We start from the raw sequence: 61,663 nt of genomic DNA, 5'->3' as shown, positions 1-61,663 counted from the left end.
CCACTTTGTCTTTCGGAAATCAAATATAAGAGGTCTCTTTTAACTTTACAAGGGAAAGTCTCTATATTTACCAATGTTCTTAAAACTTTAATCTTACATCCCTCCTCTGTAAAATTAAGTCCAGAAATTGTTAAACTTTTCAATCTCGGAATCACAGGTGAATAACTCAATGCACCTTTAACTATCTGAACCAAACCACCAGGAACAGCTTTTAACAAAGTCACATATAATTTCTGAGTGCAAATAAAATTATATCTTTCACAAAAATTGTCATAACTAAGGAAATTTCCTTCCTCATCCATAATGTGTACAATGGACCAGACACCTTTATCCATCCAGTCTTGAAAGAACACAGATTTCCTATTAATAAGGATACACTTATTATTCCACAAAGAACAATAATGTGGGGAAAAATTGTGTTTGTATATCAGTTTCTAATACTATAATACCTGACTATGAAAAGATGACAATTTACACTTTAGTTTTGATGGCTCAAAATCACACCTCAAAAGAAAATCAATGCCCCCAAAAAAATCAAAGATTTTTGAAGAAAAACTAGACCAAACAGAACGTTTATTCCTAAGGAAAGCTTGAAGCCATCTCAATTTAAGAGTGCCATTCATAACATCGAAATCAATAATATTCAAACCTCCCTCACTGACTGGCTTCAATACATCTGATTTTCTTATGTAATGGTGTTTGTTTTTCCAAAGAAATTTATACTGAATTTGATTAATATCCTTTATCCACCTGTCAGAGATAGCTAGAGAATATGCAGGATAAATCAGCCTAGAAAGTATCTCAGTTTTCTGTAATAAAATTCTGCCAAAAATGGAAATATCCCTTTGTAACCACACATTTAACATATTTTGACTTTTTGTTATATTGTCAGCCAAATTAATTTTTTCTCTAGTTTTAGTGTCTTTAGTAATAACAATACCTAAATATTTTACCTCATTTTTTAATGGAATATTAAATAATTGAGATTCAGTCTGATTATGCACTGCCATCAACTCACACTTTTTTAAATTTAATGTCAAACCAGAAGCTTTGGAAAAATGTGACACCAAATGAATGGCAGCTGGGATCTGCTCTGCATCCCTAAGAAACAGAGTAGTATCGTCTGCTAGTTGACTTATTAATAGCTGACTCCCCAAAACATTCAACGGCTTAACCTCTTTACTATTTTTCACATAAATTGCCAAAAGTTCAGCTATTAAAATAAACAAATACGGACTTGTCAGATCTCCTTGTCTAATACCTCTCTTTATGTTAAAACGCTTAGAAGTCCCACCTGGAAGTGATACTGAATATCATTATACAACATCTCTATCAATTTAACAAATTTAGAACCAAATCCAAAAGATGTAAGTGCATGTAGAATAAACGTATGTTCTACAGTATCGAATGCCTTATAGAAATCAAGAAACAAAATAAACCCATCATCCTTAATCAAATGTGCATAATCAATTAAATCCAAAACAAGTCTAATATTGTTGTGTATTAACCTTCCTTTAATAAAACCAGATTGTGATTCACTTATAACTTGACTCAACCTAAATTTTAGCCTGTTTGCAATAGCAGCTGTAAGAATTTTATAATCAATATTGAGTAGGGTAATCGGTCTCAGATTATCAATAACTCTTTTGTCTTTGCCTGACTTTGGGATGAGAATGATCAACCCCTGCTTCATAGTTGGAAGTAAAGAGTTAGCATCAAAACATTCCTTTAAAGCTTTAAACAACAAATCTTTTAAATCTTCCCAGAAAAATTTGTAAAAATTTGTAGTCAGACCATCCTGACCAGGAGATTTACCTAAAGGCATTTTTTTAATAGCAGAAACGATTTCGTCCAATCTCAGGTCTACATCACAACTTTCTTTAAATTCAATATCAATCTGTGGAATAAAATCTTGTATCTTTTCTAGAAAATCTTGACCATTTTTGACAGAATATGAAGAAGAATAAATATCACTATAAAATGAGTAAACTTCCTCGGATATTAATTTGGGGTCTGTGATTACCTTCTCATTAACAATCAAACTATTCACAGCATTGCTTTTCTGTCTCCTCTTTTCTAACTGACAAAAATATGCTGTATTTTTCTCTCCTTCCTCCAACCATTTTGCACGAGACCGTACAAAAGCTTCTTGTGCTTTCATTACATACAAATTATCTAATTTAGCTTGAAGAGAGAGTAATTTATCAAGATCATCTTGAGTCATTACCTGTGTACTACAACAGGTGTTAATTTCTTGAATTAAACTTAACTCTTTTTGCTTCTGTTCTTTGTTCTTTTGTTTGCCAAATCTAATTGAAACTTCCCTTGTTTTGAACTTAAAATACTCCCATTTATTTCCATTAGAAGTTAAAGTGAGGTCATCTTGAATCTCAATAATCAAATTTCTTATTTGACTACAATAATCTTTATCCTTTAAAAGTTCCGCATTAAACTTCCAGTAGTCTTTTCTAAAGGTATGTTTTGTTGTTGGTGTCAAAATCAATGAAATGAGGCAATGATCTGTCAATGGTGCGGCAGAAATGGAAACGTTAGTGACAAACTCAGAATGTTCCTCAGTAATAAGCCAAAAATCAATCCGTGACTTTGAGGATCCATTTGGTTTGACCCAGGAAAACTGAGAATCCTTCAAATGCTTCAACCTCCAGATGTCAATAAGGAAATTTGACTGGCAAAACTCCTGAATAATGTTATTAAAATGGTGACTTGTATAACTAGAAGGAGATCTGTCCAGCCATTCATCTGGTGCTAGATTAAAATCACCTCCAATTAGTACAAAATTTGTTTGAAATTTTAATTTAAGCTGTGTGACAACATCTGTAATCTTAGAAAATAAACTCTTGTTTTGCCCAGTACTGTTATAACCATAAACATTAACTAAAATAAGAAAAGTAAAGTATCTTCACTATTAACCACAGCAGCAAGCCAGTGACCGTGAGCATCAGACTGAAAAGTCACAATCCTCCCAGGGCAATTGTTAAGGCAAATGCTGATCGATTGCTGATCGATTGGAGCCATGACTAAATAAAATTGTCTCTCCCCACTGCATCTTCCAAAAAGCAGCATCTTCTTCAGTAGAGTGAGTCTCTTGTAGAAAAACAAAATGTGACTTTTGCCCATTGCAAAATAAAAATATACCTTTGCGTTTTACATTGTCCTTAAGTCCCCTTGCATTTAACGAACAAAAGGATAAACGAGATTTCAACAAGAACATACGCCCACTGGAACTCACAGTGTAACGTTACGAATCAAGAATGTCAATAAGCTATCGACAATGAAATTGGTCAAATAAAGTGCAACACTTACAAAAAGGCCTCTGAAAAAACTGCACATTTCCCATTTTCCAAGACTTCATCATCAGGCAAAAATTTGCTTCCCTTCAATGAAAGCGAAGGGACCACGAAAGTATGCCACTTTCCCTTCAGCACGCGCTTGTTTAATGCGTGGCCAAAGTACTCCCCTAGCCTCTCGGTCTTCTTTATTTAAGTCCTCAGCGAAATAAATGCCTGCCTCCTTGCACATGGTTGATCCCTTTGACAATGTCCATATTTGATCTCTGTAGATTCGCTTTGAAAACTGTATGATGATCTGGCGCGTACGATTCCCTTCTCGTCTACCAATACGATGACCCGAATCAACCGCCTCTTCCATTTCCCAGGGCACACCAGGAGCAATCTTGGCCAGAAGGGTTATCACTTCCTGTCGAGTGTTCTCGTTCTGTTTCTCTGACGAGCCTTTGATGCGTAAATTCCAACGCCTTTTGTAGCGATCCAATTCTCCTACCCTTGACCTCAACTCCTTATTTTCTTTTTTAAGATCAGAAAATTCCAGCTCCAATATAGCTTCCTTCTGCTTGTGAGCTTTCATCTCTTCCTTAACCTCAGAAATGGCATTACAATTCTCTTCCATTTTTTTGGACAGCTCCTCCAGTTTTTTCTCCTGCTTGTCAAATCTTCTGCCGAGGGAGTGAATTGCCTCAAGTATATCCGCATTAGAGATATCTTCCACCTGATCAGGCCGCACTTTCTTCATTATGTGAACTTTGCTGGGAGTAACAGGTACATTCTCAGCAGCACATTCCTTCAAGACACGCTTGTTAGTTTCAGCAGAAACCTCCATCGCGTCAGTATAATCATGATCATTTCTGTTACTGCTCACAGTCTTCTCTTCGGAGTTACGTGCTCTACTTGTCATCTTTAGATGATAAAAAATAAATCTCTATTAAACCGTTTGGGAAAAGTCTAAAAATAAGAAATAAAACTTTGAGACTTCGCTAGCAAAAAAACAATGCTGCTATCTAGTACGCCATCTTGGCGGAAGTCCCAACCAAAAAAAAAAAAAAAAATGTTAGATTAATCTTTTTTTTTTTAATCTTTTTTTTTTAATCTTAATCTTAAATTTTTACAACACAATAACTGGAGTGGAGGTGACGTATTTCCTGTTTGAGAGTGGAGCTCCAATCGCCCACAGTCTGCAGCCAGACCCGTGATAAGAAGCGGAAATTTGACAATAATTTGTAAATACAGAAACATAAATAACATCAGGCAAGTTTTTATGTGATTAAAATGCAAAACGTTTATTAAACATCCGAGTACAGGCAATAATGTTGTGCTGTGCAACACCTTGAAGACGCTACAACGGTTGAAGTCACATACACGCACGCGCGCACACGGTTCAAGTCACGTGACACTATTAGCTGACGTCAGTGAAAGGGAGAAAAAGACGACTGGCAGCACAATGATAGCGTTGCTTGACAAATTGCCACCTGAAGAATGTCCTAAAGTAAGTAATAACTGTGTAGTTTTTAGAATATATATATATATATATATATATATATATATATATATATATATATATATATATATATATATATATATATATATTTTTTTTTTTTTTCTTTTAAATAAAATGGTACCGATGTCTCATGGTAATCAAATGATCTGCCTTCAACTCGAGCTCAGCCATGCAACTCATTGCATTGCAATGTCATTCATTAAATCGTAGTTAACCTGTTGTAAGCTAGTTGAACCAGATGGAACTGGTAGATCTGGATATCTGCAAGGCGTACTAGGTTTCTGGCGTTCAGCCAGTCACGTTTATTTATACAGCACATTTAAAAACAACAACTGTTGACCAAAGTGCTGTACAGTTGAACCAGTGTTCTTTGATTATTTCCTCAACAAAAACACATGCTTGGCATCACTTACCCTCACAAAAGTGTACCAAGGTAACTATAGATAAAAAAAAGCAAAACGATTGGCGTTAAGATTGTGAAAGCTTCTACACTGTTTGAAAGAGATTCCAATAAAGTCTTTCTTTAAATAAAAAAGAATAATTACATTTAATTGAAATGATAAGCAATTAAATCAATGACTGAATCTGTTAATTGATTGAATTAAACCAGTAATTAAACAGTGAAAACAAAGTAAATACAGAAAACAAATGATGGGGTCTCATAGAGGTTTCAGAGACAAAAAGGAGCACAAGAAACAAAACCCCAAAGTATGTGCAGGACTTTATCTGCAATTATCTTTATATTTTCTGATCTGTTTTGAATATATTTTGATATTTTCTCATTCACCAATTATTGTGATTTTATGCATGGTGAATTTTTACATGTCAGTTCAGCTTTTGTTTGATAATCTACCAATGTTTAGATAACGAGGGGAACTGGTTTATTGTGGTTTCTTTCTAATAAATCTGGATAAAGAATTGTTCAGAGAATATATAATCAACTTGACTTTGAAAACTGAATTCTCAATGTCCTTGTTTCCCTTCTAAGCTCATACACAGGGTTGTGGATGGATTGTGCGGGCGGAGTGGTCCAAGGCGAACACATTATGGTGACAGGTGGAGTCTGACTGAATGGATGGAGTTAATGAAAAGTCTCTCCTCTATCATCCTGTTTGCTGTTGGGAGGGGCTGCTCCGATCAAGAGGTGAGTAAAGAAGAATTTGAACTGTCCTACAAATATCTCACTGTGTATCGAGTTATGTAAAGGGTTAAAGTAGATGTATTTTTAGGAAGAGTAACGTTTGCTGTCTTGCATCCGAATATATTAAACTGTTCATCTCAAGCACAACTGTTAACACTCAGAACCGTAAACTATCAAACAGTCATGAAATTTGAAACAGTCATAAACTATTTACTTACATTTGTTATCGGGTCCGAGGGTTTTTAACTGCCCCATCCTTAAATAACAGTTCCTTTACAAAGCTTGAATAGTTTTTTGACAATCCACGCTGATATGAGCTGAAATTACGCACATACATAGTCCAAAGCATGGTGAATAGACTCACACACATACAGTATTACATAGCTGGAAACGCATTAAAATGGTCAAAGACATCAATCTAGTGCATGTTTACACACACCAACAATTAAAAATAGCGCAGATGAGCGAAATAACTTGCCCATGATCCGTTTGTTCTCAAAACAGCAAGACCCAGAGAAACTGACTGAAAAATAATTGAATCTCCTCTTCAGAGTTGTAACTTGACACTGCGTTATTTAAAAGCAGCTCCAGATACATGACAAAGGTCAAAGACTTGTAGTACATGTTTTTATACAAAAATAGTCCAGATTGGTTCCCCTTTGATGTTCAGGAATAGTTAGGCCACAGTTGGCCGGTTTGTCCTGTTCTCTCTCTCTCTCTCTCTCGGAGTATGAACTGAAGCACCAGTGGGCGAGGCCAAGGGTAAAGTAGGCATTGATATTTTTTTGCTGTAGAGGCAGTGATGAATTATTGGGCCCCCAAATGATGTAGGGAAGTCTTGGAAGTAGAGATCTGGGCGTTTTTGCATCTTGGTTTCAATAAATGCTTTTATTGCATTGGGGATTAAGTTTGAGTTCTGAAATGTACAGTATGTTTTTATTGTAGAATGACCTCTTATATGTCAAAATATCAAGGAAAATTTGACTCTTCATGACATTACCCTTTTAAAGGAATGGTCTTTGAGTGATTTACAGGAGTTGTGATATTTTGTGCATGTGTGTGTAGGTTCAGCAACTGTTTAGTGATTTGGACAAAGTGCGTGCAGAGGCCATTCTGCAGTGTGTGCGGTCCAGGTTTGATGAGATCAGACATGCTTTGGTGGACAGAACCAATACCATCTCTAGCACTCAGCTACAGGACTTTAACTGGCAGTTAAAGGTGAAACAAATGCATACATAAGACACTTCTCAATTTTTTAATTTGTTAAAGTGTTGCTCTCTTACTCTCTCCTGCCTTTCATTTGTTAACCTCCAACTCACTCTAGCTGGCATTATGTAGCGATAAGCTGTCGGCTCTCAATACTCCTCTGCTAAATCTCAGTCTGGACCTAAAAGAGAATGGAATTCAGAGATTGGTAAACATAGAAATGAACAAAGAGGAACTACAAACACTCATCAGTGCACTAGAAGCTGCCAATAAGGTAATGCTGTCTTTTGATGAATTTATTGATTTTAATTTAAATATAAAGTGTGCATACAGCGTCTCTTTGTTTACAATATGTGTCTTATTCTAGGTTGTGCTGCAGTTGAAATGAAGAGATCACCAGTACATTTCTCTACTTACTGTACAAATATGGTTTGTTGCCATCTTAGCTTCAGAGAGGAATTCTAATGTCTCCATAACGAGACAATGCCTGCATGCAGCAAACATGAATCTAATAGACAGAACCTGAACTGAAAACATCACTGCCTCTACCTTTGAGGCATTCAAGCAGAGCTCAACAGTCTGGATGCAAATTTTATTGTTTTCTGGGTGAAATCTTCATTATAATGGGCTTAGAGTTGACTTGTTGGAGGTGCCTGATTAATGAGACTGGTCTGATTTAGAGGCACAATAAAGCTAAGGGCCTGCGTATACATTTATATGTTAATTTCCCCATGGACTTTTTGAACAAATGCAAATGCATTTTGGTTTTATTTGATGGATGCAGGTTTATATCAAGTAAGTAAAAACATTAAAGCCAAAATGCAAAAACTGTGAGTTCATCCCTTTTTTTTTAAGCAGAATAATTAATAGACAGGCAGAAATCCCCAACAGATGTTTCATGCTATCATGTGATATGGCTCACTTGTAATCCTGATTAATAGGTCAAAGCTTAGGTGCCCAGTCTGCAAACTGCAAAAATAAGTTTTCTTATTTTATTTTTTTGTAGTATGAATGGAGTTTTGTCTTTTATTATTGTTCGATGGCCCCATTAGTCCCATTTTCAGGACAGCTGAGGCAATCGGTGAGTGAAAACAATTAACCCTCAATAAAAGTTACACACAAGTAGTGTATTGATTAATTCCAACAGTTCTGTGACCTGCATTGATTCTTGGAGTTCCCAGCAAATTAAACCCATTCACTAATTGTTGTTTATACAACTACAAAGCATGTACATGCACTAAAAAAAATCATCACTTTATGATAGTTCTGGTGAGATATTTTATTTGGATTAATTCAAAATGTCTACAATTTAAAATAAAGTATCATTAAGAACAACTGTACTTGCATTTCAAGGCTCACATAAACTCAGATACAAGCAGTTTCTCAGTCGCACTCAGGCATACATTCTCCTACAACACACTCCACATGGTTAACAGCTTTAACAGAATACTATTTTAAATATACTCTTTTTATTTATAATTTTTTTTGGCATTTGCTGTTGTAGGCATTCCAAGCTAAAACACTTTAGGTGATATATATATATTTTAAAGGATACATTTTTATTTGTGAAAGGTTTATGTGTCTGCGTGTTCATGCTAATTCTGGCTGGATTGTGTGTAAATATACTTTGTTTATACTTGAGATCTCTTTGATTAACTTAAATGAATAGTTTAAATACTAATGTGTTGCAGTGTAAGCCATTTTTTTTTACATGCCAAATGCATTTTATGTCATTATAGAGGCAGTTATATAATATTAATACGTATTAATACAGGGCATTACAAAAGCCCTTGAAAGTACCCATACTTTTAAAAAGTGGAAATTAATTCAGAATAATTCTACTCTGCGGTTTTATGTGGAACCCTGTAAATACATTATTTTTTCATGTAGGCACAGATTCAGCCATAAAGAGAAAAAATTTATTGGTTATTAAGTCCTATCTGCTGCTTTGGTGAGCTTGAATAATACATAACTCACAGTGAATATATGTAAAGCTAAAAGTGCAAGGTTAATACATTAAAATAATTTAATTTATAAATAGTTACAACTGTAGATCCGTACGACAATGCCCATATATAAAGTCATACAGCACCTACGTTCTGATGGCTAATATCAGGGATGCTGAGTTCAATCATGATGCCCAGCATAGTCAAGTCAAATATTGGTTGACGGAGACTAACAGAATGAAGGCATTTATTCATTTTCCTGAATATTATTATAATTATTATTTGTCTTGTGAATACCTCAAGTCTAGATTAAGCACACTGGGTTTTGCAGTAAAAAATTCATCTACCACTTGGATGAAATTATATGCAGGATTCCTGGGTTTATTTAAACCCATGATGAAATCATTAATCATTTGATACCTGATATGTTTACATACATTGTCAATCATTGAAAACTGCTTGTCATCATGTCGAATGTTGCTGTATAGAACAACAGATAGCTATGCTTATCAGATGATCTACTGTACATATCAAGAAATGAAATCAGAGCACAAATGGTGTGTTAGGCCACATAAAAACTGGCACACACACAAGAGCTGTAGAAAATAACATAACCCAAATGATGAGGTCTTTTGCCCATTACTTGGTGGCAGAGTGAAGTTACTAAAGTCTTACTAAGAAGAAAATATTTCATAATTAAAGTCTTCTTTCTCTCCCAAAAAAAGAAAGTTCTTGTTTTCCACTAAAACAATCCGAAACCAGATCAACATGATCTGATTTACATGAGAAGCAATCTTGTGTAAGATAATAAGAATATTGGAGTAGAAATAAACCTCAATAAAGTTAAAACCAGAGATGAAGAAACAAATTCCAATGGATAAAGAATAAAATGATCTTAATTCAAGATATATTCTCTGAAAACAATTGTATTAAATTAAGCTTCTCAAGTAAATGTATCTTATTACAATGATGCTTATATCATTTTCATTGTTGAAGACCCTAATCTAACCTTATTCTCCTAACCTAACCCTACCCCTAACTCCCCCTATCTTCTAACTAACAACTTCCAACTGCTGTTTTACAGTGGTTTATGACTTTCTGACATAGAGGTGCAATGCAGTCATGCTGGATCTCTGCAAGGGAAAGTGTTTCCCTCAATGTGAGGCTGCAGTCTCCTTTAAAGCCCATATGAAACTGATTCCACAGATGTAAAGAGCAGAAATCCAGTGACAATGTCAAACTAAATCAACATCGAGTAGCTTTAAAAGTTTAATAATTATATAAAAAAAATGTCTTACATAAAAACTTTGATATAGATTTACATCATACATATGTATATATTTTTTAGTTAAATATCCTAAAACATTATACAGACAAGGGCTATCTATAGAATCCACCTCATTCAGAGCCTGAGTTGATGTGTGAATGGCTGGATTTGATAACGGGTTGCCCCCTAGTGGACATAATACAGCCAGTATACTAAGTTAAAGAACGTGTAGGTGATGGGAAAGATAACACGTGACCATTTGTCGATGGAATTTACGTCTGTAAGGTCTGGAATTTTCACCTTCAGCTGAGCAGCTCGCCTCCTAAGATGACTCTGTTTATGGGTTATTGGCCTCTCAAGAGAGGCAGTGGGCCGGACATAGAGGTCACGCCCTGTAAGGGGCTTACGGTATTGAATGCTGGCACTATCATAAGAGAACATGGTGTTCCTTGGGTCTCCAAGAGCTCCTAATATCTCGGCCCCTCTAAGGTGCAGATCAAGGTTTGTTAGAGGAATGTGTCCATGGACATCAACCTTTATTTAAAGAGAAAAAGAGATAAATGAAATCAGGACATGAGCAACAAAAATCAAAAGAAGATCTTTAAAGGTGTACTTAATAAATTATCTAAAATATATGAAATATATGGGCTTCCTCTAGCTGTGGTTGGTTCCTCACTTTATCTCATAAACTGCCCTATTATTGGACACCAGTTGCAGAATAAATTAATCACGACAAATAAAATTTGCTTTAGCTTGATGTTGCACCCTTGCCGATTTATGTCAAAGTCCAAGTATAACTATTAACATTAGTTAAAGTGATAGTTCACTCCATGCTATCCCAGATGTGTATGAAGTTATTTCCTTTGCAGAACACAAAGATTTACAGAAGAATATTTCAGATCTACAATGCAAGTGAATGTGTACCAAAACATTGAAGCTCCAAAAAGCACATTAAAAACAGCATAAAAGTAATCCATACGACTCCAGTTGTTAAATCAATATATTCAGAAGAAATATGATACTGTAAGTGTGGGTGAGAAACAGATCAGCATTTAAGTCCTTTTTTACTATAAATCTCCACTTTCCCTTTCCCATTCTTCTTCTTTAGTTTTTGTCGATTCGCACTTTGTGCATATCACCATCCACTGGGCAGGAAGGAGAATTTATATTAAAAAAGGGCTTGAATATTGATATAGATTTAACCACTTGAGACTTATGGATTACTTTTATGCATTGTAATTGTCATACTGCTATGTTGCTTGGAACTGCACCCAAGAATTATATATACTTGTGTATATGGTTGAGTGACAATAAAGGGATTTGATTTCATGCTGCTTTTAAGTGCTTTTTGCCTCAGAGTTTTGGTCTATATTCTCTTGCAATGTACAGAACTATAGAGCTGAAATATTCTTCTAAGAATCTTTGTTTGTGTTCGGCAGAAGGAAAAAAGTCATACATATCTGGGAAGTCATGGTTAATAAATGATGAGCGATTTTTCATTTTTGGGTGAACTATCTCTTTAATCAGTTATTTAACCCAATTGTCATGTACAACCTCAATTCTGAAAAAGTTGGGACAGTATGAAAAATGCTAATAAAAACAAAAAAAAAGAGTGATTTGTAAATTATATTCACCCTTAGCTATATTGAAAGCGCTACAACTAAACACTGTCCACACTTTTTCTACAGTTGGGGTTGTATAAAAACACAATGTTATTTCCACATACAGAAGATATACATATGCCGGTTGCCCACAATGGAGCATCAAGATTACCTAAAATAATAAAAAATATTTTATATTGATTAGAATGTTAAGAGGTCAAGATTACAATATAAACTGACGTCATATTTGTCACTCTGGAGACAATGCACCACTAAGTGCTTACCTGTATTTTTAAGGGAGAGATGGAACCTATGGCTATTTCCTTGGTCAGTGGGGGGAGTCAAAAAGGTTGAGACCCATTGATTTACAGTACTATCAGCTCTATTTCACACATTTGACCATGTTTAAATCCATTCAGCAGAATTGTGCATTTTCCCATAATATCCCCATAAAAAAACAGACATTCCATCTGGGTCTGGAGATAAGCAAGCGTGTCTCTGCCCACCTGAACTTTGTTACTTTCCATTCGACTCTTTTCATTGTTGCTTTTTGCAGCTTTTTCTGCAACTTTCTTCTGTAAGTGGGGACCACGGCCAAAGAAGATGTAGTTGACGAAGGCATACTCGAGCAATGCCAGGAACACAAACACAAAGCAGCCCATCAGATAGATGTCTATGGCCTTTACATATGGGATCTTGGGTAATGTCTCCCTAAGATGAGTGTTGATTGTGGTCATAGTCAGAACAGTGGTGATTCCTACAGAGAATTAGTATTAACCAGAATTAAAATACGTATAAGAGCTTATTCTTAACAATAATTGTATGGCATCAAGCGTAGTAGAGAAGTGAAGATAATTAAAGAAAATGTGATAGTGTGTTTGGGTGGTGAGAAGCACAAGGTGACCTTACATGCTCACACACACATGCATGCACGCGCGCGCACACACACACACGCACACACACACACACGCACACACACCTAGTGCAACTCTTGCTGCTGAAGCATCGTAGTTTATCCAGAAGGAGACCCAAGACAAGATTGTGATCAGTGTTGAAGGCATATAGGTCTGAAGGATGAAATATCCAATGTTTCTCTTCAGTTTAAAACTTAGAGACAGACGTGGATAAGACCCTGAAATTGATAAATTAAAAAGGTATTGTGTTGTAGGTCAATGGGAAACATGTCATTTAATTGAGTTCTTTGTGTTTGTTGAATCTAACTGCATTATTTAAAACATATTCAACAGTAGAAAGTGTTGCATTATCAATGTTAAATCATATGAGTATTACAACTACACATACAATTATTTTAAGTTTCAGTACACAAACTAATTTCAATGTGTGCCTCTTGAACTCGAGTGAACTGAAGATAATGTTGGCATAGTTCGGAATGGATGAGGAGAGCTGACTCATCTCTAAAGAATGGCTATTCATCTGATAAACATGCAGAGGATGCACTGTACCTGTGGCGAACACCACTTTCTTAGACAGTGTTTTATAATCAATGATAGAGAACTGTGGCAGCTCAATGTTGTCCACTCCTGTCACCGAACTTCCTCCCTGCCAGTAAAACTCAATGTCATCTGTGGTGTAGCCATCTGGGAGAGAAAAAGAAGGACATTAAGATTTAACCGATTCAAATAAATTTTTGAAAAGACTCAATACTAAGTTGATGAAAGATTTTATATAAAATATTTATATACATTATACACATTTTCATGACTTTTCCAGGCATAGAAATCATTAATTTAAATCTCCCTCATATTTCCTGGTGACTGTGTGAACCCTGACAAAGGAAAACTACTTCTCTCTCATTCTCACAGTATTCTTGTCAGTGCTGTAAATCAGCATGTGATTGCATTGAAAACAGCTCTGCAAGAAGCCTTGTCCAGGTCTAACCGACAAGCTTATCTACAGGTGTGCACAGTGCTCCAGAATATCAAGGCTTAATTAGAGGATGAAGTCTTACGATAGACAGCTCTCTCAGTACTTCATTAAGTGAAATCAAAAGAAGCATCAGCCTCAGAGTCCTGAGTGACTGAAGCATGGAGATAATCCTTATGAAGTTCTTCTCTGCCCTGTCAAACCACAAACCAGGGTGTCGGGCGCCCAAGACTCATCAATGCGCGAGGGCAACAAAGTATATCCCATCTGGTCTGAACTGAAAGAAGGTCTACTGTGGCACAAGTCACAGAAAATTGCAATGATTGTTACAGGACGAATGTGTCACAACACACAGTGCATCGCACGCTGCTGCGTATGGGGCTGCATAGCCGCAGACTGGTCAGAGTGCCCATGATTACCATTGTCCACCTTCGAAAGTACCTACAATGTACATGGGGAATTGACAAACTGGAAGATGAACACGATGAACAAAATGACCATGTAAATTTACATGCCTTTCCATGCTTTCAGTATCAATGGTTCTGACATATATAATATATAAATGTAAACAGTTAACCCTTTAAATTCTGAATGAGTTTTTAAAGATTTCCTGTTTCATTGGCATGCCTAAAATTAAAGTTTTATAACTCTACAAAAAATCCAAAGAGGGTCAACTGTTTGATATTATTTAAAAGAAAAAGCAAATATTTTAATTATGGTAAATAGCGATTTTTTTTAACCTTAGAGGTTACCAAAGTGCTTTACACTGTGATGCACTCACCCATTCACACACTCATACACCAAGATGCTCGCCTGCCGTTGGGAGCAACTTGGGGTTCAGTGTCTTGCCCAAGGACACTTCGGCATGTGGAGTCGTGTGGGCCGGGAATCAAACTGCCAACCCTGCGATTAGCAGCCGACCCACTCTACCACCTGAGCCACAGCCACCCTGAATTATATAGACAAGTCAAGTACATTTTATTTGTATAGCGCCTTTCACAACACACATTGTTTCAAAGCAGCTTTACAGAAGATCAGGCATTAACAGAAGATAAAACTGTAATGTCTATAATGTCGATGAATGATCATTGTGTAATTAGATAAAATACGATTGTTAATCGTGTTTAAAATAATTAAATAATAATTGTATTTATAACCCCAGTGAGCAAGCTGAAGGCAACTGTGGCAAGGAACACAAACCTCCATAAGATGTTGGTTTTGTCCCAAATAACCTTGGGAGAAACCAGACTCACTGTGGGGGCCAGTTCCCCTCTGGCTAACTCCATTATGAATATAATGTAAATATTACTTATGTATAGTTAAAGTCATGGTTTAAAATGATTAAACTAAGGGTTAAGGGTCAGTGTTTAAACATCAATTTTGTTTTAACTGTAAGATTAATGACCAATGTCTTTGAAGTCCATCCTGGATTAACTGCAGAAGTTCACATAGATGCAATTGTCCTTGTTAATTGGCCAATGAAGGCTTTTGTTGCAAAAGTTAGTCTATGTATTCCATTTCAAGATCGTAGTCCATCAATAGACCGAGGTGATGCAGGCAGAGATCAGGATGTGAAACGCAGTTCAATCTGGCCGGTAATTTCGGTGAGGTTCAGTGTGGTCCATCCTAAATCCAAGGTTCAGACAATGGCATATGAAGTATCCCATGTCTTATGGTTGGAGTTGGCATCACTTCATCCTCTGAAGTCCATCATAATAGACTGAAGTGATGTTTGGCTGGCACCGGCTGCATTTAGTCATCATCATTCAGCGACACTTAGCAATGGAGTCCAACACGAAGCAGGAATGGTGCTGGATCCAGTTAGTTCTGGTGACCTCAGGATAGGAGTCCCGAGGTTGAGACAGGGAAACAAATAAAATAATATAAGCATAGATGCCATTATATTTATTGCAGAGTTATAAATCATGACCAATGTATCTGGTTTCTGGTTCCAGGAGACTAAACTAAAGCAGCCTAATTGTGGGTTGAAGGATAAATTAGGTGTATGTTAAGCTTTGCCTTGCTAAATAGATGAGTCTTTAGTCTAGACTTAAACTGAGTGAGTGTGTCTGCATCTCGAACAATGTTAGGGAGACTATTCCATAGTTTAGGAGACAAATATGAAAAGGATCTACCTCCTTTTGTGGATTTTGATATTCTAGGAACTATTAACAGGCCAGAATTTTGCAATTGTAATGAACGTGATGGAATAAAGTGTGGTAGAAGGTCAGGGCAGAGGAGAGCGGCATCTTTTTAGCAGGTTAGGTCTACCCCAAAAACTCTTCCAATTGTCTATAAATCCAATTTTATTCTTCAGACTACTATTAGTGACACTAATCAACTATAAACCTCATCACCACGATGAGCAGGGTGGGGACCAGAGCATATTACAGTGTCTGACATACTTTTTGCAAATTCACACAACTCTTTAACATTATATTTAGTGATCTCCGACTGGTGAAGCCAGACATCGTTAGTGCCGACATGGATAACAATTTTAGAAAATCTATGTTTAGCATTAGCCAGCACTTGTAAATTTGATTTGATGTCAGATGCTCTGACCCCTGAAATGCAATTAACAATAGTGGCTGGAGTCTCTATTTCCACGTTCCTTACAATAGAATCACCAATAACAAGGGCTCTTTCAACATGATTCTCAGTGGGTGTATCACTGAGTGGGGGGAATCGATTGGAAACCCTAACAGGAATGGGAGAGTGGTGTCTCTTTGCTGAGCGAGTATGCCACCGAGACGTCACCCAAATGGCCTGCTGCAGGGGCTCTACAGCCGGAACCAAAGTGTGTATGTTGCTCTCTGTACTACTCGCATCCGAAACAGTATCTACTGGCTTCTCTTTCTCACTGACCTCCACTAGCGTTCGGATGCAAGTCTCTAAATCATTAACCTTCTCCATCAGCCTGACTAATTCCTTACAATTATCACATGTGAATCCCTCACTGCTGACAGAGGAGGCTATTGTAAACATGTGACATGCAATGCAGGAAGAAATAACATGAGCGAATGCCATGACTTACCGCAAATTGTTTGTTGTTGTTGGTTGTTCCTGAGAGGTGAGGGTTTGAGATTGATTTGAATCCCTCACGCAATTGTTTGTTGTTGTTGGTTGTTCTTGATAAGTGGTGCTTTGAGATCGATGCAATAATCTGTGTACCGGAGAGGAGAAAAAACGGGTGCATGCTGAAAAAAATGCATGCAGTTTAATCGCGATAAAAATAGAACGCGGATGCAGGTGGAATATGCACGAAGTTGAATCGCGATAAGAGAATAATACGAGGGAAAACCCGATGCGTGCTTAAAAATGGCAGATGTTAAGGATTAGAAGCTGAAAACAGATATAAAAGCTATGCTAAAAAACTAGCAGGCTACAAACACAGACTCTAGCAAGGTGCAAGCAGCAACAGGTAAAATACACACAGATGAAAGAGTAGAAAAGAGGAAAAACCTGAAAAGCGGTAAAATGACAAAGGATATAATGACGAATATAACGATGAACTTTTGAGAATAAGAATAAGCAATGCTAAGCAGCCTAAGCAGGCTACAAACAAACACTTGTGCAGCGTGCCGTCAGCAACAGGACGTCCAGAGACGTCAGCACTTGATGAAAAAGAATAGATGTTGAAAAATTATTAAGAAACCACTACAGTACAGTAGTGAAAATCACTACAAAACTTGAGCCAAAAATGTATTTTTTCTAATTTTTCTAATATATTTCACGGTGTAAATAAGGTAGATAAAAAAGTTATTTTGTTTTGTTGCTTTTGTAATACTGTCACCTGTAACTCTTTTGTAAATTTTGTGTTGATACGACAAAGTAATCAAAAGTTATAGCATTACAAAAATAATTTATCCTAGTGAACAAAGTGTCCAAAAGCCTTTCCAAAAAAATCAAACATAATAAGTGTGCATAGGAACTAATTACACATGTAAATACAACAATGACTAAAGGTTTGTTCTCTCTCCAAAGCAAGAGTAATGAGATCTCATTCAGTCTGATCTGTTTCATTTTAGCCATCGAGTCTGTGCCATGTACTTGGTGCCATCTACTGGTGGCCATATGTATTAGAGGGAATGATCCTCTCTGCCCATATTTGGATGACTTCCACCTCTGGTTGCAACTGATTACTAATATGATTGATTTAGCATTCCATGACGCTGGAAAACATACTACATAATTTCCGATGAAGTCATCTGATGCAGAAAAGCTAACTTGTTTTAGCCAGATAACACATTATGTGCTATTTGCACATTGTGCTGCGTTTGGATAATCTAATGATCTATGCATCCAATTATGTTGTGTATGGCCTCGTTTTAATGGGAATCCGCTCTTCTAAGTAATGGTATGGGATATTTTATGTTCCGTTTATGTTAAGTGAAGTTATAAGCAAAACGCAGCTTATAAACAACACCTGTTTACATGTAACATGTATATCAAAGATATATTCATAGCTATATCTCGCTGTAATTTTGTCTGCGAGAAAACAAATAGGCTGGTTGTATTCTACTATTTGAGAGCTTTCCAATGACATATGACACATGGCTATTTGATCAGTTTGAAGTTGTTACCAATTACAATAATATGTCCAGCGCAAAATTATTTATAAATGATCAGAACTTAACACTTCTGATTTGTCTGCAAATTTCAAAGCACTTGTTTAGTTTTGGTTGTAATGCCTATATGTGTTGTAAAGTACAATTTTGTATTTTGTGTTGGTCAAGTCCAAAACAAGCTTAAATGGTCAAGTCCAAAACAAGCTTAAATGGCTAAACCACAAATAACACTTACAACTTTCGATCTCCAGTGTACAATTCTGCTCATCCAGTGGGTATCTGCGCAAATCCATCATACATGCAGCTGTGGTAGTTATCCTGAAGATAAGAGTAAAAAACAATACAGTTGCAATTATTCTGATATACTGTTCACTTCTAAAATCACTTTTGTCATTCAAATAAATACTGCATGAATTTGACACTGCAAACATACAATTTCAAAAGTAAAATTCTTTGTCCTGTCAAGAGAAAGTAAAATATTAAAGCTGTTCATTTCAGATTGCATCATAGCTATCTGCTTGAAGTAATATCTGTCATCAAAGTAATACCTGCAAAAACCCCAGCTTAAATCAACCTGAGATCATTTGCTGGTCTTAGCTTGTCTCCCATTCCCATACCATTTTAGAGGGGTTTTGGTAACTTGTCAGCTGTTCAGTCTGGAAGAACAGCTAGCTAACCAGCTAAACCATCTCAGCAGCAGCTTCTCCAGGCTGGGAGACATGCTTAAACCAGCTAAAACAAGCTTAGTCCTGTTTAAGCTGCTGTTGTTGTTTTTTTTTTTTTTTTAGCAGAGATGGCTGCTCAGGAAAGCTTTGTAGAACATGAATTCATGCAGAACTAATATTGATATGACAAGTACATTATGTGTACTTAATATAACAAAAGAACAAATGTTATCATTCCCCAATCGATTCTAATTAAGTGAAATCAATGTAGCAGGTAATTAGCTGATAATACCTTGTAAAATGTGCTTATATTTTATTCATGTGTCATTTAAATGTTCTCTCATGATCTGCTTGTTAATTGCAGACACATACTACAGCCTTCCTCTACATTCCTTGTTTCTATCACTCTTTCTGAAAAATCTTGGCTTTCCATCCCTCTTTATTCCTCTCATGTGTAATTGCCTTAACAGTGTCTCAGTCATGTCTGCAGCCCCTATATCAAATGCCTCTGGCTGAATCTTAATTACGCTGAGCTTTAATTAACACGCAAACACACACGCAGTGGCCTTTCAGAGCATGACTGCTGTACTTTCTGACAACTTATGATGGAATAGCTTCTTCATTCTTCAGTCCCTGATGAGTTTGGGTATACAGCAGTGTTGCCAGACAAAACAAACACAAAAATTAGCCTGAATAAGATACCCTGTTTCATGGAGAAAAGAAAATAGCTGAATTCCATTAATCAAATGTATTGTAGCACAAACTTGCATAAAACATAGATTAAACAAGACTAAATGGTTGAAAATAATTGTAAAGCATTTGGGGTATAATGCTGATTACAACAAAAAATAGGTTTGACTTGTCAACAAGTCCATTATGTTTAATGTTTAAGGTACATTATGTTTATGGACTGTGTACAAATATACACTGTTTCAAAAGTATAGCCACATGATGAAAACATTATACAGTATGTGCTAATGTGATTTTAGTGTGATAAAATCTCTTACTAACCTTATCTATGTAAAGTTATAGCCAGTATTACAACTTCATTGTCATGTTGATGTAATGTCAGTAAAGCCAGCCAAGCAGACCTATTATGGTAGTCTTTTGAGGATTGTGGCTTTCAGATGCACAAAATAACAAATCTTAGTAATATATTAATGTTTACAAAATAAAGGGTGGTGTCAATACAAATTAATAAAATTGGAATTTATCAAGGTTGAAAGTCACTTCAGAAGTATACCGGTTTCACGGTACACCACCGTTTGAAAATTGAAGGTTATCATACCATGTACATTTGCTTATCTACGGTATTGAGAAACAAATGCAACCAGACGGAGATTCACATATGCATGTGCGCATCTCCTTTCCTCCTTGTCTGCCTGTCAGACTCGTCAACTTGCGTCACACACACACACACAAATGCAGCAGAGAAAATGTCAGAGAGAAGCGAGGCGAGGGGGTCTGACATGAGTGTGTGTGTTTGAGTTAAAGCAGTGTTTCTCAACTGGTCTATTCAGACTGGGTCGCAGGGAAAGAACAATGCCATGGTTCTCCCATTGAAGATATTTCGGCGGCCGCCCAAGTGATCGACTATTTAAGACTGTCGAGGCAGATTTAATGTTAATCTTGCAAACAGCTAAAGCAGACATGGGCAATTTACAGCCGTTTTTATTAGGCTCATTTATCGTAAAAGCGTTTTTATTTTTTATTGGATATTTCAGTTAACTTGCATTGGGACATAACGGACATAACGCGTCTCCACAGGCATGCTCAGGGTTGCCAGATAAGAAACGAAACACCCCCAGTTTGAGATTTATACTTGCACAAATTGGAAATATTCTGCCTAATGTTATACTTATTTTGTGCAATCTGGCAACCATGCACGTCTCGCTTTCTCCTTTGAACAAACTTAGCAATCTGTAGTGCAATATTCTGCTCAAAGAAAAGTGTTGTACTGCTACTCTGTCCATTCTTGAGGCTGCTTGTGATGTTTGGTGCAACTAATTTTGCAGGTATACCTTCTCAGTGATTAAATTATATATAAAAGTAGATCTCGGCATCATTGCAAATTAACTTCCACCACCTGTACCATCAGCACTGGTGCCCCCCTGGGATGTGTGCTGTCCCCACTACTCTTATCCCTGTACACCAATGACTGCACCACCAAGGACCCCTCTGTCAAGCTCCTGAAGTTTGCAGACGACACCACTGTCATCGGCTTTATCCGAGATGATGATGAGTCTGCATATAGAAAGGAGGTTGAACGGCTGGCTTTCTGGTGCAGTCAAAACAACCTGGAGCTGAACACGCTCAAAACAGTGGAGATGATTGTGGACTTTAGGAGGAACACCCCATCATTGTCCCCCCTCACCATTCTAAACAGCATTGTGGCAGCAGTGGAGTCATTCAGGTTCCTGGGCACTACCATCTCACAGGACCTGAAGTGGGAGATACACATCGACTCCATTGTGAAAAAGGCCCAGCAGAGGTTGTACTTCCTTCGCCAGCTGAGGAAGTTCAACCTGCCACCAGTGCTGCTGAAACAGTTCTACTCAGCAGTCATTGAGTCTGTCCTCTGCACTTCAATAACTGTCTGGTTTGGTGCAGCTACGAAATCAGACATCAGAAGACTACAAAGGACAGTTCGGTCTGCTGAGAGGATTATTGGTTGCCCCCTGCCCCCCCTTCAAGAACTATACACTTCCAGACTGAGGAAAAAGGCTGGTAAAATCACTCTGGACACCACTCACCCTGCCCACTACCTTTTTGAACTGTTGCCTTCTGGCCGGCGCTTCAGAGCTCTGAACACCAGAACCGTCAGACACAGGAACAGTTTTTTCCCTCAGGCCATCCATGTAATGAACTTTTAAATTGCCCCAATGAGCAATAATGATGTGCAATTCACAGTTTAATTTAAATTTTAATTTATATTATCCAACATATCCACTTCTGCCATTACTTACATTGCTCTGTACATAATATACTGTTTTTTGTGCTTTATATACAGATTGTATTAGATTAGCACTACGTGTGTGAATGTGGGTATGTATGAAGGTGAGTGTATGTACGTATATGTATAATTATTTATTTTGTGTTCTTTTTTAATTACCTATGTCTTGCTGCTGTTTTTGGTATTGTTTGTATTGTTGTAGACTGGAAGCTCCTGTCACCAAGACAAATTCCTTGTATGTGTAAGCATACTTGGCAATAAAGCTGATTCTGATTCTGATTCTTCTGATTCTGATTGACATGCGAGCAAAAGCAAGCCAGAGAAGAATATGTAAATTTGTTTTTTATTTGTGCAATTTAGAAATGTTGAAGTCCCTTCGCGCCTGTATGTTAATCTAACTCTTGCAGAATTCATTTATCATAGTCATTCAGTCTGTGTTATTCAGTTGTGTGCTGAAAGTCAAACGTTGACATCAACAACAAAAATAATGACACTTGATGGATGTCCTTGTACTGGAAAACCATGAACAAAACTATGCAACATAAAAGGAAATACAACCCAGGATACATTAAATACAGGTTATGTTTAATCTATGGCAGGTCGACACTTGATTTCCAATGTAAAATCTGTCCTGAAGCAAAACCAGTTGAGAACCAGTAAGATAATGAAGCAGTATATGTTAATTGTTAATAATCATAGGACATTACTTCAAAAGCTCACACAGCTTATGTTATTTTTTATTTAGTAGTTAATTTAACATATAAACTAACATGCTTTATTTATATAACATGTTATAGTTACATGCAATTTTTTTATCATGTTTATAATTTGATTTATTATTATAATTCTGTTAGCTCTGTCAAAAGGGAGACTTTTTTACACATACTTCAATAAAATAAATGGTTTCAAGTTTCAATTATAATAAAGTGTTTGCTTAGAAATAAATAAATAAATAAAATAACGTCTCGGGTTACATGTGTAACCCTTGTTCCCTGAAAAAAGCAGAACGAGATGCTGCGCTTTTGCTAAGCGCTATGGGGAACAATCCTAGTTGTGACCGAGCTGTGAATAATGTGTGTAACACGTCAGTGAACATTGACTTTATAGCCTCGGCTGATGTAATCATTAGATGCACCTGCGGCCAGGCTATAAATGGATACGTCACCAGGTGTCGTCCGATACTTCTTTTTGAAGAGCAGTCCTGGGACGTCCCAGTGCGGCAAAGAAGCGCAGCATCTCGTTCCGCCTTTGTCAGGGAACAAGGGTTACACATGTAACCCGAGATGTTCCCTTACAAAAAGCTTCACTACGATGCTGCACTTTTGCTAAGCGCTATGGGGAACGCAATACCCACGCCACCGCACTGGGGGCTGTCCGGACCCCTACGGTTGTGCAGTGTACTCACAAAAACGGGAGACGCTCTCAGACATAGCAAAGCATCTAACCCATAAAGTTTGATGAATGTGTGCGAAGAGAACCCTATCGCAACACAAACTTGTCATAAAAACTGATGAATGTGAGCGGAGAGGACCAGCCTGCCGCATCACAAACTTGTTCAGGCATGAGCTGAGATGTCGACTCAAGGGCATAAGAGCCCGGAGTGCAGAATCATCCAAACTAAAAAAGTCCAATGAATATGTGCGGAGAGGACAACCAGCTGCATCACAAACTTGTTTAGGCATGGGCTGAGATGTCGACTCAAGGACATAAGAGTCCGGAGTAGCAAAGCATCTAACCCATAAAGTTCGATGAATGTGTGCTAAGAGAACCCTATCGCAACACAAACTTGTCATAAAAACTGATGAATGTCGACTCAAGGGCATAAGAGCCCAGAGTGGCAGAACATCCAAACTATAAAAATCTAATGAATGTGTGCGTAGAGGACAACCTGCTGCATCACAAACTTGCTGCAGAGGGAGACCTCTAGCCAAGGTTTTAGAGGAGGAGAGCCCTCTGGTAGAGTGCGCCCTAAAACCTACTGGCGAAGCTTGACCGCATGCCTCGTAGGCCCGGGCAATAATGAGGATGCCTCTTTGAGGGCACCCCACCCACCAAGTTGTGGCAAACTGCAGTGGCCACATAGAACCTGGCAATGGCGAGGCAAGTGCCCGCTGACAGTTCTTTCTACAGAAAATCCAGAACTGAAGCAAACTGGCAGTTAGCTGGTTCTGTAAAAAGAACTTTAGTAGAAGGAAACGCATGCAGGCGCATTTGTGCTATGTATGCGTTACTACGATCAGGAGGGGGGGCTGGGCGACTCGGGGAGAAGTAGAGGAGACATTGCGCTATCAACAGAGGCGAAGAGGTCCTCTTCTGCCCTGTAAAATCTACCCAGATCAGTTCCAAGTGGAGGGAGCCCTAGCACTTTAAATGGTCTCGATAACCTCAAGAGAAAACCTTGTGAACCTCATTTGGTACCCTTAGGGGCCAGACATGAAAGATTTCACAATTCGGGCCAAGGATGAGAAGGTCCTCCCTGTTCGGAATCGCCCAAGGCGAGCCATCGAGGAGAGGTATTAACTCCGAGAAACATATCCTGTTCGGCCAGCACAGCGCCATTAATAGGAGGCAAGACCCTTGCTGGTGAACATTGCCAAGACTCCCGGGAGCAGAGAAACCGGGGAAAGAAACGCATACAGACGCATTCTGGGTCATGTATGTGTCTTAGCGTCCAGACCCAAGGGGGCTGGGTGATTTCAGGGAGAAGTAGAGGAGACATTGCGCTATTCATACAGGCGAAGAGGTCCTCTTCTGCCCTAAGATCTCACCCAAACTTGTTCCAAGTGGAAAAAGCCTGGCATTTAAAAAGGTCTCGATAACCTCAGGAGAAAGCCTTGTGTCCCTCAGTTGGTACCCTTAGGGGCCAAACATGAAATATTCCACAATTCGGGGCAGGGATGAAATATTGCCCTGTGCCTGAGATAGAAGATCCTTCCTGTTCGGAATCGCCCAAGGGGAGCCGTCGAGGGAAGAAATTAGCTCTGAGAACCAAGCCCTGTTTGGCCAGCGCGGTGCTATCAGAAAGAGGCAAAAACCCTTGCTGGAGAACTCTGGGCAACTACTACCTTAGGGTGGAGTTCTTAACTCCCCCGTTGGTATTTTCTGTCTTGACAGTAAATCTGCTCCCATATATGGGCATCCAGGGATATAACTGACCTGAGTGACAGGAGCTTGCCCTGGGCCCTAAGGAGAATCCGACGTGTCAGAAATACAGCTGACAAAATGTAGGTCTCCTTGATGATTTATGTAAGAGGCTACCGCTGTATTGTCCACCCGCACCAAGACATGGCAGCCTCAGGAGGAGGTATTTCAGGGCCAGAAATACAGCTGTCAACCCGAGACAGTGACTGTGACAACCGAGCTGACGACCCTCCTATCCCCTTAAGCTGGACGACCACTTAAGGCCGCTACCCCACCCGTCAGGGAGGCCTCTGTCGATAGCAGCCTGCGACAACAAGATGCACCTAGAGTGGGACCCAAGGCAGAAAACCGGGGTCTGAACCACATAGAAAGGGAACGAAGCCTGAGGTGCGTAACCCTTATTAGCCTAGGGGTTTTGGCCCTTGGAAGAAATCCCCTGGCTTTGGGCCACAACAAAAACGGTCTCATGAGCAGAAGGTCCTGAGGGATCACAAAGGACGTGGTCGCCCTGAGACCGGGAAATCGTTGATACTGATAACAGTGCAACCTTGACCTAGCCTGACTTTGCTCAGGGTGATCTGAATGGACTCAATCCTAGCGGGAGACAGTTGTGCCCGCATTGTGATTGAACTCCATAGGATGCCCCGATAGACAGTGTTCTGAGTGGGAGAGAGGACGCTTTTCTTGGTGTTGAGCCTCAACCCCAGAGAAATAAATGAGCTAAGACGATGTCCCTGTGCTGAACTGCCAGTTCCTGGAACTGCGCTAGGATCAGCCAGTCGTCTACATAATTCAGAATGCAGATGCCCCGGAGTCACAAGGAGCCAGCGCTACATCATGCATTGTAAATGTGCGGGTAAAAAGGGCTAGGCCGAGTGAAAGAACCTGACACTGGAAGACTTCGCCCCCGGAAGCGAACATCAGGAACTTTCCATGTTGTGGCAGAACTTTTAAATGAAGTATAGAAGTGCGTCATAAGATCGATGGTGACCAGCCAAACGAGTTGTAGGGCTTGAGACATGACCGTCTAGGCCTCATCTAGGACTTGAACACCCACGGGTAGTTCAAGCTTTAAGATATAAGCCAGACGCCACCCGCCCCACCCTCCATGGGAAACGGGAAGTATTTAGTGTAATAACCTAACTCTCTCTCTGGAAGGGGAACACATACCATGGCCCCTTTAACCATGGTAGTGAGAACACGCCGTTGAAACACGGAAGCGAGAATTAAATCCTGACACCCTTATAAGACCCACAGAAAAGAATATATCTGGCAGAAGTTTCCACGCTGCCAGGATCTCTGAGATGGGTATTAGATTTTAACACTTCCTGTTGAGGGGCTGTCGAGTGTTTCGCGTCCTGAATAAAATGCAGGAACAGCGAAAACACCAAATTTTGACGGAAGCCTCTGCAACCCGAAACACCAAGAGGTGGCGGGAATGGAGGGGCTTCGAGGGGGTACCGGGAGGGGTGAAGTGAAGCATGCGCCCCGTCCCGAGGGGGGCTACCCCCTAATCTAGGTGCAAGACCGTCAGGGTTTTCTCTTACTAGAAATTACAGTCTTGAGGTCTTGCTTCGGTAGTCGAATATAATGTGTAATTCTGTGATACCGTGAAACTGTGATATTTTCTGAGACATTATCATACCGTGAAAATCTCATACCGTTGCAACCCTTCTTCAGAAATTTAATGTTCAACATATTTGCACGTGTAACTATTTGTGCCATTTTTCTTAGTAAATCACCAGCAAAATGCCCACAACACGCACACGCAATTTGATAGGTTACACAAGAAAAGTTGTTTGCATGACATAAAATAATGATACATCTATAACTGATTTTGGGGCATTGATATATTAACATTAGCCAACATTTAAATTAGAAGCCTAATTTGTGTGCTTTCCATTTCACTGTCAGTTGGCATAATAGCTTTGGGATACCACAAGAGGGTGATATAACATTTCCTTAAGATGGTCATAGGTTGGACAGGACAGGTATCATATCACACAGGACACGCCAGGTGGCAATTGTGGATCTAGTCATTATACACACAGAAGTTACAAAGGTTTTTGTACTTCTCCAAGAATGAACAGTGATATTGATAAGTTTACATGTTAGTGTATGAAACTGGTATAATTGTGCTAACTAAACGATTAGAAATTATTATGCAATTTCTCTATGCTTCACACATTGTGTAAGCTATATAAAAATTACATATGCACAATATAACATCCAGATTGTTTGCTAGAGTAAACAATCTTTGAGCAGCCTCCTCCTGTCAGGATACACACTAAGACAACAAGGTTAGAAGGATTCAGAATAACTTTTAATGAAGCTTTCGTAGGACAGTAGGGAAGTTCAGATGCATCAACGGGCGCTGTGAGTATAATACTGATGAATGACCGTCTTTTCTCTTGCAGATAACGGCAGGCTTGAGTGTGGTAAGTATCACAATCCAAAGGACGTGGAGTATGAACACCAGGGAGATGGAGGAGTCTCTGGACGAGGGAAAACAGGTAAGTAACACAAGGGTGTACTGAGGAAACAGACTGGAATAGTCTCAGGAACAATCGTCTGAAAAGCACAGAGAGCAGGTTAGTGGATAATTCCTCGTTCAAGGTTTGACAGAGACTGGAGGTGAGTTGTGCTCTTAAATAGTGCTGGTGATTGCTGGATTGCTGGATTGATGACAGGTGCAGGTGATTAGTATTCGGGTGAGTGTGATCTTTGTGTTGTGGATGTGAGTGAGCCTGATTGCCTCCTGACATTACCCCCCTCCAGGGTCAGCCAGCTGATCGAGGACCCCGACGTCGTGGTGGTCTGCCTCGAGGTCGTGGGGCTGGTCGATGTGGATGTTGTTGGTGGAATTCAGTGAGAAGAGTCGGGTCCAGGATATCGTCTCGAGAAACCCAAGATCTTTCTTCTGGCCCGTAACCTTCCCAGTCGACAAGGTATTCTATATGACCACCCCGACGTCGGGAGTCCAGGATTTCGTGGACTGAGTAGATGGGGTCCTCTTCAATGGTAGGTAAGGGAGGGGTCTGGTCAGAATCAGGCTCTGTAGTGGGAGGAAAACCAGAAGGATAATGAGGTTTCAGGAGAGATACATGGAAAACTGGGTGAATCTTGAATCGAGGAGGTAGGTGAAGCTTATATGTGACTGGATTGACTTGATGGAGAATTTTAAAAGGTCCGATATATCGTGGGCTCAATTTACGACATGTTTGGCGTAGACGGATGTCTCGAGTCGAGAGCCAGACAAGTTGACCAGGTTCAAACACAGGGGTGTCATTTCGACGTACATCTGCAAATCTTTTGTGTCTGTGTATGGCCCGTTGGAGATGATGATGGGCATCATTCCACACGCTTTCACTTTCTCGAAACCAGAAATCAACTGAAGGGACCTCGGAAGGCTCACCGGACCATGGAAACAGTGGTGGCTGGAAACCTAGGAAACATTGGAAAGGTGTTAGCCCTGTGGTTGTCTGATGCAAGGAGTTTTGGGCGTATTCTGCCCAGGCAAGGAATTGATTCCACGTGTCTTGATGATCTTGACAGAATGTGTGGAGGAAACGATTAATTTCTTGAACCTTCCTCTCAGTCTGCCCATTAGCCTGGGGATGATATCCCGATGTCAAGCTTATCGTCACTCCGAGAAGAGAAAAGAAAGCTTTCCAAACCCGAGAGATGAATTGAGGTCCTCGATCGGACACAATGTCCTCAGGGAGGCCAAAATGACGAAAAATCTGGTTGAAGAGGCTCTCGGCAGTCTCAAGAGCTGTAGGAAGGCCTGGTAAGGGGATCAGTTTACAGGCTTTGGAGAATCTGTCAACTATAATGAGAATGCAGGTGTTGCCTCCTGATGGAGGTAAATCAGTAATTAAATCAATACCCAGATGCGACCACGGCCGTTGAGGAATAGGTAGAGGTAATAGTTTCCCAGAAGGTAAGTGACGTGGAGTTTTAGATATAGCGCAAATTTGACACCCCTGGACGAAGCGTTGTACTTCCTTTCTCATGCCTGGCCACCAATATCATTGCTGTAGGAGAGTGTAAGTCTGTGTCGCTCCAGGATGACCCGTACCAACTGACGAATGAGCAGATTCGACGAGAGGTAGGCGATATTTGTCTGGGACATACGTGAGGGTGTCTGGGCATTCTGGTGGAGTAGGTTCTAGTCTCGTGGCTTCCTGGATTTGATCATTAATGTCCCATTGAATGGGATTGACGAAAACTGTAGTGGGCAGAACTGGTTCAGGTTCATCAATGGTGTCTGGAAGGGCATGGAGTCTGGATAAAGCATCCACACGGGTATTCTTGGATCCTGGACGATAGGTGATATAGAAGTGGAACCGAGTGAAGAATAAAGCCCAACGGGCTTGGCGTGGGTTTAGTCTCTTGGCTTCTTTGAGATACTGAAGGTTCTTATGATCGGTAAGTACCGTGAAAGGATGTTGTGCCCTTTGAGCCAATGTCTCCACTCTTCCAAAGCCAATTTGATGGCGAGGAGTTCCCGGTTACCCACATCATAATTCTGTTCAGCTGGGGATAATTTTTTTGAAAAGAAGGCACAGGGAAGAGGTTTATGGGAATCCCCCTGGTGCTGAGAAAGTATGGCACCTACTCCAGTTGTGGAGGCATCGACTTCAACGATGAAGGCGAGGTCTGGGTTAGGGTGGCGTAGAAGAGGAGCACAGATGAACTCGTTTTTCAACGTCTGGAAGGCATGGTCAGCTTCAAGGTTCCAGGACAGGGATTTTGGTTTCCCTTTCAGGAGAGAGGTAAGAGCAGAGGTTATGGTACTGTAATTGTTAATGAACCTGCGATAGAAATTCGCGAAGCCAAGGAATCGTTGGAGCTCTTTTACTGTTTGCGGAGTGGGTCATGAGGTGACTGCCGCGACCTTTCCTTCATCCATCTTCACCCCCTGCTTACCCACAATGTACCCAAGGAAAGTAACTGAATCTTGATGGAAGATGCATTTCTCTGCTTTTAGGAAGAGGGAGTGATCTCGTAATCATTGGAGAACACTGGAGACATGTCGTTGATGTGAAGATTCGTCTTGGGAGAAGATAAGAATGTCATTAATATATACTATCACAAATTTGTTGAGGAAATCACGGAGTATTTCGTTCATGAAATCTTGAAACACCGAAGGGGCGTTGACCAGACCATACGGCATAATAAGATATTCGTAGTGGCCAGAGGGGGTAATGAATGCGGTCTTCCACTCATCCCCCTCTCGTATCCGGATTAGATTATACGCACTTCTGAGGTCAAGCTTGGTGAAGATACTAGAGCCTCGTAGCTGTTCGAGTGATGTGGGTACGAGAGGGAGTGGGTACCGAAACTTGATGGTGATCTTATTCAAAGCCCGATAGTCGATGCAAGGTCTTAGACCACCATCTTTCTTTGCCACGAAGAAGAAACTAGATGCTGCTGGCGAAGTTGATGGACGAATGTACCCCTGATTTAGGGCTTCTTGTATATACTCTTCCATGGCTCGTTGTTCTGGGATGGAGAGAGAATAAATGTGGCCACGGGGCACCGATGTATCAGGTTCCAAGTCAATGGCGCAATCCCAAGGTCTGTGTGGGGGAAGATGAGAGGCCTTTTCAGGACTAAATACATCTGCAAAGGAGGCATAACAGGGTGGAATTTCCATGGTCCGTTTTGCTTGAGGGCTCTCGATAGATGTCACAGCAATGGAGATAGTTTGAGACGAAGTAGAGGCAGGTCTTGGAAGCTTAGGGAAGCAGGTAGAGAAACAAGTAGAACCCCAGCGCAGAATTTCTCCGTTGTTCCATGAGACATCAGGATTGTGCTGGATGAGCCAGGGTCTGCCAAGAATGATCGCAGAAGTGGAATTTTCTAACACCAAAGGAGTGAATGGTTCTTCGTGTAGACAACCGACTCTTAAAGTGATTGGTTTTATTCTGTGTTTTACATACCCAGGATTCAAGGTCTTTCCAGTCACTGATTTGGCTGTGAACGGGGTTGAGCAGAGGATTTTCGGGAGTTGAAGTTGCCGGCAGAGGTCGCCCGAGATGAAATTACCCGCTGATCCTGAATCAATGAGGGCTGTAACTGAGATGGTAATATCAGTAGAAATCAATGAAACGGTGGTGGATAAAGGAGCAATATTGAGGGGACTGACTACCAACGAACTCACCAAGAGACGAGGTGGACGGACAGGACAACCACCGATGTAATGAGAGTTGTCCCCACAATACATACAGAGATTATGGGTCATGCGTCTGGTTCTTTCTGATGGAGAAAGACGGATATGGTCAATTTGCATAGGCTCAACCCCGCGGTGATCTGGGATATCAGCAGGCCTAGACGAGGAAGCATATGATGATTGGTGAAGATCTGGGTAACAATTTTGAACTCGGCGAGAGACTCGGATAGATTGTTGAATAAACTTCTCAAGGCCCATGACATCATCATAAATTGCGAGTTGTAATCTGAGGGTTGGATTTAATCCTTGACGGTAGGTTGTCATGAGTGCTCTCTCATTCCATCCACTCGTGGCAGCAAGGGTTCTAAACTTTATAGCATAGTCAGTTATAGACATTTGTCCTTGTTGGAGGTGATATAACTGCTCACAGACTGATGAATCACCTACAGGACAACCAAATACTTCTTTAAAGTGTGTTATGAAGTTTTGAAGAGAGTCAGTAACCGGTCCTGTCTGATTCCACATGGATTCTGCCCATTGAAGTGCTCGGCCAGATAAGAGTGAAATAATGAAGGAGATTTTTGAGCGTTCAGTTGGGAAATTGTATGGTTGTACCTCTAGAGCGAGTGAGCACTGAAGGAGAAATCCGTTGCAATCCTCCTCCCGGCCAGAGAAAGGCGCTGGTTTCATCATAGGGCAGAAAGTAAACAGCGGTGGTGGAGCATCAGATGCGGAAGTGGGAATCGCTGCAGCTCCGCGCTCACCGAGCTCAGGCGGGGAAATTCCAGCTGGATTAATCACAGGATTAGTTTGTTCCGAATCCATAGCGGTTTTGGTCAAACCTTCTGTCAGGATACACACTAGGACAACAAGGTTAGACGGATTCAGAATAACTTTTAATGAAGCTTTCGTAGGACATTTGGGAAGTTAAGATGCATCAACGGGCGCTGTGAGTATAATACTGATGAATGACCGTCTTTTCTCTTGCAGATAACGGCAGGCTTGAGTGTGGTAAGTATCACAATCCAAAGGACGTGGAGTATGAACACCAGGGAGATTGAGGAGTCTCTGGACGAGGGACAACAGGTAAGTAACACAAGGGTGTACTGAGGAAACAGACTGGAATAGTCTCAGGAACAATCGTCTGAAAAGCACAGAGAGCAGGTTAGTGGATAATTCCTCGTTCAAGGTTTGACAGAGACTGGAGGTGAGTTGTGCTCTTAAATAGTGCTGGTGATTGCTGGATTGCTGGATTGATGACAGGTGCAGGTGATTAGTATTCGGGTGAGTGTGATCTTTGTGTTGTGGATGTGAGTGAGCCTGATTGCCTCCTGACACCTCCGGAGTTGAAGCTAGGTGACACAGACAGACGCAGAATGGCGGCAGTTTTGAGTTTTTCAGAATGCACACCCTTTCATTTATGCTGCCGCTCACACTTTACCAAAGTTGTGTAAAGAAATATGTTTGGAGAGATAAAGACTATTGTGCAACAAGCAGCCCTTTTTTTATCTGAAAAAATGTATATATATATATATCGATAATAATCAGGAAATTGTTCTGATTATCGATGCATGAAAAAGGAATCAATCTCAAGCCTACAAAATAAGTACCCCCTATTTGGGATCTTAGTAAATCAGGGTCTTACACTTTATTGTACAATGTTGAGTAAGCACTAGCAATCCCAACAATATGACTATATTCTCAAAATAAGCCCGAAAAATGCAGCTTGCAATTTCAAAGATTTATAGGCAACTTTATTTCAAATGAATTACAAAGTCACTTATAATACGTGGACATGGCAACACTGGCATAAAGCTCTTATTCCTAAGAAAGACAACGCAAACACACAGTAATATCTACACATAACTGCCCCCACAAAAGCATCCTTTATTTTCACCTTATCATTAATACTCAGTATTGTTTTAAGTAGAGAGAATGCTATCTAATCATAAATCACATATATTTATCGACAGAGCACTCTGGAAACACACATAGACACATACTGCTAAAAAGGATCACTATCCATACCTCTCAGGCATAGTACATTAGACATAAATTATACAGCACTGAGAGATATGGAAAGAGGGATGGAATAAGCTGCACATCAAACTGTGCGCTAAATAAGGAAAAAGAAATAGGTCTACAGTGTGCCTGGTGAGGAGAGACTAGATGAATCTTGACTTGTGGGTCTTTGTATTTTGTTCATTGACATCAATCATCTTCTTTTTCTTTCTTTTTTTTTTTTTCATGTTTTAGCACATTAATGTTCCTTGTTAAAAACAATCTAAAGGTTTTTGAATTACAACAGCACATACTGTAATTTCAACTCATCCCCCAATTTGTAAATACAAAGAAATATTATACGTTATGACTATACGATACGAGCCAAAACTATTTTCTTTCACAGATGCTGTTGCTAGAACTTAACTTGTATTTAAGCCGAAACATGTATTTAAACAGTGGACACAAAAAAGTTACTTCTCTGTGAATTATGCAAGAAATGTGTTGTCGCTCACCACTTGTTAGGACAAAAACTCACATTTACATGGAAGAGAGCATTTATTACTTTTCACCTACATTGCATGTAGGTTTCAGCCATAGCACACGCATGGTTTAAAATGTGTGGTGTGTAAACTGTGAAAGCACTTGTTCAGGTAGGACAAAGACTGCCTCATCTTTCATTGGGTTGAATCTATATTCCCTGACATAGACAGGAAAAGCATTCCACAGTAGGCTTTAAATTCCAAAAAGGGAACATTAGAATAGCCAGGGGAATAGGGTCAGCCAAAAATACAGCACACACAGCTCTCAAACACACACACATATGCAGACAGAGACAAATGTATAGATGCAAGCACAAAAAAATAATCAAACATTAAATTCTTTGCACTAATGAGAGGAAAAATGAGAGACAAAGAAAAAATACTTGTTTACTCGCACCTGATATAATGCACCCAGATAAATACACACAAATACAGTAGGCACTGACCTGAGGCCATAGAGCACCGTTCCATCAGGGTGCAAACGAATCATGCGGTTCTTCACTGTGACTCCATGAACAAAAGATTTCTTGTCATTTATGAAGTAAGTATCAGGCACCCAGAGTTGATCGGCCACTCGGTTGTCTAAAGTAAGATTGAGAGGGATTCCTGTGTAGGATAGACGCTTATCACGCCAGGACTGCTGGAAATACATGGTGATGGTGTAGTCCTGTAAAAATACACACACACACACACACACACACACACACACATGTTGGTGCAGCTTTCCTTATGAGATATATTGAGATATACATAGATATAATGATTTTTATACTGTTCGAACTAGATAATAGAGTATAGATTATATCATCTAACCCTAACCCTACCCCTAAACCTAACCCTCACAAAACATTTTCTGCATTTTTACATAAAAACAATTGTAAGACCCGGGAAGGAGGACACAGAAAACGAGGTTGGGAACTAAGGTAAGGCTTTTAATGACATATTCTCTCACAGAGATTCACAATAAACAAACAGTGTACAAGTGCACTGGGTTGGCTTGTGGGGTTCTCTCTCTCGACTGGAGGCTCTGTGTCTGCTTTTTATGCCGCTCTCCTCGTGCTCACTGGAATTAGAGACAGGTGTTAGGCATAATTTAGCTCAGGTGTAAGCGCCCTTACCGCTTTCCTCCCCCGGACGGGCGCTTGACTACGCCCCCGCTGCCACAACAATTTACTATGCTTTTTAAGCAATTTGAATTATGGGGACAATAGAAATGTCTTCATAAACCACATTTGTAGCAGAATACTCTTGTAATTACCAGTTTGTATCCTAAAACATTTTCCTTGTAAACCACCCAAACACACAGAAAATATACTATACTGAAAGAAAAGCTAACTATATTGAAAGAGTTTTTTTCCCCCAGTAATTTTTGAGAGTTAAAGCATGGGTGTTCTAATTAGCATAACTAACCTTTATGACTGCTGTACATCACATTCTCCCTTCTGTCTCAGTCTCTGTATCTCAAAGAGGATTTGTGCAGGCCTCTGTGACAAGTCTACCACCTCAAGCTTATGTTTTACAAGACTGAGCTCATCTTCCCCCAAGCCAAGACCTCCCTCACCAAATTTTTATCGATCTATGTTGAAGGTCAGACAGCCATTGCATCCAGATGTGAAAAAACACAAGCCGTCGTCTAAGATGACTTCTTTGCAGAGAAAAATAACGCAAGACATCTGTGTATCTGTTGTATTCGTTAGTGTTCTTTTTCTTATTATTCCACTATTGAAGTCTATGGCAGCCCATAGAACCATACATAGGAAAGTTATGAAATTTGGCATACTGATAGAAGACAATCTGAACTATAACTGGGGTCTCTAACTCTAACGATCTAGCGCCACCAACTGTTCAAAGTTGCACTTATGTTTATGATCATAGGCCTAGAATCAAAATTCTTTTTTCCTCTGATTCCTTGGCTCATGCCAAGTCGAATGCACACAATGGTTTCGTCTGACCAGATTTTCTGCCTTTTTTAATTTTCCATAAAATAAACTTTTTCGAACTCCTCCTACACCGTAACTCCGATTTGCACAAAATTTGTCATGTATCAACTACGGACACTGGGGACAAAGTTATTAAAAGCTTTTTGATAGACCAAACCTTCCTTGAATAACGCTTCAACGAATTTGACGACAAGCACCAAACTTGGTATATTTCATAGCCATAATAACTTGAGGGTGCCTGCACAGTTTGGCACAGCGCAACCTAGTGGTCAGAAATATAAAAATAGCCATTTTGCTTATAACTTCTAAATAGCTGAAGCTGATCTCTTTAGATTCCTTGGGGCATACCGAGTTTCCTTGCCCCGCTAAGGGAAGTGGGCATCTGCGTACTCAACTTCCTCGATGACAGGCTGATTCTAGTTCACTCTCGAGAGTCTTTGTGTGCCCACAGGGACCAGGTCTCAGGCACTTCAGCCGTCTAGGGCTTCAGGTCGACGAGGAAAAGAGCAAGTTCTCCCCGGTTCAGAGCATCTCTTTATTCAGCATGGAGTTAGACTCAGTCTCAATGTCAGCACGCCTCACAAACGAGCCCAAGGAACTGCCTAAGTTTACTCAGATATGGCAGAGCAGTTCCATTGTGGCGGTTCTGAATGCTCCAAATGCTCCTTTGGCAGCCACGCCCCTCGGGTTGATGCATATGAGACCTCTCCAGCACTGGCTTCAGACTCGAGTCCCAAGATGGGCATGGCGCTGCGGCACATACCGTGTGTTCATCACCTCTTTCTGCCACCAGATGTCCAACCCTTAGACAGACCTCTGTTTTCTGCGGACAGGAGTCCCCCTACAGCAGGTGTCCTGACATGTTCTGGTCACCTCAGAAGCTTCCAAACAGGATTTGGGCACCACGTGCAAAGGGCACGCAGCCGCCGGCTCCTGGACAGGGCCCCGGCTGGGTTGGCACATCAACTGCCTAGAGCTGCTGTAAATTCTTGCCCTGCAGAGGTTTCGCTCAGACAGCACCACCACGATAGCGTACATAAATAGCCAAAGCGGCGTGCGCTCTCGTCACGTCGCAACTCGCCCGCCATCTCCTCCTTTGGAGCCAGCAGCGACTCATATCCAGAGCAACCTCAAAATGGCAGTGGACGAGCTGTTGCGACAGGGCACGCCCAGTGGAGAGTGGAGGCTCCACCCCCAGGCGGTCCAGCTGATTTGGGAGCGGTTCGGAAAAGCACAGGTAGACCGGTTCACTTCCCAAGAGACCTCCCACTGCCAGCTCTGGTACTCCCTAGCAAAGGCTCCCCTCAGAATAGACGCGTTGGTTCACAGCTAGCACACAGCTGACCCCGGGGGCTGCGCAAGTGCACATTTCCCCCAGTGAGCCTACTTACACGAGTGCTGTGCAAGGTCAGGGAGGACGAGGAACAAGTCACTCTGGTGTCCCCCTACTGGCCCACATGGACTTGGTTCTCGGATCTCACGCTCCTCGCGACAGCCCCTCCCTGGCGAATTCCCCTGAGGAAGGACCATCTTTCTCAGGGATGGGGCACCCTCTGGCATCTGCGCCCAGACCTCTGGAACCTCCATGTCTGGCCGCTGGACGAGATGCGGAAGATCTAAGTGGCCTACTACCTGCCATCGTAGACACGATCAACCAAGCTAGAGCTCCCTCTACCAGGCAACTTTATGCCCTAAAGTGGCGCTTGTTCGCAAATTGGTGTTCTTCCCGATCTGAAGACCCACAGAGATGCGCAGTTGGGTCAGTGCTCTCGTTTCTGCTAGAGAGGCTGGAGGGGAGGCTGCCACCCTCCACCTTGAAGGTTTATGTAGCCGCCATATCGGCTCACCACGACGCAGTGGACGGTAAGTCCCTAGGGAAGCACGATCTCATTATCATGTTCCTTAGAGGTGCTCGGAGGCTGAACTCTCCCAGGCCATGCCTGTTCCCCTCAATGGATCTCTCCGTGGTCCTTGCAGGCCTTCAGAGAAACCCCTTTGAGCCGCTAGAATCAGTTGAGCTTAAAGCCCTCTCCTTGAAGACGGCCCTCTTGATCGCACTAGCTTCCATCAAGAGGTTTGGGGACCTGTAAGCGTTCTTTGTCAGCGGCACTTGCCTGGAGTTCGGTCCGGCAGACACCCATGTCGTCCTAAGAATGCAACCGGGCTACGTGCCCAAGGTTCCTACGACCCTCTTCAGGGACCAGGTAGTGAAACTGCAAGCGAAGCTGCCCCGGGAGGAGGCAGACCCATACTTTTCGTTGCTGTGCGGACCGCACACAGAGCTTTAGTTCTGAGCAGCTCTTTGTCTGCTTTGGTGGACAGCGGAAAGGGAACGCTGTCTCCAAACAGAGGGTTTCCTACTGGGATGTTGATGCCATTGCTTTGGCCTATCACACCCAGGCCGTGCCCGCCCCCTTGCGGATTCGAGCACACTCGACGAGAAGTGTGGCATCCTCGTGGGCACTGGCCAACAGCACCTCCCTAGCAGACATCTACAGAGCAGTGGGCTGGGCAACACCCAATACCTTTATGAGATTTTACAATCTCAGAGTTGATTCGGTCTCCTCCCCTGTTCTCTCAGGTCCGAGCACGTAGAACTCGGAAATGCAGAATGTCTGACCGGGTGTTCCGCTTGCACATAGCGCCTTTCTCCTCTGAGGTGTTCATGTGCCCTCTTTTCGCCCAGGAGAGTCCTCTAAAGTGTCCCCATGGCCACGATGCTGAACCAAACCACTGCAATGGCCGAACCTTTTTCTCAGCTCCTCAATGCAAAACCTGAATGAACAGAGGCATGATTCCCTCCCTTTATACACGTATGTCCGGGTGAGCGACATGCAAATTCAGTCTGCCAAATTCTCATTGGCCTTTTCACAAGTTCAGAGATTTTGAACATCCCTTTTCTGATAAACAAAAATCACCATTTTAGGCATTTCAGAGCACATACATCCATGTATACATGGTAAAAAGGCAGAAAAATAATCAAACTTTTAGGCCTACTTTGGGATTAATGGTAAAGTGTAGATTTTAACTATACAGTGGTAAGAAAAAGTATGTGAACCCTTTGTAATTGCCTGCATTAATGTATAAATGAGTCTTAAAATCTGGTTTGAGCTTTATCTAAGTTACAATAATGAACAAACAAAATCTGTTTTAACTAATAAAGGTAAAATTCTTGTACATATTGAATTCATCATTCAAACATTCACAGTGTAGGTTGGAAAAATTATGTGAACCACTAGGCTAATGACATCAGGAAAAAGCTAAAAGCTAAATAGAGTCAGGAGTTGGCAAACCTGGAATCCAATTAATGAAACGAGATTGGAGGTGTGGGTTAGAACTACTTTGACTTGTAAAAAGCTTTCAAATATTTTGAGTTTGCTAATCACAAGAAGCATCTGCTGACTTGGACTGTGCCTTGCAAAAAAAGAGATCTCAGAAGACTTTAAGAATTGTTGCTTTGCATAAAGCTGATATGGGTTACAAAGTTATCTTGACTAGTTTAGATATTCAGCTGTTCACAGTTAGGCAAAATGTCTATGAATGGGGATGGTTTAGTTACTTTGGCTGCACGCCCTTGTAGTGGCCGTCCAACCAAGATGACTCAAAGGCACACAACAGAATGCACAATGAGTAAAAAAAGGACTCTAGATTGACAGCTAAAACTTGAAGGAATCATTGGAACTGGTTAACATCTCTGTTCATGAGTCTACTATACGAAAAAAATAATAAAAAAATATCCACCTTTTGGAGTGGACCAGCCAGAGCCCAGAACTTAACCTAATAGAGATGCTGTGGAATGACATCAAGAGAGCCGTTCCCATCAGAGATCCTAATATTATGGCTAAGCTGAATCAGTTCTTTAAGGAAGAATGGTCCAAAATTTCTTTTGAACATTGATCAGCTCTAATCCACAGCTACTGGGAAATGCTTGGTTGTATTCTGTATGTATTCACTATACTTATTCTTAAACTTATTCGCACTGGCACAGAGGCTTCTGCTTAAATATAGATAAATCTCATCCTCCAGCCCCCATGTCTCTGCATTGAATAAGTGATGAAGACAAATCAAGTTGAGATCTCATAGAGCTGTTCAGCTTGTAGTCCAAAACCCGGAAGAGAATTCGCCATGTTTCCCTCTGGATTTTTCTGTGGGTTATTATAATGGGGGTTTTGAACTAAAGTAAAATAAGGTCTGTGGTAAACAAAACATTCAGATGTTTTGCTCTACAACATAAATTACACACTTTCAGACCTCAAATGTGAATTTTGAAGCTATTTTGAATTATATACTTTTTTTAAATTCACGGCAGCTACAAAATTCACGTTTGAGGTATGACTGTGTGTAATTTATGTTTTAGAACAACACGTCCTCGTTTCGTCAAGTAAGGTTTACCACAGAGCTTATTTTACTTATAAGGCCAAAACACCATTATAAAATCCTGAGGGAACCCATGACAAATTAGACTTCCAGGTTCACCTACAATTTGACATCATGGCTAAACAGTTCTATTAAACCAATATGATAAGTGAGAGTGAAGGTTAAACATATAGTGGACTGTCTCAGCTTCTCACATAACAGACACTTACAAACACATGGAGTTTCACAGTCACATCTAATACAAATCACTTTCACTTCACTTTCAGTCTTTCATTTAAACATTAAATGAAAGAAAGACCATTTAATCAGAAATTAAGGCATAATCAAATTAAATTAATCATAATCAAAGCATAGTCCTAGTTTTTAGGATAGCCACACCCCTACTCTTTGCACAATAACAGTGTTTCTCTGCAATGCAGTAATATTTCCGCATTCCAATATTGTGACACCCAGCATTTTCCTTACAATTAATTTTTAAACAAATAAAGGAAAAGCCCCAGATGATTAAAAATGAATGGAGATCTTGTTATATCATCCATCAGGGATTTCTGGTAGGCCTTTATGTTTTAAAAGCACTTCATATCTTTACATTTATTGTTGGTGCCCTACTGAGGGGAAGCCTACAGACCCTGTCCCAGCCCTGCTGCTACCCAGACTTATCTGTGCTGAAAGATTTGGTTAAGATTTTTCTCAAAGAATGTGTGCACACACGCATTTCATCCAGCCCCGTTAGCAGTTTTTTTAAATGCTTATCCAAACACTTCATAACATACCTTTGGGGAAAAAACTTTCTGAATATATTTTTAATCTTGAGATGTATTATATGTATCCATGGTCGTAAATTATATGTATCCATATTGCAAATGCTACTGGAAACAATAAACAACCAAAAGCAAACACATGATATAACCATGGTATTCTTGTAAGTACTTTGGAAAACCATGTAAATACCATGGTACATGCATTTAAGTACCATGGTATGTAACAAAGTGCCATTGTATTACAATCTGACACCATGCTTTTGTGTGAAGGACCTGACACAAGTGAGGCTGTTAATGGTAGACAATCAATTAAATATATTCTTTCTTTCTCTTTATCTCTCTCTCTCTCTCTGGTCAACAATATTAATCAAGTTTTTGTTTTTTTTGCAACCAAAACAGACATAATGTAATTTTACAAGACCATTTTACATTTTTCACCCTTCACACATAAATATGATTATGTACACACTGATTAGAAGATAACGCCAATCTTATCAATGGCCTAGAAAAAGCTGTGTAAACATCATAAAGCCAATCTAAAATTGTCGCAGAATGCCACATCATTACAAACGTCTGCAACATTGTTTGTGAACAATTGGACTCAAGATGGCGCCGAGTATGGCTGCTGCGTTGCGAGCTCCATTACAACACTGCGGTTTATTGTTTGTTTTGTTTACAGTTCTTTGTTTTTTGTCTTGGATGTTGTCTGCCTCATTGTTTACGACAGACAAACGCTTTTGGACATTGGTTCTAATATTACACATCAAAAACCGGACTTCAAATTCCTTAATGCCGACCCGCTGTTTACAAACACGCCGGCGGAGCCCTTTGTCTGGGCTGCTCGGCCACGGAAACGCAGAAGGAAAAGGGGAAAACGAGCCGGCGTTCTCATCAGAGTAAGACGTCGTAAAAATCGACCCCCGCTACCCAGTATACTACTGGCAAATGTTCAGTCTCTGGACAACAAGCTCTGCGAGCTGAGAGTGCGGATCTCTATCCAATAATAGACGAGCGATTGCTGTGTTATTTGCCTTACAGAAACCTGGCTGGCTGCGGAGATTCCAGACTCGGCCATCGAAATCACGGGCTTTTCCGTGCACCGAGCGGACAGAGCGAAAGACCTCTCAGGTAAAAGCAGTGTATGTTTTATGATCAACAAATCATGGTGTGATCAGAGGAACGTACATTTCATCAAGTCTTTCTACTCTCCTGATCTGGAATATCTCAGGCTTCTGTGTCGACCATTCTGGCTACCGAGGGAATTCACAGCGGTCATCATCACAGCTGTGACCATCCCCCAACAAGCCGACACAGACCGGGCACTCAGGGAACTGTATGGGTGTATAAGTGAGCAGGAAACCGCGCACCCTGAGGCTGCGTTCATTGTTACCGGGGACTTTAACAAAGCCAACTTCAAAACAATCGCTCCAAAATACCATCAACACATAAAGTTCAACACACGAGGGGACCGGGTTTTAGACCATTGTTACTCTCCTTTCCGGGATGGCTACAAATCCCTCCCCCGCCCCCCATTTGGCAAATCGGACCACGCTTCCGTTCTGCTTTTGCCCGCTTACAGGCAGAAACTGAAACGGGAGGCACCCACCCTCAGAACGATCCAGTGCTGGTCGGACCCATCAGACTCTGCGCTACAAGACTGTTTTGATCGCACGGACATCACGTCTGATGATGACATCGAGGTTTACGCTGATAGCGTAACGTGTTTCATCAGGAAGTGCATAGAGGACGTTGTTCCGACCAAAACAATACGGATGTACCCCAACCAGAAACCATGGGTTAACGGCGATGTTCGCGCGGCACTCACTGCGCGGACCTCCGCTTTTAATTCTTCTAACACGGAGGAGCGTAAACAAGCCAGTTATGCCCTCCGTAACACTATCAGTGCAGCCAAACGCCAGTACAGGCACAAACTTGAAGGTCAGTTCAACACCACTGACTCCAGAAGTATGTGGCAGGGAATTAACACCATCACGGACTACAAACGGAATAAAGACTCCACCATGAACACCACTGCATCTCTCCCGGACGAACTTAATACATTTTATGCTCGTTTCGAGGACAATAACACCGCCCTCGCGGAGAGAGCACTCGCGGCTGACGCCACAGAGGTTGGTTTACTCTCCTTCTCTGTTGTGGATGTAACCCGATCATTCCGACGGGTGAACATCCGTAAAGCCGCGGGTCCAGATGGCATTCCGGGCTGCGTCATCAGAGCGTGCGCGAATCAACTGGCTGGTGTTTTTACGGACATTTTCAATTTGTCCCTCTCCCTGTCTGTAGTCCCCACATGCCTCAAAACATTAACCATTGTGCCTGTACCGAAGCAAGCTATAATCACTTGCTTAAATGACTGGCGTCCTGTTGCTCTGACCCCCATCATCAGCAAATGCTTCGAGAGGCTAATCAGAGATCACATCTGCTCAGTTCTGCCCACCTATTTGGACCCACTGCAGTTTGCCTACCGCAACAACCCCTCCACTGATGATGCCATTGCATCTACAATACACACTTCTCTCTCCCATCTGGAAAAAAGGAACACATATGTGAGAATGCTGTTTGTAGACTACAGCTCAGCATTCAACACCAAAGTGCCCTCCAAGCTTGATGAGAAACTCTGGGCTCTGGGTTTAAACAGCTTGCCGTGCAGCTGGATCCTGGATTTCCTGTCAGGCAGACTTCAGGTGGTTAGAATGGGCAGCAACACCTCGTCATCACTGACCCTCAACACTGGAGCCCCGCAGGGCTGTGTTCTCAGCCCACTCATGTATTCCCTGTACACACATGACTGTGTGGCAACACATAGCTCCAATGCCATCATTAAGTTTGCTGACGATACAACGGTAGTAGGTCTGATCACTGACAATGATGAAAGAGCCTACAGAGAGGAGGTGCACACTCTGACACGCTGGTGTCAGGAGCACAACCTCTCCCTCAACGTCAGTAAGACCAAGGAGCTTGTAGTGGACTTCAGGAAGAAAGACGGAGAACACAGCCCCATCACCATTAATGGAGCACCGGTAGAGAGAGTCAGCAGTTTCAAGTTCCTCGGTGTCCACATTACTGAGGAACTCACATGGTCCGTCCACACTGAGGCCGTTGTGAAGAAGGCTCACCAGCGCCTCTTCTTCCTGAGACGGCTGAGGAAGTTTGGAATGAACCGACACATCCTCACACGGTTCTACACTAGTACTGTAGAGAGCATCCTGACTGGCTGCATCACTGCCTGGTACGGCAATAGCACAGCCCACAACTGCAAAGCCCTGCAAAGGGTGGTGCGAACTGCCAGAAACATCATCGGAGGTGAGCTTCCCTCCCTCCAGGACATATATACAAGGCGGTGTGTGAAGAAAGCTCGGAGGATCATCAGAGACTCCAGCCACCCGAGTCATGGTCTGTTCTCACTGCTACCATCAGGCAGGCGGTATCGCAGCATCAGGACCCGCACCAGCCGACTACATGACAGCTTCTTCCCCCAAGCAATCAGACTGTTGAACACTTGATCTATCAGGATCAATAATTAGCACTGCACTTTATTCATCTATAATCTCACACTGGACTGTCAACATATTCTCCTCAATACAACTACTATATATATTTCATATACTCTTACTTATTGTATATTGTGTATTCTATATTGTGTGTATTGTCTACTGTACATTGTATATAATTATTGTGTTGTGTAAGTATGTGTACATTTGATATGTAAATTGTGTTGTGTAAGTATGTTGTTTACTGTAATTGGTATATGTCTCGTCACTGTCATGACTGCTGTGTTGCTCGGAACTGCACACAAGAATTTCACCTACTGTTGCACGTGTGTACATGGTAGTTTGACAGTAAAGTGATTTGATTTGATTTGATTTGATTTGAAAACAATCCAAAATATTCTGAAAGTTTTCACAAATATACTGCCAAAGTTGTAATAAATGCACCAAGGTCGGAATTGCATACCACCATACTACTCTTACTATTTCTGCCATAGATAGATATGGCAGAAGTAGTAAATGAAGTACAGGTAGTATGCAACTCCATATTCAGGCATGGTCTTTTTGGATTTGGGAGGACGTTTTGAGTTCTGAAAATTACAGTATGCATTTATTGCAATCTACTTGTGTGTTTCATTGAGCAAATTCTTCTGAAGGCACCGCTAAACTGGAAGCTACCAATCAAACTTGTAGGGTGTAGTCCCGTGTGGATGAGAACATTTGAGTGGGTCTGCAGAATGAGTGTGAAAGAAAAGGAGAGAAAGCGAAGACAGATGGAGAAAGAGAGAAAATCTGAAAGAAAGAGAGGTTGGGTGTGATTCAGGTTCACTTAGGACAAATGCATCCTTCAGCTTCTATTATTAGAAGCAGCTATTGCCCCTGACAACCATTTTAAATCATCACTGCAGCACCTCAACTTCTTTACAAAGCAACCTGACACAAACAAAAACAGTAACACAAATGCAAACAGAACTTCACACACACACACACACACACACACACACACACACACACACAAATTAAGGCTTATCATATTCTCTCATGACCTTAATTTTCCATGCCCATCACACTAAAGATATCTCACAGAGGAAAGGAAGATACTCACTTGAGAGGGGAACAACAGGATCAAAAGCAGCAAATGAAAGAACAAAAACTGGGGGAAACTGGCAAATAAACTGGGTAAAGAATGGATGGATAAAGAGATGCTTTGAACTTTGCTGAAAAAAAAACAAAACCTTTAAACCAATCTTGCTGGTCTCCCAGATTGCCGACCAGGTAAACCAACAGAGCATTAGCTAAGCCAGGCAAGGAGACACTCAAAAACCAGCTAAAACCAGAAAAGCAGCTGGTTTAAGATGGGGTTTTTCCCAGCAGGAAGGCTGGCCTGTTTGCTGGTTTTACAGGTTTTTCTGCGCTTTTAAACCAGCTAGTAAAACAGTTAAAGGATGGGCAAGGAGGAGGCGAGAACCGGCTTGTCAACATAAATAATAATTTAATAGGAAACTTAAAACACAACATAAACAAACACACATGCGGACATGCCCGTAATTCTCTCTCTACCGAACAATCGTCACCGACCACCTTTATCCCTCGCGTGCCTCATCAGGCCGATTGGGGACCGGGCGCGCGATATTCCGACCTGGCCCGCCCCCCTCCGCTCCACACAGCTAAACACAAGCTTGGTCACACTGCAAGATCAGCAATCTATCTGTTTTAATCTGTTTTTAGCAGGGTCACTGCAGCAGTTATAAAAAGACTAATGGCTTCCCCGTGTCTCTAACACACAGGAAATTCACACAGGCCATCAGTTAAAAAACACCAGAGTAAAGGGATTAATGGAAAGCAGGAGGCAAGAACCAGCTTGATACTATAAATCATATTTTAATTATAAATTTAACCAAAAAGACAAAGACAAACACACACAGGTGTCGTACAGCTGTCAGTAAATCTATCTTTCTATTGCACTGCCGTCTTCGGTCGGCCTTTATCCCTCTCAAGGGCTAATTAGCCTGATTAGGGGCCGGGTGTGTGGAATCACGACCCGGCCCCGCCACAACAAGTATCACACCCTGGCCAAGAGTTCACTTCCACATCGAACATCTTTTAGTGAAAATTTCACATGTATCCTCTTCACACTGAAGTGCTGAATTGCCAAGCGAGAGCAACTTAGATAACCAGACCGATATCACAGTGAAATCAGAAACATTAGGGTGACTTTTCTTTAGGTAAACTTTGTCTGTGCTACCGAATAAGGCTGAAATGATTAGTCGACGTTATCGACAACATCAACAATAAAAAATTGTCGACAAAATGTTTTGTTGTCAAATAGGTGTTTGACCTTATTTAACATAACATGAGATCAAATTAAACTAATTATGGCGTGCGAGAGCAGTACTTCAGCTCGTGCCTGATTGAGGAGAGGAAGAAGACAGCTCACAGTCCAGATGCACTCCAAACCTTCCAAACAGCTTCAGGTGATGTAGATTGCACAGTATGAGAGAATTAAAAAAAAATACTAAATAACTAAATACAGAAGCATTCCCGTTGTGAAATAGAGCGAATGCGGAGCTGCTGTTCCACTTAATCAAAACTTGTGTGTTGAGTGACTTAAAGGAAGCATGCCGGCGTTAAAGTTCAAATAATAAGGAAGTAGGTCATGTAAATAATTACAAACTATAAACTGGCATTTCTCTGTGCAGTCAGCACCACTTCTATGAGTCGCGTGAAGTGTCACGATCTAAGAGAGAGAGAGATTGAAACTGCACCCGGCTGAGACACACTGTTTCGGGGACGCTCATCACTTGAGCACGCGCTTGCTGCAGCTAGATCATAACGTGATGGCTCATGATTTATAATATATGTCACTGTGTATTTCTTAGAGTAAAGAAAATCGGCAATATGCAGCTTTATTAATAAGAGAGAGTTTGTTTTTTTGTGAGTTAAAGATGGATTGAAGTGAACAGAAAGGTGATTGAAGGTAGTCTTTGCCCGATTATAAACTGCAACAAAATACATTTTTGATTTGTTTTTGTTTTGGCTTGTTTTCCAATATAAATATCTAAACCTATTTTAAAGCAGCAATTAAAATATCTAAAATTAGGAGCATTCACCTGAGAAGAAGCAAAGAAAATATTTAAACTTGCTTTTAGAGAACAGATCTGTAATATAAGTACATTTTGTTTTTACTGCACTCGCAGAATTATAACCAAGTGAAAAAATACACTTATATACAAAATACATTTTTATTTAAGAAACATTCTCTTAAAGCAAGTCTAAATATCTTATAAGTTGCTTCTCAATTAAGTGTATCTTGATTTAAGTATTTTTAGCCAATTTAAATGGAAAATAAGACAAAAACACCTGAAAACAATTACAGTTAATATTTTACTAAATTAAACTTAATAAAAAGTTTGTTTTTTGCCTTTAATTCAGAGAATGTTATTTAGAGGTATTTTTGTCCTCTTTATTGTTAGTAAGCATGTTTATACAACCTTTTATCTCAGGGCACAAGCTGAATAGTTGGATAACAGATGATGAATAATCGTTACAATAATTGCCCGAATAGTCGAATAATTGTTGTAATAATCATAAGATTATTTGATTAACAAAATAATTGTTAGTTGCAGCCCTATTACTGAAATGTGAAACACTGCCCCTAGTGGCCAAAGTGGCAAGTACTGTTGTGCGTGGGTGAGCTCCGTTTTGAGGGTGTAATGTCCACGGATGGGCAACGAAAGCGAGTTGTTTTCAGAAGAGTTGTTTTAAAAAATTTTATCAATTGTGTTGTCTACACGACATGGGTTCTGGTCCCATGGAAACCAGGAAGTAATCACATTCATATAAACAATGGTGAGCGTAATTCAGAGGTTGCCATTTTTTGTTGGGGTTTGTGTTTGGGGAAGTTAATAAAAAATGTATTCCTATTTAGTGCATTAAATTATTAACAATTAATAATACAACTTGCTTTTAGCACCACCCATTGGACATCACACCTCAACTACACTTCCAGCTTTGGTCACTAGGGGCAGTGATTAGAATTTCAGTAAGCACAGACCAATTTCAGAAGCAGAGATTTCGACCTCTTGTTGCCAGATTTTTAGCACTAAACAATGCAAGTTCTCACATGAATATGAGAGCCACTGTATATGACATCCTTTCATAGTGTTTACAAATGTGCAACGGACATCAAGATTTTCACAAGTCTATTACTTACATTTTGGGTTGTTACTCACCATGCCTTCAGAAGACTTGCGATATGACGTACAAGCCACATGGTTTACTTTTATAATACATAGGAGTACTTTTTTAAGCTTTAAAATTAGTCCATATCAACTGACTGTATTGAAAAGACAGGCCTGGACATTGATAATTTTGTTTTCTTTGGTTCTCCACATAAGAACGAAAGTCATACGGATTGATGCAATGAGCTGCTCTTCATCTGAGTGGGGCAAAACTTTTAACTACATTTTTGTCACGGTTTTTAAATCCTATGTCTCTTCCTTGTCTCGTGCTTTGTTTATTACTTGTGTGTGTGTGTGTGTGTGTGCGTGGATGTGTGGGCGTGACGACTCGTTACCGTGATCAGCGCTCAGCCGCAATCACTCCTCTTCACCAGCTGTTACTCATTTCAATTCCCTTTAAATACTCACCACTTTCTCATCTCCTTGTCAGATCGTTTGTTTGTGATGTCCGGTTGTGTTGATCCCTCTGAGTTCCAGTCCAGTTCCCTCATTGTCCCTGTTTTGTGTTCAGTTGGCTGTTACCCGGATTCGTCGTGTTTGTTCAGCACTCCTCATCACTCTTCTCACCCCATTCATCTGACCATTGGAGCCCCTGCGTTACTAAACCTTCACCCCGGACTTTTCCCCAATCTTCACATTTTGACTGTCAATAAATTTATTGTCACTTGCAACTTGCTTCCTAGCTTCATTCGTGACAGAACGATCTGACCACAAGACGGAAGCAGCGAGTAACAATTCAGACAGTCTAGAAGAATTTGTGAACAACAGCAGACTTCGTATGGAGAACCAAGAGAAGAATCTCAATGACACAGCCCGCGCTGTTCAGGCTTTAGTGGCGCAGGTGTCCGGACTCACCCAGCAAATCAAACTTCTGCGAGCTCCCACTGCGCTGCCCGCACCGCTGATTCCTCAACCACCATCAGCGGTCCCCTCCCAGTCAGAGCCCCGCCTACCGGTTCCAGAATTATATTCAGGTGAACCCAGTTTTTGTCGAGCTTTTCTAACACGATGCTCAATGCATTTTTCTCTAAAGCCCAGAACATTCTGTGATGAAAGAACCAAGGTCGCCTTTGTCCTGACGCTACTTTCTGGGAGAGCGGCACTATGGGGAAGAGTGGTGTGGGAGAACCAGGACGAATGCTGAGCCTCGTTCCAAGCGCTCTCCGCGGAGATGAAGCGGGTTTTTGACCGCGCTGTTTCCGGTAGAGAAGCAGCCAGAGTGCTGGCCGACTTGTGTCAGGGAGAGAGATCCGTATCGGACTTTTCTATCGAGTTCCGGACCCTAGCGGCGGAGAGTCAATTGAACGAGGAGGCGCAGTGGGACATGTTCCTGCATGGGCTGGCTGACCGCGTCCAAAAGGAGATATACGCCATGGATCTCCCCACCAAGCTCAACGACTTGATCGCCTTGGCATTAAGAGTGGACGCGAGGCTGTCCAGAGTGGAACGGCGAGTACAGACCAACCGTCCTTTGGGAGGCCAACGTTCTGGAGGCGGGGACGCGTTCAGCCCCGTCTGTGATCCCGAGCCCATGCAGGTGGGTCGAGCCCGGCTTTCCCGGGAGGAGAAGGAAAGGCGGAGATCCCAGGGCCTTTGCATGTACTGTGGAGGAGCTGGACATTTCGCCTACAACTGTCCTTTAAAAGGACCTGCCCGATAGTAAGTATGAGGCTACTATCGGGTGGGATCTCCGCCGAGAAGACCTCATCCACATCTACTCTCCTTCCGGTAAGACTCCAATGGTCAACCCACCGTCACGACTGTCGAGCACGTCTGGATTCTGGGGCCGAAGGTAATTTCATGGACTACACTTTTGCACTCAACCACCAAGTCCCCCTCAGGTCTCTCACTCATCGGATTGCTGTACACGCCCTCAATGGCCAGGAACTTCCCACCATTTCCCTAGCCACTGAAGACATCACTCTCATCACGTCAGGCAATCACACCGAGACCATCTCCTTCTACATACTGGACACTCCTCTTGCCCCCATCGTCCTTGGACATCCCTGGCTCACCCGTCACAACCCTAAAGTGGGCTGGCAGTCTAAGTCCGTGTCGGCGTGGAGCACTCAATGTCATAAGTCTTGTCTTGTGTCTGCCTGTCCGTCTGTTTCTGTCCCTGTGTTTCAGGAGGAGACTGTGGATTTATCTAACATGCCCGCGGAGTACCTGGACCTGAAGGAGGTGTTCAGTAAGTCTCGGGCGGCTTCTCTCCCTTCACATCGTCCCTATGACTATCCCATAGAGTTATTGCCAGGTACGTCTCCGTCTAAGGGCAAGTTATATTCACTCCCGGTTCCAGAGAGGGAGGCTATGGAGAAATATATTTCTGATGCTCTAGCTACAGGATTCATCCGCCCTTCCTCTTCTCCAGCGGGGGCGGGATTCTTTTTTGTGGGGAAAAAAGATGGATCTCTGCGACCTTGTGTTGATTACCGGGAGCTGAACAACATCACGGTAAAGAATACTTATCCTCTACCGTTGATGTCTTCCGCTTTCGAGAGGTTGCAGGGAGCATCTATCTTCACGAAATTGGATTTACGTAATGCATATCATTTGGTCTGCATTAGGGAGGGGGATGAATGGAAGACCGCTTTTAACACCCCCAGGGGGCACTCTGAATACTTGGTCATGCCGTTCGGCCTGTCCAACTCCCCAGCGGTCTTCCAGGCACTAGTTAATGACGTGCTGCGAGACATGGTCGATCAGTTCATATATGTTTACCTGGATGACATATTGATTTTTTCTTCTTCTCTCCAGGAACATGTGCAGCACGTCCGACTAGTGCTTCAGAGGTTGCTAGAGAATGGGCTTTTTGTCAAGGCGGAGAAATGCGTTTTTCATGCACAGTCTGTTCCTTTCTTAGGGTACATCGTGTCGGTTGAGGGAATGCGCATGGATCCTGAGAAGATCAAGGCTGTGGTAAATTGGCCAAGCCCAGAGTCCCGTAAGGCCCTACTGAGATTTCTGGGGTTCGCCAATTTCTACCGCCGTTTCATTCGCAATTTCAGTCAACTAGCCGCGCCTCTGACCGCCTTGACCTCCCCCAGAACAACGTTCAGGTGGTCAGACGCAGCTGAGGCTGCGTTTGCCAAACTGAAAGGCTGCTTCGTTTCAGCCCCCATCCTGATAACCCCTGATCCGTCACGTCAGTTCGTGGTGGAGGTCGATGCGTCAGAGGTGGGGGTAGGCGCAGTGCTATCCCAGCGTTCTCCTTCAGACGACAAGATACATCCTTGCGCGTTTTTTTCTCATCGCTTGTCCTCGGCCGAACGTAATTATGACATTGGTAACAGAGAGTTGTTGGCAGTCAAGTTAGCTTTAGAGGAATGGCGGCACTGGTTGGAGGGTTCGGGGGTACCTTTTATCGTCTGGACCGATCACAAGAACTTGGAATACATTCGCACAGCTAAAAGATTAAACTCCAGGCAGGCTCGGTGGGCTCTTTTTTCGGTCGTTTTGATTTTACTCTCTCGTACCGCCCGGGTTCCAAGAACATCAAACCCAGTTCTTTATCACGTATTTTTGATCGCTCCGAATGCCCGTCCACTCCCGAGTGCATTTTACCAGAGACGCTATTCATCTCTACACTCACATGGGAGATCGAATTGAAGGTCAAGATGGCCTTAGAAGGGGTAACGCCCCCGGCTCGGTGCCCACCGAACCGTTTGTTTGTGCCGGAGGGGCTACGGTCCAGCGTTATTCAGTGGGGACATTGTTCTAATGTGGCTTGTCATCCAGGAGTTAATCGAACTAAGTTTTTAGTCAAGCAACGATTCTGGTGGCCTCTGATGGCTCGTGACGTTCACAGTTTTGTTTTGGCTTGCTCAGTCTGTGCCACTGGTAAGAGTTCCAATCGACCCCCAGACGGGTTACTTCAACCGCTGCTGGTGCCGTCGAGACCCTGGTCCCATATCGCTCTAGATTTTATTACCGCCCTCCCACCCTCCCAGGGGCACACGGTAGTTTTAACCGTGGTGGACCGGTTCTCGAAGGTGGCCCACTTCATTCCCTTGCCCAAAATACCCTCGGCCAAGGAGACAGCGGTGATTGTCATTGACCACATCTTTCGGCTACATGGCCTCCCGACAGATGTTGTCTCTGACAGAGGACCCCAATTTGTGTCCAAATTTTGGCGAGAATTTTGTAAATTACTGGGAGCGACTGTCAGTCTGTCCTCAGGGTTTCATCCCCAGAGCAATGGTCAATCTGAGCGAGCCAACCAGGACTTGGAGAGAACGTTACGATGTTTGGTATCCAAGAATCCTTCCTCGTGGAGTCAGCAACTGTCTTTGGTTGAGTACGCCCACAACACGTTACCAGTATCATCCACGGGCCTATCTCCGTTTGAGTGTAGTGTAGGTTACCAGCCACCTATTTTTCCTAGTCTGGAATCCGAGGTCGCGGTCCCCTCCGCTCACGCCTTCGTCCAGAGGTGTCACCGCACTTGGACTAGGGCCCGTGAGACTCTACTCCAAGTGGGGTCACGCACCAAGGCCAAAGCTGATAGCCACCGGTCTAGGCCTCCCGTATATGTCCTTGGTCAAAAAGTGTGGCTTTCTACTAAGAACATTCCTCTCCGCTCCGTATCTAATAAACTTGCACCCAAATTCATTGGCCAGTTCACTGTCACCAAGATTGTTAGTCCGGTGGCAGTCCGCCTCAACCTTCCTCCGGCGTACAGGAGAATTCACCCCGTCTTTCATGTATCCAAAATAAATCCCGTCTTTTATTCCCGCATTAATCCGCCGGTTCCGGCCCCCCCCCGCCGCGACTCGTAGATGGGGAACCTACTTATTCGGTCAATCGTATACTGGACTCAAGACGGAGGGGACGCGGATTTCAGTACCTGGTGGACTGGGAAGGTTACGGTCTGGAGGAGAGAAGTTGGGTACCGGCCAGAGACATTCTGGATCACTCCCTTATCGATAACTACAATCGGCAGGTAAGGGGGTACTGTCACGGTTTTTAAATCCTATGTCTCTTCCTTGTCTCGTGCTTTGTTTATTACTTGTGTGTGTGTGCGTGGATGTGTGGGCGTGACAACTCGTTACCGTGATCAGCGCTCAGCCGCAATCACTCCACTTCACCAGCTGTTACTCATTTCAATTCCCTTTAAATACTCACCACTTTCTCATCTCCTTGTCAGATCGTTTGTTTGTGATGTCCGGTTGTGTTGATCCCTCTGAGTTCCAGTCCAGTTCCCTCGTTGTCCCTGTTTCGTGTTCAGTTGGCTGTTACCCGGATTCTTCGTGTTTGTTCAGCACTCCTCATCACTCTTCTCACCCCATTCATCTGACCATTGCAGCCCCTGCGTTACTAAACCTTCACCCCGGACTTTTCCCCAATCTTCACATTTTGACTGTCAATAAACTTATTGTCACTTGCAACTTGCTTCCTAGCTTCATTCGTGACACATTTTGGTGCTGATGTGTGAATGGTAGGAATACAAAAAAAAGATGGACACCTGCTGTATGTGTGAATAAGAGATTTACTGGAAAAGTTAAACTCGCTATTTTACTGCAATGTAATGTTTCTGTGTGTGAAATTGGCTAGCCAATGCAGGAGCATTTATGGTAAAAGGAAAGATCTGGCAAAAAGAGAAGCAGTGACTGCATTAAGAAGAGCTGACCTCCAGCAATATTATTAGGGGGAGCAGAAGAATCTTTTAATTTAACAATGTTTCTAAATTGGATATTTAACACCGGTTTTGGTCACTCCTTCACCAAATCACCTTTCTATTCTACTGATAAGGTTTGCACTGCTACTGAACCAGAGATTTTCTGTGCTATAAAGCAAAGCAAAGAACAGCAAGCAAAGACAGAAAATCTGGTGCTTCAATCATGTTGAGTTATGGAAAGTAATGGAAATCATGTCAGAGTATGTTTGTTCATTTCAAACCAACATACGAGCAAGTGAGTTATAAGAACAAACTAACAAGAGAGATACACCTATGTATCTTGTATTATTCTGAACACACAAACTAAAACTGGAAGTTATAACAGAATGCACTGGGTGGTGCTGTTGAGTGTGGACACCAGTTTGTTGAACAAATGGTTCTGTTACTCAGTACATTCAGATGGACACCAGAAAAGTGGGTTATTTTGAGAATGTGGCTTACTGTGAGAAAGCTGGGTACACTTTACTCTTGTATATGTGCAGCTCGTCAGAAAGCAGCGTCCCCATAGCAACGTAATCCCTGCAACACTTCCAAGAAAGACTATGCTAAGGGAGGTAAGGGACATTCCATAATTTAAACTAGTGTGTATAAATGAGTATAGTTTACTGAGCATTTGGATATGCTTGTTTTTCTCAACAAAAACATGACATGAGATACAATATAAACATAATAACTATTATATGGCACGTGTTTATACTCGTCCTGTACATTAACTGCATCAGTCTACTTCATTAGCATTTTTTTCCTTCGCTTTGCGTGAGCTTAAATGCTTTCATTCTATTCTTTTTTGTTTTAATGCATTGTATGTTTAAATATATATATATATATATAAACATAGGACATGATTTAAGCTTGTATTGATTCTAATTAGGAGCTTGTTTTTTTAATGGTGATACAACCTTTATGACTAAAAAATTATTTTATAAATTCTCTTTCTCATGAATTACCTTCATTTAAATAATAGAATATTCTAATATAAATTTTTTATGAGCTTAAATATTTGAATACCAAATTATTGATGAATGCCCATCCCTAATGGATGAATATACACTGTATAATAGTATTCCTGCATACAGCTAATCTGATCATACAAATTCTAGTTATAAATCAAAAGTATATTTTTAGAAATATATTAAAAGACACAATCCTGGGGCTAACACTAACTATCTCTCTACTGCAGCTCACTAACTCCCGCCGCCATGTGTCCTCCCTGAAAAGCATCCCAATTGCTAAAAGAATGAATGTATGACAAACTACCACAGAAACGGCTTTGTTCAGGCCCTCTATCCATAATTCACAACAAAAAAAAAACATTTTCCAGCATGAGAAATGTGACACCATGTCATAACTAATGTCCACTAGTAAAACCTCCGCCTTTAGACCTTGAGTATTCTAGAAAACCCACAGAGTACATCAGATCTACACAGAATTGTTATGATAGTGTGAAGGTAGGAGAAGGCAGACGTGAGGTTCGGGTCTAAATGCGGTTCTTTATTAGCAGGAAAATAATAATGACACAAACACAGGAACAAATGAAAGGTCCACGATGGGAAAAGAAAGTAAAACACGGAAGAACATTCAGGGGCCACACAGGTTGGGAAAACATCCACGAAGGGCAGGGTTACCTCGAACAAACACCCGAAGGAAACAAGAGTGAACATCAGAAAACATACCAGGAGACATCAGCAACGAACATGAAACGTCACATTCAACATAACAGCACAACAAAAGACACCAAAGAACATAACAGAACCCCCCCTCAAAGGATCGGATTCCAGACGATCCAAAAAAAAACAAAAGACAAAAAGGACCCACAAAGAAAAAACAAAATGAGGGTACCAGGGGCAAACAGACAATCCAAGAGACCACAAGGGGCAGTCAGACAGTCCAGGGGGGCACAAGGGGCACGGACACAGTCCACGGGGGTACAAGGGGCACGGAGACAGTCCACAGGGCCACAAGGCAAGGGCAGGTTCAGGGGGCCTAGGAGATGGCCACAGGACAGAGGCCGGTTTAGATGGCCCGGGAGCTGGCCAAAGGGCCCGGGCCGGTTCAGGGGACCTGGGAGGTGGCCACAGGACAGAGTCTGGTTGAGGTGGCCTAGGAGGTGGCCGTAGGGCAAGGGCCGGTTCAGGGGGCCTGGGAGGAGGAGTGGCCACTGGGGGAGCCGGCGGAGCTGCATGAGGCGGGGCCGAGGGAGGCCCGGGAGGTGGAGCCGAGGGAGGCGATGGCTTAGAAGGCTCAGAAGGCGGAGCTGAGGGAGCCACTGGAGGCGGAGCTGGGGAGGCTCAGGAGGTGGAACTGAAGGAGGCTCTGGAGGCGGAGCCGTAGGAGGCTCGGGAGGTGGAGCCGAGGGAGGCTCAGAAGGCAGAACAAAGGAAGGTTCAGGAGGCGGAGCCGGGAGAGGCTCGGGGGGCTCAGGAGGCAGAGCCGAGGAAGGCTCAGGAGGCGGAGCCGTAGGAGACTCGGGAGGCGGAGCCACAGGAGGCTCGGAAGGAGCCGTAGGAGGCTCGGGAGGCGGAGCCGTGGAAGACTCGAGAGGCTCTGGAGGCGGAGCCCTGGAAGGCTCAAGAGGCGGAAGCCTGTCTTCTCTTCCTCCTCCGGACAGACGAAGTGGACCGCGCTGGCTCGTGGAAGGCGACTGGTGTGGGGGTGAGCTCACTGACAGATGGGGCTGGCATGACAGGAGCCAAGGGTGACTGGAGAGCCACCACTGAGGGAGGAGAGGTAGGGTCCTCCTCAGCGACGCCCACAGTGAACGGTGAGCCACAGACCAGTAAAGTCGCCTCCATGAAGTCACGGAGCGTCCAGTAGCGAGTTGCCGGTGGCAACCGCTCCTTCAGCCAGCCACTCAGGTTGTCCCTGAAGAAGACCACAAGGGAGGAGTCCGGGAAGTCTGAAACATTCGCCAGGTTAAGGAAATCGCGGATGTGGTCCTCTATAGGGTGGTCTTCTTGCTTTAAACAGAGTAGACGGTAGTTTGCTTGCTGAACCGCTAGATCCATTGTAGGGTCGATCATTCTGTTATGATAGTGTGAAGGTAGGAGAAGGCAGACGTGAGGTTCGGGTCTAAATGCGGTTCTTTATTAGCAAAAATAATAATGACACAATCACAGGAACAAATGAAAGGTCCACGATGGGAAAAGAAATTAAAACACGGAAGAACATTCAGGGGCCACACAGGTTGGGAAAACATCCACGAAGGGCAGGGTTACCTCGAACGAACACCCGAAGGAAACAAGAGTGAACATCAGAAAACATACCAGGAGACATCAGCAACGAACATGAAACGTCACATTCAACATAAGAGCACAACAACAAAAGACACCAAAGAACATAACAAGAATAAATGCACAAGGCTGCACCTGAAGCAATTTTCAGAACACATTTTATTTCACAATTTTCAGAACACATTAACATTATTTGCTAAAAATACTTTTCATTATAAATAGTCATTAATATGTTAGAACTATTACATGGTTATTTAGTGACGTAATGATGTCCGGTTTAGTGAGCTGATCATTTCAAAGCATATTCTCTTTAAATGCTTTAGACACACAGAACATCTCTGCATTTGTGCATCACTGTCTAAACTGGGTGCTTTTTGAAGTGGTTCATTGAAACAAACGGTTCGAAAGAGTCAAACTTCCCATCACTAGTTGTGAGTCTGTGACACTGGATTGACTCTCTTTCAGCAGAGAGGGAAAAATATTAATAATGAATAATTAAATAAATACTCAAAATCTGTGTGTTTTTTTTAATAATGTGTTAATTATTTATTATATTCTATGTAGATAAAATATTATAGTTTGTAGCTAGCCAGTTTGTGTAAAGATATGTGCCAAAAATTATTATTACTAATCTCATTATCCTACATACATGACAATCATAATCATCTTCATTGAAAATTGCCTTTTCATCTTTTTCAGAGTGATATTTCTATAGTTAATAGGATAACATAGTTTTAACATAGAGTCACTACTATGTTTTAATATACCCATCACTTAAACCTACTCCTCCTTTAAGGGTGTAAGTGTGTGAACAGTGTATATGGGGTTGTGCAACCATGTTCCACATTGAATTGCTTATTTTTGTGTTTTTTTTTTTTTTTTTGCTGAGTCAGAGCTAGGATTGCACAACAATCATAATGAAACGCAATGTCCCTCTGAACTTGGTCTAAGTAACCGACTGTTACTTAGTAAATGTGTTTGTGCGTGTGTGTGTGTTAGCGAGAGAAAGAGCAAGAGAGAGAAACACTTTTGCACAGGTTAACATACTCTCAGAAACATACATGCACACGCATAGTCCTTCTCACTGAAGGGAAAGTTCACCCCAAAATGTTAATTCTCTAATTATTCCCTAATGTTGTTTCAAACCCATATGCGTTTTTTATGTAAATTAAACACATAAGGATACATTTGTAATATTCTTTACTTAGTTATTTTCCACAATGACACTGCATGGTGACCATGGCTATCAAAATCCAGATAAATCAATACATTTTGGCATGTTACAAAAAGCAACTGAATGACTTCAGAAGACACTAATTAGTCTTTTTGAGTCATATCGTGGACTACTTTTATGGAACTTATTGGTTCTTTCAGGAGTTGTACAGCCATGGTCATATAAACAGTCATTGTGTGGAAAAGCCGCACAAAGTTTCTTCAAAAATTCTCCTTTTGTGTTCCATAAAAATAATATAAAAATAACAGCATATTTGTTTTGAAATGGCATGTAGGTAAATAATGATATAATTGTAATTGTTGTTTGAACTGTTACTTTAACACTGCCTTGACGAGACTGGACATCCTGTGATGTGCTGAGTCAAAAGCTTAAATCTAAAGCTTAGTTCTGCTCTGATTGGAAGCGAAAACATGCAGCACATACATTCTTTATGTTCCAGCAAACTCTAGTGTATTTCCACCACTTCATTCTTCACTTTAACATTAACAGGTTGTGATGACAATAAAACAGTCAGAACAGTGATGCGCAGCACATGTGGACTTAACGGTACTCACCATGTTCACTTCCGACACCATATCGATACTGGCGATATCAATACTCATACCGACGTCAACCGGAGGACCTGCAAAGCGCACAGACACCTCAATCTCTTCGGATAGTTTAATGATTCATCAAAATGGTGACAACCATGTGTAGACGCACAGAAGTGTTGTAAATCAATACAATTTATTTACCTCCAAAGTCAGGCCTGAGACGAATGTCGTAGCCTTTGAGTAGTTTATCCACGGTGACTTTGACGTAAGACATGTTGTTCGGTTCGTTTGCACTGGGGAGTAGTGTGATGTTTAAGAAACTGTGTGTCTCAACCGGCAGACTGATCACACACACACACACACACACACACACACACACACACACACACACACACACACACACACACACACACACACAAGCATAGAGTGTCTTACCTGTTCGCCGGCGGGCTACGACCAAGCGTTAAAGCCACAAGCATGAAAAACAGGATTCCAGGGCGCCAGTGATCCCGCGCGATCAGCTTCGCTCTCATGATAGCACAAAACAGACAGCGGAGGAAGCGGTAAACTATTCTGAAGAAGCGGTAACGCAATTTCAACTACACAGCGACGCATGCGCGACGATGTGACCAACATCAAAATACTGGAACGCAAAGAAATTAGCAACTCTAACAAATACCAAAGTGGCAGGGTGAGAGCGCGCGAGAGGTGATATTGTTTCTGTCTGGTTTCCTGGTGCTGATGCTGCGGTCGACCAGGTCACGGGAATGCTGAAGCGTATCAGTATGCCGGTCAGATCCCATCGTCTCTGGCGCGCTGAGCTTCAGCGGGTCACTGAACACCAAAGCTTATGGCACTCCTTTCATGTGTGTCATCCATGACAAGAGAGAGAGAGAGCTTGAATGTACATTTGCTGTGACATTTATGCACCTATCCGCGCGCGCGCGTGCGTGCGTGTGTGTGTGTGTACCTGGACGTCTGGCTCAAGAGTCCTTCCTTTCGCGCCATCTTTCCATTTTCCACTCGTCACCCGCCAGAGATAAAGTGAATTATTTGTTAGAAACTCGGAAAACGCATTAAAACAGCATGCAGGCAAAAATAAATAAATAAATCTCATGACAGGGAAGGACAGGGCGCATGATTGGTGATGTGGGTAAAGAGCATCCGGCTGTGGTAAGTAAAGACAGAGATGGGTTACAGCAAGTTAGACCAACCTATAGGCTATCAGAATATTTTCTATAATATTCATAATCTGTTGTAATTTGTAGCCAGACACTAAAACAACAAGTAGGCCTACATGCCACGCACCTTTCAGAATTGAATGCAGAATGCATATTCAATTCCTTAATTTGAATAATGGTAGCAAAATGGATGTAGAATTGCAATTCAAACTTGAATTTAAGGAAGCAGAATTAAAACTGAATTCAATTCAAATAAATTCCTAAAGTTTTTTTCATACTATTTTGAAGTTTATTTTTTAACAATGCATTATAACATTAAACTTGTTCTCATATTATCATATGCAAATCAAATGGGGTGTTTCCAGAAACATTAAACTTAAAAATAATTTCTTATATCAAGTAAATAATGTTTTTTTAAATTGAAATTGAAAGATTTACTTGAATTTTGTACTTTTTTTCCGCTTGGAAAATGTCAGGAACGCATAACAGGGAGTTGGATTAATTCATTTATTTGGGTTTAAATTGGCATACACAAAATGTTATGTGGTTCAGTCCCATTTACCTTCTGCTCAGGGTCATTGTGCTATTGGAAGCTGAACCTTCGGCTCAGTCTGAGGTCCTGAGTGCTCTAGACCAAGTTTTCAAAAAGGATATCTCTGTATTTTGCTGCATTCAGCTTTCCTTCAACCCTGACCAGTCCCCCAGTCCTTGCCACAGAAAAACATCCCCAAAGCATTATGCTATACCACCGCCATGCTTTAACGTTGGGATGGTTTGTGCACGTGATGAGCAGTGACCGGCAGAGCTGGACTGTTAATCTGGCATACCGGGCATTTTCCCGGTGGGCCGACGTACTTTGGGGCCGATCAGGGGCGAACTGGCCATCGGAAGAACCTAGCGGGCTGGTGTGTCGGCCACGAAACAGGCCGATTTAAATTTCAAGTGTCATAGCAAAGGGTCTGAATACTTATGTCAATGTGATATTTCAGTTTTTTATTTTTAATAAATTTGTAAAATTATCAAAAATCTGTTTTTTGCTTTGTCAATATGGGGTTTGGAGTGTAGATTGATGTGA

General features: G+C 41.7%; 2 protein-coding genes across 2 annotated transcripts; one reads left to right on the top strand and one right to left on the bottom strand.

Moving 5' to 3' along the window:
- The first annotated feature begins 4,480 nt into the window (after window positions 1-4,480).
- On the top strand, window positions 4,481-8,270 carry commd8 (COMM domain containing 8). The gene is made up of 5 exons (XM_052150828.1): window positions 4,481-4,800; window positions 5,801-5,956; window positions 7,019-7,171; window positions 7,278-7,433; window positions 7,527-8,270. Exons 1-5 carry the CDS (start codon window positions 4,756-4,758, stop codon window positions 7,545-7,547), a joined length of 531 nt encoding a protein of 176 aa, XP_052006788.1. The 5' UTR covers window positions 4,481-4,755; the 3' UTR covers window positions 7,548-8,270.
- A 215-nt stretch (window positions 8,271-8,485) lies between these two features.
- On the bottom strand, window positions 8,486-59,962 carry gabrb1 (gamma-aminobutyric acid type A receptor subunit beta1). The gene is made up of 9 exons (XM_052150824.1): window positions 59,843-59,962; window positions 59,609-59,700; window positions 59,429-59,496; window positions 34,352-34,572; window positions 18,661-18,743; window positions 13,437-13,571; window positions 12,953-13,105; window positions 12,480-12,730; window positions 8,486-10,906 (listed from the first exon to the last, which is right to left on the bottom strand). The coding sequence occupies exons 1-9, from the start codon at window positions 59,938-59,940 to the stop codon at window positions 10,559-10,561; spliced, it is 1,449 nt and encodes a 482-aa protein (XP_052006784.1). The 5' UTR covers window positions 59,941-59,962; the 3' UTR covers window positions 8,486-10,558.
- Between the last annotated feature and the right edge of the window lie 1,701 nt (window positions 59,963-61,663).

Source organism: Xyrauchen texanus, chromosome 20 (genome assembly GCF_025860055.1).
Source record: "Xyrauchen texanus isolate HMW12.3.18 chromosome 20, RBS_HiC_50CHRs, whole genome shotgun sequence".
NCBI lineage: Eukaryota > Metazoa > Chordata > Actinopteri > Cypriniformes > Catostomidae > Xyrauchen > Xyrauchen texanus.
The sequence above is the reverse complement of the archived record's forward strand: the minus strand, read 5'-3'. Positions and strand labels throughout refer to the sequence as shown.

Coding starts and splice junctions, on each gene's coding strand:
- gabrb1 (XM_052150824.1), bottom strand. CDS start 59,940: ATGAGAGCGAAGCTGATCGCGCGGGATCACTGGCGCCCTGGAATCCTG. Junction 59,497..59,608: donor TCTCAGGCCTGACTTTGGAG/GTAAATAAATTG, acceptor TGCGCTTTGCAG/GTCCTCCGGTTGACGTCGGT. Junction 13,572..18,660: donor TACACTGGAGATCGAAAGTT/GTAAGTGTTATT, acceptor TTTCTCTCCCAG/ATGGCTACACCACAGATGAC.
- commd8 (XM_052150828.1), top strand. CDS start 4,756: ATGATAGCGTTGCTTGACAAATTGCCACCTGAAGAATGTCCTAAA. Junction 4,801..5,800: donor CACCTGAAGAATGTCCTAAA/GTAAGTAATAAC, acceptor TTCCCTTCTAAG/CTCATACACAGGGTTGTGGA. Junction 5,957..7,018: donor GGGGCTGCTCCGATCAAGAG/GTGAGTAAAGAA, acceptor ATGTGTGTGTAG/GTTCAGCAACTGTTTAGTGA.